This window comes from Ursus maritimus, unplaced genomic scaffold (genome assembly GCF_017311325.1).
Source record: "Ursus maritimus isolate PB19 unplaced genomic scaffold, ASM1731132v1 scaffold_32, whole genome shotgun sequence".
In the NCBI taxonomy this organism is placed as follows: Eukaryota; Metazoa; Chordata; class Mammalia; order Carnivora; family Ursidae; genus Ursus; species Ursus maritimus.
Window position 1 is genome coordinate 6,629,802 of NW_024425786.1, and position 69,698 is coordinate 6,699,499.

A 69,698-nucleotide genomic window follows, 5' to 3' on the forward strand; every position below is an offset into this window, starting at 1 on the left:
GAGAGCGAGAGAGTGAGTGGGGGGAGGAGCTGAGGGAGAGAATCTTCAAGCAGGCTGCCCACCGAGCGTGGAGTCCAACCCGGGGCTCGATCTCATGACCCGTGAGATCATGACCTGAGCTAAAACCAAGAATTGGACGCTTCACCTACGTGGGCCACCCAGGTGCCCCTATTTCTAATTTTTAATATAAACAAAAATTGTAACACTTTTAAGTGTTTGTAGGGTTCAAAATTCCAAAGGTATAATACAGCAGATAGGGAAAAGTCTCCCCCAGTCGACTCCTGTTCCACAGACACCCTGGTCCCCTCCATAGAGTGTCAAATATAGTCATTTTCTTGGGGAGGGGTCTATCCGGATCTGCTGTGCTTATGTAACCATGCGTGTAATACACTGTTTCTCTTTCTCCCTGGAATGGTGACACACTATATTTGTACTTTGCTTTAAAGAAATAGTCCTGGGGCTTATGTTGGGGGCTCCCACACCCTTCAGATCACTCCCTGCCGCGCCCCATGCTGGCTTCCGACTGGGCTCAGGGGAAGGGAGGGAGAAGAGGGAAGTCGAGTTGGACTGTCTCGGTCCCCGTGAACAGGGTCACTCGCACTGGCCATGTCCATCTGCAGGCCTCTGGTGCCTTCCAGCATACCACCAGGTTCTTCTGGGGTACCTGTGCTGGGGTTGAACTTTGTCCTTTGGGCGTGAGGTGGGTGAGAACCCGCTGCCCTGACCCCCGATGGCAGCAGTCTCCCCTTCCGGGCTCCTTCGTACCTGTCGACACTTTTTTTTTTTTTTTTTTTGTATAGAACAGCATTTTAAAAAGTAATTTTTAAAATGTATTTATTTTTCATCATGGTAAGTGTACTGTTTTATCGCCATCGCCCCACGCCAGTGCCATTCTCCTTTCTGTCCCTAAGAATCCGACTCCTCGCGAAACCTCGGGTAAGTGGAATCACACGGTACTCATCTTCTTATGACTGGTTTATTTCACTAAGCATCATGTCCTCAAGGGCCCTACGCGCTGCGGCGTGTGACGGGTTGTCCTTCCTGTTGAAGACTGAATAGTACTGCATTGTGTGCGTGTCCCACGTCTCGCTTATCCCAAGTTCATCTGTCGAGGGACGCTTATGTTGCTTCCACTTTTTGGCTCTGTGAACAATGCTGCCGTTAACACAGGTGTGTAAATATCTGCTTGAGACCCTGCTGTCAATTCTTTTGGGGGTATAACCAGAAGTGGAGTTGCTGGGTCGTCCGGTAAATCTATTTTTAATTTTCTGGAGGAACCGCCATACTGTTTTCTGCAACAGCTACACCATGTTTACGTTCCCACCAAGACAGTACAGGGGTTCCAATTCTCCACATCCTTTCCAACATCTGTTATCCTCTGGTTGTTTTTACTTTAACGTAACCCTTTTACTGAAGGTTAATATGCCCCAAATAGCTCCATATACCTTCCTGCCTGCTTAGTGATACACATGCATGTATCTTTGGGGACGGCATTCTTTTACTAAAACTGGCTCGCCTTTTGTATCCCCATTGCTCTACTCTCTAAATGCACGTGGAAATGCCTCCAGGATCACTGGTGTTGTTCTACCTTGGTTTTTTTAAAATTTTTATTTTTATTAAAATTCCATTTAGTTAACATATAGTGTATTATTAGTTTCAGAGGTAGAATTCAGTGACTCATCAGTTGCATATAACACCCAGTACTCATTACATCACGTGCCCTCCTTAATTCCCATCCCCCAGTTATCCCCTCCCTCCCCTCCCTCCCCTCCAGCAACCCTCAGTTTGTTTCCTATGGTTTGTCTCCCTCTCTATTTCCATCTTATTTTATTTTTCCTTCCCTTCTCCTATGTTGATTTGTTTGTTTCTTAAATTCCACACATGAATGAAATCATATGGTAATTGTCTTTCTCTGATTGACTTACTTCGCTTAGCATAATACCCTCGAGTTCCATCTATGTCATTGCAAATGGCAAGAGTCCATTCTTTTTGATGGCTGAGTAATATTCCATTATAGATATAGACCACATCTTCTTTATCCATTCATCTGTCGATGCATATCTGAGCTCTTTCCATAGTTTGGCTATTGTGGACGTTGCTGCTATGAACATTGGGGTATAGGTACCCCTTCGGATCACTATTTTTGTATCCTTTGGATAAAGGCCTAGTGGTGCAATTGCTGGGTTGTAAGGTGAACCCTGTTTTTACATTGCTGTGTAAGGTTCATGGTACAGACGTGCCAGAGTTGTCCACTGGATGACTCTTCCATCCGTGACGATACACTTAACTGGAGATGCAGACAGTGGCAGTGTCTCTGTAATAAACACCCACACGGATGCCCCAAGGACGGGCGCTTTTGTTCTTGTGGGCCCAGGAGTGCAATTGCTGGGATGACTTCTGTGTCGATTTTGTCTCCCCAAAGCTGCGTCAATTCAGATGGCGCCGGCCACGTGGGCGTGCGCTCCTCTCCCCCCACCAGCAGTGGGCGTGATTTCTGCACTGACTATATAGAAACCTGGGGGTACTAACTGATCACTCATTATTAGTTCAGTTCTGTGTCTCTCTGTCTACCAGGGAGGTCGGGCATCTCTTCATACAAGTGTATTTGCCATTTGCATTTACCTCCCCCCCCCCCGCCCCGAATTGCCTATTCAAGTCCTCTGGCCATTTGACCGTTGTGCAGGAAAAGGACCAGAAGCAAACGTGACAAACTGTTGACAGCTGTTCATTTGAGGTGTTGAAAATATCTGTCCCTTGTATAGATTTTTGAATAACAAATTTTCAAAATGAAGAAAGCCGTCGAAATGAGTGTTTTAGGGAGCTGGGTTGTGTGGGCTGGGTCGGAGAGTTGCTGCGGGCAAGGAGGCCAGTCTGGGGACTCTTGCGGTCGCCTTGCCAGTGATGGTGACTCAAACATGAGAGTGGGGACAGATTGGAGCAATTATGGGGGGAAGGAGTTTACACCATTTGGTGCCAACGTGGGAAGCCAAGAAGAAGAGGAGTCCAGGGAAGTGAGGGGTTTGAATCTGGGTGACTGGGAGGATGAGGACAGAAATTGGCAGAGATGTGGAGGCTGGGAGGGACCCGCGTTTGAGTCGGGGTGGGGTGGGGGCAGCTGCGTGTGAGTTGGGGGCAGGGTTGCCTTTAGAGTGATGCTATTTGCTGGATGTGTCAAGGTCAAGGGGAGATGCTCCTGAGAGCCAGGAGAGGAGAGGACCCCAGGGAGGGTGGGCTGGTCAAGAACATCTGTGTTTAAGGGGTAGGAGGAAGAGCCGGCAGTGGAGCTGGGGTGGGAGCCTTGCCGAGCAGGAAACCAATGATTTAAGGTCAAGGTCGTGGTCGGTATTTTCATGCACGGTTGAGAGATGGAGAAGATGCTCTTTGGGGCTGTTCGATTTATTGATGAGGAGGTTGTGACTTCAGAAGAGCACTTTCCTGAAGCGGCTGGGACCCGAAGTCAGGTCGTTGGATTCTGTAGCCTGAGCGTGTGGAGGGTTACGGAGGCCACAGGAAGTGTGGGTGGTGGCAGCAGAGGGCAACGAGTCCACAGGGCACCCTGGGCCGGTGGCCCTTCAGCGAGGCTTCCGTGCTCTTGGGCCGTGAGCAAGGACCAAGCCGCCCTCGCAGGCCATGCGGGGCACCAGCCGCCCCAGGTGTCTCGCAGGTCCCTAGTCCAGGGCGGAATCTGCCAGAAGCCGCCTTCCTGTGAGAACCTTGAGAACCTCCGTCTCCTTGTTGCAGTGTCTGTTCCCAGAGCAGCCCCAAGGGACCAGGGGAGACATGAGTCATTTCCTGGACAGCAACCTGTCCCAGCTTCCTAGCCATTTTGGGCTCAGCCTTCCATAAATTATCTTCCTTTTCAAGCCCACTTGTAGCTCCTGCCAGTCCTGCCTCCCTGTCAGGTGTGTGAGGCACTCACGGTGTGAAATAGCAAGTGAGACCCCCCACCCCCGGCCCCCCGCTCCCCGCACAGACTGGGCCCTGCCAGTAGCCAAGCCCTTCTTTTCCCTATTCTAACTGAGAGGAAGAGAGGTTGGCAAGAGGTCTGAGGAGACTGTGAGCCAAATAAATGGTGACATTCTATCTCTGCTTGGGCTGATTTCCCCCTCAGCTTGGCTCCTGGGAAGACAGCTCCATGTGCGGACAACCTCGGCCACGGCTGGCAGAGGGAGGCGGGCGGGGCAAGCCAGGGGTGGCTGGCCACGCGCCTTTGCCTTGTTCAGCGTGTGTCGTGGTAGCTTGGGGTGGAGGGACCCCACATTCCTCACTTAATTTTTCTATGCCTCAGGGTTTTTCATCCTTATTTTCGTATAAAATGAAGCATTGTTTAAAAGATTTCTTTTAGAGAGAGAGAGAGAGCACATGCACAGGTGGGGGGGGGCAGAGGAAGAGGGAGAGAGAGAATCCCAAGCAGACGCCTCACCCAGCATGGAGCCCGAAGTGGGGTTCGATCCCAGGACCCCGAGATCATGACCTGAGCCAAAATTAAGAGTCGGACGCTTAAACAACTGAGAAAAACAGAGTATTTCTTATGTAAAATACACATAACATAAAATTTACTGTTTTTACTACTTTTCAGCGTCCAGTTCAGTGGCACCTTCGCACTGCTCTGCAGCCTCCCCGCCCGCCACCCGCAGAACTGTCTGGTGCTCCCCAACTGAAAGTCTGTCCCCATGAAACACTAGCGCCCCTCCCCATTCTGCAGCCCTTGGCGTCACCGTGGCCCTTCCCGTCTATGTATCTGGCTACTCGAGGCCTCATAGAAGTGGAGTCATCAGTAGTTGTCTTTTGGGGACTGGATTCTTTCCCTGGACGTCATGTCCTCCAGGTTCACGCGTGTTACGGCACGTGGCAGAACGTCCTTCCTTTTCAAGGCTCAATGCCGTTCCTTGTGTGGCTCTGCCCCACTTTGCTGCTCCGTCCGTTTGTCCGCGGACACTTGGCTTGCTTCCACCGTGTAGCTGTCGTGAATAATGAGCGTGGGTGGACAAATGCCTGCTCAAGACTCTGCTTTCGATTCTTTCGAGTGTATGCCCAGCGGTGAGTTGCTGGATCATTTGTTCCTGGTAATTTTGTTTCAGTTTTTGCCGGTGCGCCGTCCTTCCCACCACAGCAGCCACACCTTTTCCAAAGCAAAGCGTTTTAAGAAGCTTTAAAAGAAGGTGGTGGTTCTCTGGTTCTGTGCTCAGTGGCTGGAAGATGACCTTTGGAGTTGAGATTTGACCACCGGAAGATCATGTGAGCAATAATTATGATGCCACCTAATGCATTAATACGTGTCAGGTGCAAAATGCCCCAAAGTGTCCCCCTCGTGGGGAGGTCCATGTGAGCATCCGGTACTCTTTGAGTTGAGGACCCACTACGCGCTGGGAAATGTTGGCCTCATCACATAGATTATTATCTTTGCTTCTCTCTGCTCTCTTGCAGACTCCGTATTCATTACTCTCTCCTTGCTTTCCTGGGTTCAAGGCCCTGGCCATCCTGCTCCAGACCCTGTCTCACGCACATGCTTACTAGTTTTTGCACTAAATGCCCCTGCCGCTGTAATCACTTGACCTCCCTTGGGTTCCCAAATACGCCATCACCGCTGGCCGGGTTCTCTGCCCAGAGTGTCTCTCCTGCCCGCCTCCCGCGGCTCATCTCTGTTATTAACGCCTCAGCCCTGTGTCAGGACCCCTCGAAGGGCACAGCCCTTCCTCCACCCACAGCCTGCCCACCCCCCACCTGTCTCCGCAGCCCCCACAGGTCGTGCACCTGCTTCTGCTGTGACTGTCCTGTGAGGCTGCAGACCCCGTGGCTTGTGGCCTCAGTCTCCCCACCCCAAGCCCTGCCCAGGCAGGCTGTTGAATTTGCTGGATGGATCATTAGTAGTTAGAAAGGAGCAAGGCTGCGTTAAGAAGCTTCTTTACTTTTTCCTGATGGTTTACGTTTTTCCTTCACCATGTGAGGGGAAAGACTACAATGAGAAAGCCAGTTTATGGGTTTTTAAACAGAGGACACCGCTCAGTACAGCTTCCCTAGCTGCGCTCCTGCTGGGGAAAGCAGCCGTGGTGCCTTGCCCAGGCGGAGAGTCCTCAAGGGAGAAAGGGGAAGGGAGGCTCCAAGGAGGGTCTGGGGTCTTAGTCCAGTGATTCTTGGCCCCTTTACTTCCCCCTCTCGGAATAAAGTCCATACCTGAGGGTCTGGAAGAAACTACATTAACTCAAGTGATTGGGGGGGAGCTTTCTGGTAGTTTCTGTCTGGTTGTCCTAGAAATGCTCCATTTCAATTCCCAGCATGTCAGAGTGGGGATCTGAGACTCACCCCTGCCATTCAGCCCTGCCCCCTGAAAAGAGCAGCTCTGTGACAGGGGCGGGGTGGGGGCGGAAGTTGGCCCCTGGTCCCTCTAAGACAAGCAGGGACTTGGCCAGGTGGGGCAGGGAGACTGGGAGGTTGGCTCCTGATACCCAGGGGAGCCAGGGCTTCACCTCCAAAGGTACTGGGTTCTTTTCAAAGGGTGGGGGTACACCTCAAGACACCGGGCCCTCCCCACGGAGCTGCCACAGCCTCTGGTACCGCCTCTCTGCCCAGAGCACGGCCCAGGCGGGAACCTTGCACCTGGCCAGGAGACCCCTCTGTGGCCCTGGAGACACTGGCCTGCCTGGTCCCTGAGGTTTTAACTTCAAGACCTCCCTGGTTTGGGGACGGAAAACCCTCTACTGCGGGTGAGAGAGCAGGGCAAGGGGGTGGGCAGACGTGCACCCTAGCGCTCTGCTACCCTTCTCCCCTCCAGGCACGAGCGCTCACCCTCCCGTCTGGCTTGGGAAAGGGTCCCCTGGTCAGCAGCCACTCTGTGGGCAGCTCCCACTCCCATCCTCAGCCCTGCCCTCCTGATGGGGACACGCTGGCCACTTGGGTCCCCGTGTGGACATTTGTTAAGGGTTCAGGGCCTCCAGCCTCCCACCTCCTGTTCCTTGTGCCTCCTTTCCTACATCATCCTGTCTCTCTCTCTTTCTGTTCCTCAGTCTCTGTCTGTTTGTGTCTCTGTCTCTGTGTCTCTGTGTCTTCTGTCTCTGTGTCCCAGGAGGCCCCCAAAGCCAGGGTGGGCTCTTCTAGTCTGAGACCACCATGACTAAACTAAGACTGGGGAAAACTTGTCCCGAGTGTCTGGTGGGGTGGTGTGGGGTGGAGGGGGTAATTCCAGAAGGTAAGACAGATATTCTAGTGGCCCTTCCTTTTGCCGGGGGCTCAGACCTGCTGGCACATTCCCTGTCCAGAGTTAGCAGTCTGTCCCCTGGGGGGAAACGGAGGGAAGCCCCCACCTTCTCGGTGTGGAAATAGGAGAGAGAAAGCATGGCTTGAATCAGTGCTGGAAAATATTAAAGGCTCAGGTATAAATCCGAGGCGGGGGATGGTGGGGGACAGAAAACCTCTCCTTGCATGTGCCCTTCCCCCCGCCACCTGGGGGACACCTAGAGACAGGGGCCGAGGAGTGTCCCTCAGCTCTCTCCCTACCCTGTTCCCACGGGAATGCCCCTTCAGTTTCTGCTCATGGGGACGTGGGACACAGCTGAGGCCCTGGCCGTGAGGTGCCTCCGCCTGGGGGAGACCCAACTGCCAAGGATTGCGAGACCCAACTGGGGTTCCAGGTCTGCTCTAACAGGAAGCAGATGGGGATCAGTGCCCACACTGGGCCTGAAGCACCCCCTGAGGACAGCCTTGGGGGGGAATGGCCGTGGCCTGGGTGTGATCCTGGCCCATTGCCCGCCGGCTCCGCCTGGAGCCCAGGAAGCTGGTGAGTTTCTGTTCATTTCATGACAAGTTGTCTGGGGACAGGAGAGCTGGTCATTGCTGGAAGGGGGCTGGGAAAGCAGCAAAGGGAACGGTGCTGTCATGAGGCTGCCCCCACGGGCCGGGCTGGGGTCTACGGGGACGTCACCTCCACCGCTGCCAAGCTGGGCCCACCTGTCGTTTTGAAACCTCGACTTACTGGCTGTTGAAATGGGTACAGCGTCTGCGTGGGGTTCTGCCTTTATCCCATTTCCTCTGTGACTTCCAGCCTTGCTTTTCTGGGCTTCCCTGAAGGGGCTGGAGGGAGGGTGGCCCGGTCTTGGAGGGTGCCGCAGCAGCAGGAGGAAGGGAACGGGTTACAAAGTGGCCTCCCCTTGGGCCCACAGCCTCCCTTCTGGAGGGCTTTTAAAAACTGGCCTGTTACCTTGTAATTGTTCCCAGCAGCGGGGAGCGGGCCTATGGAGGAGCGGCTTCGGTGTTTGTTTTGCCTTCTGTGTTCTCCAGGCTGCTGGTAACCAAGGGCCGCTTCCCCTTGGTGACGGTGGAGCTCACTCAGGCCAGGGCTGATCCAGCCCCGGCAAGGGAGGCCCCGGGGACCCGCGGGCCTGGCCGCTGGCAGGGAGGGCACCCTGCTCCCGGGGCTCCAGGGGCTGCTTCCACTCCTCAGTTCTGCCCCCAGCCTGAGGGCCCGTGGGCTTCTCTCCTGACGCTTTCCCCAGGCACTGGCCCGGAACATTCCAGAACTCTGGATCTGCTGGTAGGTGTCCGGGAGACCATGAGGCCACTTGCTGGCGGGCCGTGTGGGGCGGCTCTTGGGCAGGGCTGTGGGCTTCAGCCAGGGTGCTCCTTGGGGCCACAAGGGACCCGCATTCTAGGTTCCAGCAGGACCCAGGGTCCGGAGGTGACCCCGGGGGAGGTTTTTGTGGGAGAAGGAGATGTGTGTGTGAGGCTGGCCGGGAAAGGCTCTGTGACTGAGAGTGCCAGGACAGACAGAGGGACGGGGTTCCAGCGGGTGGGGTTGTTTGAAGTGAAAGGGTCAGCATCACAACAGGTGTGGCCACAAGAACGCGTGAGGCCCCCGGAGAGTAGTAAGGCTGGCGTGGCTAGCTGGGGAGGCAAGGCTATCGGGAGAGCTGAGGAGGCCTTGGAGGGCGGGCAGAAGGGAGTCCCTGATGAACTGTGAGCAGAGGAGGGGTCTGGAGTGGTGTCACCAAAACCTTGGTCTTCCCAGACCCCGAGTGACTGGGGGCTTCTAGAAGGTGTGGGCCAGGGAGTCTACAGCCTGTTTCGTGTGCCCCTGCTCTGGTGGGGCCGGCAGAAGGACGGGGCCTTGACAGGCTCTGCCCGTTACTCCTGTGAGACTTGTCAGCTTCTGGATTCGGTCTGGTAGATGCCAGTGATGTTTCAAGACTGCTTCCTGGAGAGGGCTGGGCGCCCCTCCGTTTTCTTTCTGATGCGTGTTCCCTCCAGGCCTCTGCCTCCACAGCCTGCCCGAGACCTGGGCACAGGTCACCCGGGGAGGGCCCGAGACTCTGCATTTCCAGCCAGCGCCAGGCGTAACCAGATGCGGGGCCCAGGGGGATCTGTTCCCTGGCCCCGAAAGGGACTGTGTTCTCGGGGAAGGAGTTGGACGGCTCCCCGTGCAGGACTGCAGTCCTGTCTGGTTTTCCGTTTGGGGGCCCCGGAGAGGGGGTGCTGTCAATCAAGAGAGGAGGGATATGTGGCTGGGGGCTGGGGCAGGGTGCGCGGGGACCGGCCGAGCTGCGCCGTCCGCGTTCACACGGATTCCTTCCACCGGCCCAGCTGCCGATACTATTAAACCTCCGTGATTCACTCCAGCGCGTTTCAAGGGAAGGCGTTGTGTTACGAAAACGTGGGTCCCGGCCGCTTGTTTTGCTGGCAGGTCTCGCTGCCTCAGCAGAAAAGAGGCGCTCTTGATATGGGAACGGAAACTTGGGACGGCCTTAGAAATATCCAGTGTGTTCGGCGGGAGAGAAAAGCTGTGGTCTTCCTCCAGCTGTGGAAACTCGCTGCCCGGCCAGGCAGGCAGTCCCGGGGCCAGCCGCAGCGGGAGGGGGCCGGCAGAGAGGTCCCCACACCTGGGTCTGTGGTCTGAGCTGCCCGTGGCTGTGACGTTGGGGGGTGTGGGGTGCGTCCTCTGCCCCCCATTTCCCTGTGAAGGTACCCTGCTGCCGGTTGTATTTTATGACAAGTCCGGCTTGCAGAGGAAGTAACTTTCTGAACGCGGTCTGTCTGATGGTGCCGAGGCGAGCACATGTGGCGTGCACCTGCACCCCTCATGGGGACCTAGGACCGGGGGGACCTGGCCCAGCCCAAATGGCCGATGCTGGGCTTGCTTACGTTTCCAAAGTTGTGCTGACAAGCTTGCTGGAGAAGCAAACACAGTCACTCTGGCTTCTTCTTCCCTCTGCCCTGATTTGCCATCTGGGACTAGCCCGTTAAATGGGTATCAGGCCAATTTCCCTTTTTCCCTTTTGTGTTCTCAAATGTGATAGGTGGCTCAGCCCAGATCGAAGTTGTTTTAAGTGGGATAGACTCAGCCCAGGTCCAAGTTGCTTTCCCAAGAAACTTCTCCAGATGTGTGTGTCCCGGCCACCTGGCCTCAGCAGAGCCCAGGACCCCCAGGACCCCCCCCCCCCGCAGCTGCCACTGCGTCCTGGGGCAGTCTCCATGGGGGACGTGGGGAGGCACCAGGCAGTGTCGGGAGAGGCAGGCAAACCCTCCGCTGGCCTTGCCACTTCAGCACCTGAGGGCTTCCTGAGGAGGCCTCTCCCGTCATTAATGAGCCTGAGATGGTGAGAGGCAGCACGGAGCTGAGTCACCGACACCTCGGGGCGGCTGTTCTCTGTGGCTGTTCTGTGGCTGCATTCCACCACTGGAAAGCTACCAGAGACGCTCTCTCCAGAAACCCTCCCGGCTTCCCTCCCTCTCTGCCTTCCTTCCCTCTCCTCAAAGCCCTGAATGACAAATGCATCACCCGTGTTGGGTCGTTAAGTGCCAGGCTCTCTACGGGCTCCTCATTTTATCTTCAAAGCAAACCCATGACATTGAGCAGTCATCCCCCGATTCCGGTAGAAGAGGAATCTGGGGCTCAGAAAGGGTACAGAACTTGCCCAGGGTCTCCCAGCTCATGGAGCTGAAGCTGAAGCCCGAGTGGCCCACTTCAGACTGCCTGTGTCTTCTCCCTCTTCGTAGGCGCTTGGTAAACAAGTTGTCCTTGACTGATCCTGTTTCAGTCCCAAGAAGCCTTGGATGGAGGCAGTGGGGCTACTCAGATGATGATCCCAAGGGGGCCAGCTGGGCTCTTGGGGTCATTGTGGTTCACCCACATTTTGTAGATTCAGGAACTGGATTATTTTCCCCCAGCATCTCCAATTTTGATACAGTTTAGAGATAGCTACCAAACTCACAAGAGACTGAGGTATAAACCTGAGGTACTTTGTTCCCATACAGTAAGGAGTAGGACAGTCGAGTGTGCTGAAGATTGGTGTTTGCCTCTACAAATGGGAAGCCCAGACCCAGAGCTCAGGGAAACCGGCTGAATGGCCCTCCTGTTTCATAACCTGGTATCTTGGCCGTGACCATAAGGGCAGATGTGACAAGGGCTGGAGTCCTTGGGTCCGTAGGTTAGGCCGCCCTCTTCCCGGGCTCTGGGTCCGTGTGCTCGCTCACCGCTAGCTGTTCTAAACAAGCCCTTTCTTCAATAAGCCCTTTCATTAGACAGGCCTAACGTCACCTATTGGGTGATAGTTCATTTTGGTGACGTTCTGGATCCTACTGCTTCTACTACCCTTAGGTTCAAGCTGCATCCTTGCATTGATGCCCCAGCTGGGCTCCCTGCTTCCACTCTGGCCGCCAGCAGCCTCTTCTGAACACAGCAGCCTAAAACGATCCTGTTAGAGCCGAAGTCACACCTGTCCTCTGCCTGCTCAAAGCTCTCTGCTGGTTTCTCATCACACTGAAGACAGAGCCCAGAGTCCTGACTCTGGCCCGCAAGGCCCGTGTGCCTGCTCTCTGCGTAGCTCTTACCGTTCCTCCTCCCACAGCCTCCCCTCCCTGTGCTCCAGCCCTAGGGCCCCTCTGTGATTCTCCCAGCATGCCAATCGTGCTGCCACCTCAGGGCCTTTGCACCTCCTGCTCCCTCTGCCCAGAACACTCTTCCCCTGGAGCAGGCGCGTGCTCTTCTCCTCTCCTTCATCCAGGTCTCTGTCCACATCTCACGGTATCAGAGAAACCCTCCCTTACCACCTGCTCCCATCTCTTGCTGTGTCCTCACTACTCGGCCTTATTTTTCTTTGACACAGATTAGTTGACCCTGCGTTAGATATCTGTTCATTCAACTCTTGTTTATTGAGCACCTCCTATGCCGCAGTGAACACGACAGATAAAAATCTCTGCCCTCAAAGTTTGCATTCATTGTCCAAAGGATTGCTATCTAGCTCCCGCACTAGACTAAGCTCCACAGAGGCAAGCATTTCTACCTGTATGTACATAGTAGGTGCCTAATAAATAGTTTTGGGATGACTGCCAACCCTAAGGCAGCTTATTTGGACTTGGGGGTTTTCCAAGTGCTCATCAGCTGAAGATGTCCGGACCGCCTCTGAGGTTGGATCACTTCTGCAGGCGACTGTCTTGCTGATTTTGCCCGTTCTCACCACTTTCCACCTGGGGAGGGTGCTCTGTGCCCGCGCAGGCGGGACGCCACCCTTCTCTCCTAAACGCCGACCATGTGTAGCCCACACTTTTGAACGATCCGCTTAGTTGGGGTCCTCAGGGACTAGGGAACAAAGGAAGGTCTTGGGAAGCCCGTGCCCCCCACCAGGGCTCTGCAGGTCCTTGTGGGAGGGGGTGAGTATGCAACCCGGATGTTTCGTAAGCACCTGCCGTATCCGCATAGGCCTTGCGCGTGGTCCTGTTTTTCCCAACTTCCCATGTTTTCCATGAGTGAGTCCAGCCAGAGAGGGTCAGTGGAGGACGGTAGCACCAGCCCGAGAGGCTTAGGTCTCTCCAGGTCTGTGAGCGATAATCCTCATGAGAACCCAGAAACTCAACCCACGAGAGCAGGTTTTCATGTGGCGACAGGTCCAGTCCAACCGCGCGCCAGCCTGGGCCAAAGCCCCGTGCCGCGGCTTCGCGGCTGACAGCGGTGTGAGCAGGACCTGCGCCGCGAGGACGGTCTCCTGGTATCGCAAAGTAGGGCTTCTGCCAACTTGGAGTGGCCTCTGTGCAAAAGTAGGGGCCTGGGAGTTCTAGCGTGGCCCTCCTCACCCAACCTCGGTCGCCAAGCGGGGAGTGTGCAGACGGTGATCGCCGGGACGTGGGGGTCCTTCCGTGGCCTCGTCCTCAGCCCGGGGCGCTCCTGCGTGTGTTGTCCACCACATTTTGGGCGCAGGCTCAGAAATGCAGGCACGCACTCCAGATCCCGCCAGAGAAACTCCATCTGCAGGTGCCGTGTCCAGGCGCCGGGGGTGCCAAACCACAGCTCTGCACTTTTTCTTGTGGAGGAAAGAAAGGGGGGTTGGGGTGGGGAGCCCTGAGCGCCAGCGGCCCAGCTCTAGAAGACTCCTTACTCCCCACATATGAGTGTTGTTGGCCGTGTCCCTGCATGGAAGCCTGGCTGACAGGCCTGCTTCCGCCAGCCAGACCTTTTCGAGCTCCGGGCCTCGCTCTGCTCTCCAGCCCCTTCCGCACCCACCTCCTGCCATGTAGATTTTGGACAGGTGGACGTTTTTCTCCCACGTGTGGTTTTTTTGTTTGTCGAGGTGAAATGCACATAATATAACAACGGTTTGAAAGAGTACCATTCAGCAGCATTTAGAACGTTCATGATGCCATGCAGCCAGCACCTCTGGCTAGTTCCAGAGCATTCTTATCCCCCCCCCCCAAAAGAGGCCCTGACTTGTTAGCAGTCACTCCCACTTCCCCCCACCTTCCCTGGCCCCTGGCAGCCACCAATATGCTTTCTGTCTCTGTGGAGTCAACATAGTCTGGCTCTATCGTATCAGTGGGCTCATACCACCTGTGGCCCTTGATCCGGTTCTTTCCGTCGGCATCGATATTTCATTTGAGATTCGTCCAGGTTGTAGCATGTGTCAATCCTCTATTCTTTATTGCTGAATAACGTCCCTTGTAGGTACGATCCGCCGTTGGTTTACCCACCCGTCCACCGATGGACATGGGCGTTCAGCCACGTATGTTCTTGCAACAGTAATAAAACAACGGTAAGGAAATCTGAAAGAGAGGGAAATTCATAAGCACATCACCCGAAACACAGACACATTTTCAATTTTCTGGTTTCCTTTTCCTCTCTCTTCCCGTACATGCCAGTATGGTATGTTCTAGATTTCACTCTTAGGGCTGATACAGTTGGTGTCCTCCATTTCACTTGCCATCGCAAACCTTTTTCCTTGCATCTCCTACAGTGGTCCTTCCAGCCAGCATCTTTGACGGCTGCGTAGTACTCCTAGGAGCCCCAGCTGGGGAGGCCACTTCCTGCCTCCTTGCCTTACCCCCCGCCCCGTGACAAGCTGGTGCCGTGAGCATCTGGCACCTGGACCCTTCGGCAGACTGGAAGTTCAGGATCGATTGAGTCTCTGCCTTTGGACTTGCTTTGGACAAGAGACCCCTCTTGTCCAGTTGGTGGCCCAGGGTGTTCAGGACTTCCCAGGCGGGCAGAAGAGGAGGAGGAGGTCCAGCAACCTAGAGCAGGAAGTCTGTGAGCCACCGTGGCTTTAGAAGTCGGGCTAAGTCCTTTTGTGGGCCGGCCCGTGAGGCGTGGGGATTTACCTCTCCCTCGGCATCCTGTTCAGTTCCGTGAAATCGCACCCAGGGAACGGTGATTAGGTTGCACAAGGAGACACAAGGCCTGATTCCTTTTAGAATCCTTTCCAAGTTCCTTGGCTGCGGTCCAGCTGAGGTCCAGGTGACAAGCCTTCCGTCCAGCTAGCCGTGCAGAAATCTGAGCACCTTTCGGCCCCCGGGGCCAGTTCAAAGACCAGGAAGTCCAGTGGGAGGTTGCTTGGACATTTGATCTTCTGCTAGAAATGGGCAGCGGGGTGTGGGCTCTGAGGTCCAACACTTTGAGAGTGATGAGGGAAGCCGGGGCCACAAACTCATGAGAGGAAGCCGTTCTCAGGCCACCCTGCTGTGGAGAGATCCCTAACCCCACAGGGGACCATCGCTGCAAGCAACCTCCACGTTCGTCTCTACAGACGAATGACAGAGATGGTCATAGTGAACAGTACGCTTCCTAACACATAAAATGGACACGGGAGCTACTCTGTGATGACTCGGAAAAAGCACACTGGGGAGTGGTATGCGGGTGTGAGCCTTTGCTCTAAGTGGACTACCCCCAGTGGAAGGGGAACCCTTTAATTTCTACTTTATATGTTTCTGGATTGCGATTTCTTACGAGCCTGTATAACATTTGAAATATTTCAAATCAAGATAGGACAAGCAGTTCTTTACAAATTGTTGTAAATCCGAGCCCAGTAGTTCTTCTTTCATATGGATTCCAGATTCCAAAACATTGAGCTGTAAAGCCTTTGAACCCCCAGCGTCCTAATCTTGCGGTGGGCTCCCTGGAATGCAGACCGCTGCCCCCCCACCCAGGGTTTCTGATTCAGTAGGTCAGGGGTGGGGCCCAAGCAGTTGCTTCTCCAGCAGGTGATGCTGACCTCCTGGTCCGGGGACCCCCACTTTGAGAACTCCTCCTGTGAGCATAATCATTGGAGAACATCCCTACAGCCTCTTCCTCCCGGAGAAAGTTCTTGGGACTTCTGCCCCTGCTCTTGACCTAAGGAGCCCCCATTATTTCATTTGCAGGTCTTGAGGTGGTTCCCCCTCACGTGGGGCTTCCTGCCTCCTCACCTTCTTTCTGCAGCGTGGTGGCGGGTGCCTGCGCGTCTGGCTGCCCTCAAGACGCCCCCTTGGCGGGGCGGGGCTGGGCTCCTCGGGCCGCCGGTTAAGGCCGTGACTGGTATTGGCATTGGCATTCCCTGCTCACTGCTCTTTTGCACTAGACATTCAAGATTCTATCAGTGTCCCCCGGTGTTAAAAGGGGGCAGGAGAAAGCAGGGAGTGGCATATATTAAGCACCTACTGTGCACACCCAATGCCATGACGAGCGTTCTGGCTTCTCAATTCCACACTGAAATCCTTGGCGCTCCTTTCCCCTCCTTCTCCCCCCGTCCCCCGGGTGGTTTGAGAGCATCACCTGGGTCTGTAGGGCGGGATAGGCAGACCGGCCTTCTAACTCCCCTGGCAGCCAGCCCATCGAGTCTCAAGGGATCACTCTCAGAGGTGACCTTTCCCAGCTGGCACATCCCACCGGAGGAGGCTGGGGTGTAACCCGCTCCCACTCAGGCCTCCGGGCCTAAAAGCCTGGGCTTGGTCAGACTTCTGTTCCTGCGGCCTCCCTGATGGAGGCAGGTGGCTGGGGGAATCACTGCAGGCCAGCGGGCTCTGGAGCGAGCTGGCCAGCGGCTGTCTTGCAGGTGCGCCAGGGCTCCTGCAAGAGCCCTTATTTCCCTGCGGAGACGCCTCTGGGCACCTGCCTCAGGGAGGGGAGGCTTCACCGCTGGGCCACCCAGTTCCCCCGGGGCTCGTAGGCTTCTGCCCCCAGCCAGGTGGAGGCAAGAAGGGCCCGGCGCACCCGAGCCTTTCCCCCTGGGCTCCCGTGGGCTGCTGCCGCGGAGCTGGCCGGGTGCAGCTCTCTGCCCCGCCTTCCCGCGCCCTGTCTCTGGGGTACCAGGCAGGCCCAGCCGGATGGACGCCCAGCCCCCAGTGTAGGCTCCCCTGCCGCTCTCCCTCTCAGTACACTGCTGGTTAGGTCCCCGTGTGTCACTCGGTGTCACTGTGTGTCACTGAGGGCCCTCCGAGAACTGGGCTTCTCATCCGAACGAGGCACAGGTAGATGGCGTCACAGCCTTGCCTGGGGCCGCAGCCGTGACTCTTTATTTTAATTTTTAGTCTCTGTATGAATGTAACGCTGATTTCCCAGGGGCAGGGTTCAACTGATTTGAGCCCTTTCTGAAAGTGCCGTGAGTAATTTGGGTCCTTCCGTAGGTGTTTACAGCAGGTGCGTTCTTGGTCTTTTGAGGTCAGAGGCTAGAGCTCTGGACCGTGCGGGATTTTCTCTCCAAAATCACTTGTCAGAACTTCCCGGAAGGGACCGATGCTTTTCATGGGTTCTAGGGGCACAGACTTACTTTTACTCCCTGTTTGAGAGGAATGCAGCCCTCCTGGGTCTCCCCAGGCATCTCTCCTCAAGCGGGCAGATAGGATGGGGTGGGGGGGGCGCGTCCTGCTGGCAGTGGCACCATCTGCCGGGGGCTCCGTGGCCAGGCTCGCAGGGAGCACGCCCCGAGCACGCTCCCTGCCAAAGCGTGTTCCCGAGTCCTGGCTCCCAGGAGCCCGGAGCCCTAATTAGCGGGCAGAGCGGGGCAGCCACTCAGCCAGGCGCAGAGGCTGGGTTCTGATATAATAACAGCCCGCTCCGGGCATGCTTCTCTTGCAAAATTCTGGGCTGCAACCGCCGATGTGTGAGGTGGGGAGGCGGAGGGAGGGGAGTTTATTTGATCTTCAGGTGAAAGGAGGCTTTATAAATAGGTCACCTTGTTCCACATCCTGAATTTCATTCTTTCCCCATCTTGGGTCAAAACAATGGTTTTACTGTTCTGGGGTCAATCGGACACACTGAGGGGGACTTGAGCTAAAAGGAGGTGAGTGTGTGTCTGCCACTCTCCGGTGGCCCCCCCTCAGCGTGTGCCCACCCCCCCCCCGCATCCATCTGTCACCGGTCACCTTGGATATGTCTCCGTCAGAGAGGACTGCCCCTTCGACAGACTTTTTCTTAAACAACAAAATAGGAGGATACCTTTGAGTAGAGGTGGGCTCCAGGGTCAGTGGATCCCAAAGTGCTTCTGTGGAAGAAGGCTTTAACTGATGGCTGCTGTCCTGTCTGCACCAAGGCTTGAAATGCTTGCCCCTCCCCAGTCCCTGCCCGTTGAGGTCCTTCCTCCTTCCTCGCCTGACCTTCACCGAGCACAGAACCGCTCTCCAGCCGCCGTGGGCTTCAGGGTTCGGGTTAGAGCAGTTCTGTTCTTGTTTGGGGCCAGGGGAGACCGTAGCTACCCTATTTTTACTGGGCAAAATAAAATGGTGAATTAGAAACAGTGTAATTGAAAGTCTTGGGAGAAATCATTGTAGAAATAATGTTCCTCTTTGGGATGGTCCCAGGGCTGCACCCAGGAATTCTCATCCTTTATTTAAAATGTCCTCCTGCCAACTCTGGATCCCTCCTGTCTCTCCCCGGGTAAATCAAACATTTATCTGCGCTTGCTTTAAAGAAGTGACACGAGTGGGGAGCCTTTAGGAATTGCTTTGGGAACAGCTTGTTTGTGGAAGTGTAAAGTCAGTATTTTTTCAGTGTGCTTTTTTGTGTGTGCTTAGAAATCATTTCATGACCAAAGACATGCATTTAAAAAAATTCAATTCAAAAAAACGTTCAAAGTCGGGGCACCTGGGTGGTTCAGTTGGTTAAGCGTCTGACTCTTCATCTCAGCTCAGGTCTTGATCTCAGGGTCGTGAGTTCAAGCCCCACATTGGGCTCCACGCTGGGTGTGGAGCCTCCTTAAAAAAAAAAAAAAGTTCAAAGTGAACACATCTTTCCTCCCACCCCACCCCCCAGGATTAACCATTGTGAAAGGTTTGCTGTTTATTCATTTAGACCTTTCTCTGTGCCTACAAACAGATACATGTGCACCGATAGAATCTTCTTAAATTCTGTTCTTACAGAAATGAGATCACGTTTTGCATAATGTTCTCCACTTTACTTTTCAAAATGTAACAGCATCAGGTTACATTTTACAAGTCAGCAGTCTGAGGGGCTCCCTCCTTCTCTTTAAGGCTGTGGGGTCTTAGGGCAGTGAGCGCGTCGCTGTGCAGGCCACTTGGGTTTCCTAGACAAGCTCCTGGAGGAGCAGCTGGTGGGAGATTGCTGGGTGTTTTACACCTGGGTGGGGGCTGCCACGTGGCGTGTCCTGGACACACCCCCACACCTGTGTGAGTGGCTTTCCACCACATTCTCTCTAGTTCCCCCCAACCTTTTTAGCCCTGTGCGTCCCACAGGGCTCCCTGTCCCCCCTCACAGATGGTACTCGGCCAGCGTCCCCTGACTCTGTGACGCATAGAGTGAGATGAGAACACAGCACATCCGACAACCTGCTCTCTGTAGCAGCCGTGGGAGCACGAGGCTTTGGGAAGCTCGCCTACTTCGAGCCCAGGGGTCCACCTGGAATTCCATCATAGACAGATGGCTATGATGGGTCCTGGGGCCACAGGCCACCCCATCCCATGGCGGCTGTGGGGTACACTAGGTGGGATGCTTTTGCCCATTAGAGGGTCTGAGAGGCACACCCTTTTGCAGTGGCCCATGAACTGACTTTCGACCCCTTGGAGGTGATGCGTGTGTGGCATTAGGGAGAGATGAGGGGTGTTCAGTCGAGGGAAAGGGGTCCCACCGAGTCAAAACCATAGGGCTTAGTGACATCTGGCCTGACAGTAGACACTCCGTCTGAGTCCCCCACCCGCAACCACCACCCTGGTCCCAGAGCTTTTAACCTTATCCACAGGACTGTGAGTAAATACAAAATCTTGAAGCTTCTAGAACATGTTTGCTCCTGTCCCTCTGTGTCCCTCTTCAGGATAAAACAAGTCCATTTGCAGGGCCAGGGTGTGAAGCGCGGGCGTCCCTGCCCCGTGGCTGCGAGTCTCGCTTCCCTTGCACCATGTGCTCCCCCCGCCCCCACCCAGCCCTCCCGTGCCCGAGACGCACACTCACGACCTCGTGCTTGGCTTTGATCTTGGGGGCGGGTCCTCCTCTCTTTGTCCCTGTGGCACAGCGGGGCCGGCGCTGTGCCAGGCTTGGGGGAGTGGTGAGTGGGAGGCGGGACCCGGCGGAGTGGAGAGCCGAGGAGCAGAGGGAAGTGGAGTGTGAAGCGTGGCGTCTGGGGAGCACGCTCAGTCTCAGTGCCCCCACCCCAGCCGCTCTTCCCCGGGGGCAGGCGACCGCGGCCCAGCTGTCAAGGGAGAAGCCAGGGCTGTGCAGCGGGGCGCGCAGCTCGCCTGCCACTCCGGGTGAGGACGCCATCCACGCGGCATTTCCGGAACCACCTCGGCAACTTTGAGCGCACAGAGCCCCGCGCCAGCCCTGGCTCTAGGACCTGACCCCAAACAAGGCGCGGTTCTGCGTTAGGACTCCAGTGCTTTCGGACAGTTGGGTTAAGAGTGTCCTTCTCTCAGGCACTTTCCAGCCCACCCTTTATGGTTCTTTTTCTCCTTCGATGCTTTTTGGTCTTTAATCTGATTTTACCCGTAGGAAAGTGTTGCTAGGAGCTCCCAACCCAGAATGACGCGTTGACTCCCCGTAACATGCAAGAGGAACAGTCCTACGGTTAGAGCTCCTTTGAACATACTTCACTTTCACTTCAGTGCCTGTGCATACAGGTGTGTGTGTGTGTGTGTTTGTACGTACACAGTGCGTTCTTACTGGTCGCGATACCCATCCTGCTGCCTTTGTGTCTGTTGAGGCGGCCAACGATCCACCCACCCCCCCCAGTCCGCAGATCCCTGCCTCCCCCGCCCCCATCTCCAGCCTCGGGTCACACTGGGGTCCTTCTCACCCCTGCTCCAGGTGTGGCTTTGGTCCTTGGGAAGCACCGGGGACTGGGGACAGTGGAAACAGCGTATATTTGGGCATTCAGAGGTTGGCGGGGTGGGAGGGGTACACCCCCAGAATTCGTCTTGAGGGCTGGCTTGGGACGGCCGTGAGCAGGAACAGGCGCGTGTGACCTCGGGGGCCCCGTGGCTGGTGTGTGTCTGAGCTTTCGGAACGAGAGCTCCCGCAGAGGGAAGGAGGGAGCCACAGCCCGGCCCTGCCTGGACTTGGACGCTCCTCCTGCCGCCACCGCTGGGGCTCTGAGCGAACATGTGGCTGCGTGTGACTGGTGGGAGGTGGTGGTGGTGGCAGCAGGGCCATCTCTGTCCTCCGCCTCTCCTTGCTAGCCCCATAGGTCACTCCATGGACACACCCTCTGCAGCTCTGTTTCTCCCGGAGGGACAAGGTCTGGGTCCTCCCGATTCGTGGAGACTCACTAAGGACTTTCTGAGCCATCCCAGGCCCCGACATTCCCGGGACAATCCTAGGCCCTGAAAGGCCTGGACGTTGGCATTTGCCTCTCAGAAGGCAAGAAAGGGGACTGGTCCCAGAGCTGGGGCCCATGCTGCTTCTTCCTGTTCCTCCCCAAAGTTGGGTACCCACTGGGGACTCTGTCGTCGGCCCAGTGTTGACAGGAGCCGCACAGATCAAACCGGTGATTCTGTGACTCCACACCTGGGGGACGGCGCAACATATCCAGGCATTTTGGAGATCGTGTGGGCCGTTTTGCCTGGGTTTAGAACAGGGATCAGCAAACTGTGGCCCTGGGCCAAATCTGGTCCACTGTCTGTTTTTGGTAAATAAAGCTTTATTGGAACATAGCCATGCCCATTCATTTCTATATTGGAAAAACCTAGAATATTGACTGTCTGGCCCCTGATAGAACACGTTTGCCAACCCCTAGCTTGGAAGGGACCTTAAATTTGATCTGTGTGTCTTGGCTCAAAGATGGCATCCATCATAGGGCCAAGTGCAGTTATCACGAAATGGATGACTGTGAACTTCGTTCAGTGTACGGAACGCAGCCTAGAAAATAAACATCAAAACAACAGGGAAAATGCCAGTTGTACTAGGTCTTCTCTGGAACATTGTCTCAGTTGGGCCTTAGGAAGCATGGGACCCCCATCTAAATGGAGGAGCAGAGAGAGCCCCAGGGAAGTTAGGGTAGAGTCCTCGGCGGTGGCCCGAGGCACTGTTTGGCTGAGCAAGTTTCCCCCCAGGACTAGAAACCCCAGGAGCGGTGCTGGTGGAGGAGAACAAAGTAGGGAGGTACAAACGGCGGGGGGGGAGGAACCCTACTAGCCATCCCCAAGATGGGGCTAGCGGAGCTCCGGGAGACCCACAGAAGGGTGGAGCTCTGTGGCCACATTTGAAAATAGAAGGAAGGAAGGGGGTAGCTGGATGGCTTCAGTGGCCTCGCATGGCAAGAGGTGGCTAGGTGTGGACGGCAGGAGGTCTACGAGGAGGAAGTGTCAGCTTTGACCGTAGCCTGCACGCAGGGTGGGAACAGGCAGGTGACAGGTGAGTCAAGAGTGACTCCAGGGTGGCTACGGTGGTTGACCACGTGGGGGTGACTCTGAAGGTGGGATGGCCCAGAAGCAGCAGAGTGGGTGGGCCACGGCCCCTGGCCAGGCTCTGGGGTGCCCTTGCGTGGAAGCCCCCACAGGGCTGCACACACTTTTGCCTGTCCCCCTTCCTTCCGTAGACTCCCGCTGCTCAAGGTCACGTGGTTCAGGGGCCAGAAAGGATCGTCCCTCTTGGACAGTTCCCTGGGTCTCAGGCCCAGGAAGGTGGGAGCTTGGCACAAGGGACTTATCTGGAGGCCGTGGAGCGGGGAGAGCTTGTGGAACAGACCTGAACAGCCAGCCGGAGTGCCCCTGTGGGGTGATGCTGTCTTTTCTGATGGCTCGCTCTGGGGCTGGGCTGACCTTGCGACCACCAGATTCCTTCCCACATCCATCTTCCGCCCGCCCGCTGTAACACTTCGTTGTCAGCGGAGATGATGTGCGGGGCCCCTCGTCTAGCTCAGGGGTTGGCCGACAAGGGAGCAACCTGTTCTTATAAAGTTTTATTGGAACTCAGCCGTGCTCCTTGATTTATGCACCGTCGGGGCTGCTTTCACACCCCCGGGCAGAGCTGGGTGGTTGTGCAGAGGCTGCCTGGCCACAGAACCTGAAACATTGTCCAGCCCCGTACACGAGACGTTTGCTGATCCCTGGTCCAGCTGATGCGGGAGTCACACGTGTACAGGTCCCCAGCTCAGGGGCCTGAGGGCTCCCTCCCTCTCTCCCTTTCTCGCTCCCATCGCCCTTCCCCTGCTCCACTTGACTCATCCTGGCTCTCCCCACCTTCCCTGTTCTTCTCCATTCCCACCCCTTTCTCTCCAAGTAGATAAATTAATGTGTTGGAAGGACTTCTCCCCACCACCTTCCTCTCCCACATGTCCTGCCTGCCCAGTGTCTTCCCCGACTCCCAGCCGCCTTCTCACTCCTCACCTGTGCCCAGGGTGGGGGTGGGATCTCCTACGCTGAGATGCTGGGATAGAGCTCACAGAAGGGCAATGGCCACTGTGTTCCAGAAAGTAGTAAAATGAGCTGTCTTAGGAAGTAAGCTCCGTGTTTGTCCTCCAGAGAGCTCCCCACAGGGTCCTGCACAGGGAAGTCACTGGGTACTAGCCAGAGCCCTGGAGGTTTCGATGGCTCTCAGGAGTCAGTGGGCCTGAAGACTTGAATTGGGATTGTCCTGGGGGATCCAGAACGTAAGGTCATAATATCCTCAGAACTTTCCAGAACCAGGTTGGTCCTCTAGCCGCAGAGGACCGCAGAGGATACTAGCTTTGCGTACATTTGACACAAGGGGTCCTAGCCTGTCTCTGAAGAAATGACCATGCCTCAGGGAGCGAGCCTTCTATTCCATGGCAGAAAGGGGAAGACGAGAAGCTTGATGTGCTCAATGAGGTGGGGGGGGGTGCGTGCAAGTGTTCCCACACAGGGACATTTATCCTGCCGAGAGCCACCCTCCTCGAGGCCTGGCCTCCCTGAAGATGTGGTCCCAGGCGAAGGAGGCAGTTTGGGGTCAGCTAGAAGACCGACGACAAGAGACAGCAAGCCCATTGCAGATCCCTTCCCTCATCCTGGCCCCATTGGCCCCCCTCTCCCAGATTCCCCTGCACATCCCACCCTCCTCTCCCAGCAGGTGCTCTCTCCCTGCCACCTGCAGAGGGGAGTCCTGCAGCACCCCCACAGCGGGCTCCTTTGGACTCTCTTCAAGGAGGCACCTCAGTGCTCCTTGGAACAAGGGACCCATGTGTTGCTTTTCCCAGCAGCCAGGCGCCCGTGGCCTCTTGCCCAGGCTCCCCCACGTGCTCATTCAGTTACATTTACTTAGCCAGGAGCCTGCCTTCTCTCTTGTCTGGTCGGTCCCAGGAGCCCGTCCCCCAAACCAGGCAGCCAAGAGTCCCTTCCACAGGCCAAGGAGGTTTGTGATGGCAGAGAGAAGCGTTTCTCCAGTGAGGCTCAGGGAACCCAATGGCATGTTTTTTTCCCTGATCCCAGGCTGGACACTGAGGATGGGGTGGCCAGCCCAGGGGCCATGAGCAGAGTGTCCCTGGTGGCCCTGGCCCAGGAGGGACATAGGACTTGCTAGAGAGGTCGCTGCAGCCTCGGGGACCAGCAAGCCAGGAGACCCCTAGGGCCTCCCAGCTGAATGCACATGCAGACCCCCAAGCAAGCTTTCCGCCTGTACCGGGGTCCCCTTCCCTGGCATGAACCCCTGGAAGCAGTTGTGCTGGAAAAGAAGAGGGGCTGTGAAAGGGGGTCTGGCCGATTCTGCGGCCTCTCACGGCTTCACTTTCCCCCCCAGACTGCAGGCAAGGGAGATAAGCTGCCCGTTGGCTTGACCGGGGAGGAGACCCACTGCCTTGGGGCTCGTTTGGGAACCATCCAACCTGGCCTTCTGCCCTGAGCAACTGTGATTAGGTATTCGGTGAGCGTGCAGCCGACGCCCTCGAGCATGGTGCCCGGCCCCCAAGCCCCCTCTCCGTGCCGACTCCTTCCTAGCAGTGTACTCTGGGGGACAGAGCCACGGCTGCGGTCTGCCCCGCATCGGGTGTGCTGGGACATGTCCAGGTGGGCGGCCTCATACTCCTAATCACTGTGTTCCCCTTCTTCCCGCACCCGCTGCTCACCCGGCCTCCTGTTTCTCTTTCCATCAGGCAACACTGAGGGCTCCGCAGTCTCCAGAGGCCACCTGCCACCTTCCTTGGGACTTCTGTCTTGGCCTCATCGGGAACCTGGACGGGAGGCCCCACGATTGATGAGTTTGCCCCGGGAGTCCGTGCAGAGGTGAAACCAAAGGCCAACATGGGTCAGAAGGTCACCGGAGGGATCAAGACTGTGGACATGGGGGACCCCACGTACCGGCCCCTGAAGCAGGAGCTCCAGGGCCTGGACTACTGCAAGCCCACCCGCCTGGACCTGCTGCTGGACATGCCCCCCGTGTCCTACGACATCCAGCTGCTCCATTCATGGAACGACAATGACCGATCGCTCAACGTCTTTGTGAAGGAGGACGACAAGCTGATCTTTCACCGGCATCCGGTGGCCCAGAGCACAGACGCCATCAGGGGCAAAGTCGGGTACACGCGCGGGCTGCACGTGTGGCAGATCACGTGGGCCATGAGGCAGCGGGGCACACACGCCGTGGTGGGCGTGGCGACAGCAGACGCCCCCCTGCACTCCGTCGGGTACACGACCCTCGTGGGGAATAACCACGAGTCTTGGGGCTGGGACTTGGGGCGCAACCGGCTCTATCACGATGGCAAAAACCAACCGAGCAAAACCTACCCGGCCTTTTTGGAGCCGGATGAGACATTTATTGTCCCCGACTCCTTCCTCGTGGCCCTGGACATGGATGACGGGACTCTGAGCTTCATTGTGGATGGACAGTACATGGGAGTGGCTTTTCGAGGACTCAAGGGCAAAAAACTGTATCCTGTAGTGAGCGCCGTCTGGGGCCACTGTGAGATCCGCATGCGTTACTTGAATGGACTCGACCGTAAGTGTCCTGTGTTCTGTCCAGTGTGGCAGTGTTCCCGGACTCCCTGTGGTCCCGGGGTCCTGGCTGTGCCTGACCAAAAATGTACATCATTGGAACTAAAATGTCTCTAAGTAGTTATCCCAGCGCATTCAGATCCTCAGAGGCTGTTCCTGCCTGCCTCTGCTTAAATGAAGAGTTCTAGCTGGAGTCTGCCAGATTACCTGATGGCACCTCATGCGTGGATGGATGAGTGGATGGATGGATGGACGGACGGATGGATGAGTGGATGGATGGATGGATGGATGGATGGATGGATGGATGGATAGATGGATGAGTGGATGGATGGATGGATGGATGGATGGATGGATGGATGAGTGGATGGATGGATGGACGGATGGACGAATGGACAGAAGGATGGATGGATGAGTGGATGGATGGATGGATGGATGGATGGATGGATGGATGGATGGATGGATGGATGAGTGGATGGATGGATGGACGGACGGATGGATGGATGGATGGATGGACGGACGGATGGATGAGTGGATGGATGGATGGACGGACGGATGGATGAGTGGATGGATGGATGGACGGACGGATGGATGAGTGGATGGATGGATGGACGGACGGATGGATGAGTGGATGGATGGATGGACGGACGGATGGATGAGTGGATGGATGGATGGACGGACGGATGGATGAGTGGATGGATGGATGGACGGACGGATGGATGAGTGGATGGATGGATGGATGGATGGATGGATGAATGGATGGAAGGATGGATGGATGGATGGATGGATGGATGGATGGATGGATGGATGGATGGATGGATGGATGGATGGATGAGTGGATGGATGGATGGACGGATGGACGAATGGACAGAAGGATGGATGGATGAGTGGATGGATGGATGGATGGATGGATGGATGGTTAGATGCTCTTTGTTTCTGGTTGACCTCTCTCCAGTTTTGATCTGCAGTTGACCAAATTCTAGCACAGTAGCCAGCATATTATTGAGCTAGGGTTTGCAGTCTTGGGGGTGTGAGGGCCTCTTACATAAATGAAAGCCAATAGCCTCTCTTACTCGTTAGACAGGCTTAGGGTCTCTCTCTTCTGGTGCTGGAGGCTTCTGAGTTGGTTCCTTTAGACCATGGTTCCCTAGGAGGGGCTTGTTCAGCCATGATGTCAGAGGCCTTTGGAGAAGAGCATGTGGATTAGAAACAGGCTGAATCAGCAGCAATTTCCACCTGTCCTTTGGAAAAGGGGGTGGCCTTTCTCAGACCACGTGTTAAAAAAGCCCCCATGTGGGGACACTGTCCTAGCTTAGGAGGTGGAGGACTCTGTGGCTTCGTGGCTGGGACCCCACGGTGGCAGGAGGTCTCAGGGTTCCAGAACTATCCATCCTCGTGCTTCCTTACTCTTTCTTGGTCCTTTCTACCATCTATAGACCCCACCACGGAAAGGGGGTGGGGCAGAAAGCTTTGCCCGCCTAAGTGTTGACCATCCCTATGGGGAAGGTTTGGCCTGCCCCTCCCCCCCAATAGGCCCGGTGAGAGGTCGGGGAAGCCCCTGCTGGGGTCAGAAGCACAGAAGCTTACTCTGGTCTTTAAGCCTCCAAACCGTCCGCTTCTCCCATGTCTCATCCCTGTTTCACCTTTGGAAGATACCAGAGAAGATATCCAGGGACATGAGGCAGAGGGAACTCTTAAACACTTCTCTTTGGAAGCCTCCACCACCCGCCCCCCCTTTCCCTCGCTCCTTGCCTCTGGCTTTGGCCTGGTGATGGCCATGACCTCACCTGTGCAGCCCAGTACCCCTAGGTCATGGGACTCACGGCAGGGGTGGCCAGGTGTGCGTCCAGCAGGTAGCCTCCCCTGGGAAGTAAGCTCAGACCCCGTCTCAGGAGCCCACAGAGCAGATTCTGTGAGTCTGTCTCCCCGGTGATGGTAGTAGAAAGTCCACAGCCAAATTTGCCCTAGGCTGGGATGGGCAGGGATTGGGAGAACCAGGCACATCCTGCCCAGGACCCAGGATCTCAGGAGCCCTGACCCTGGCAGAGGAGTGACCATGGCCCCAGGTAGTTTCCTGCCCGTTCTGTGCAGACAGAGGAATTGCTGGGCTCCCTGCGTTGTCGCCAGTCACCGAGACTGCTGGTGTCACAAGAGCCACGCAGCCGCTATCCCCTCCAGGAACAGGTCCATCAGCGTTCACGGTTCACGTAGCCAGCTGTCCTACAGAGCACAGTCCCCAGAGGGGCACTAGCCTGTTCACCGTGGCAAGCCAGGGCACACTCAAGCAGAATTATCCCTCTGCTGCGTCAGGGCAAGGCCGGGCGAAGGTTCTGCCGGAACAGTCCCGGAGGCCCGGACAGGCGCCTTGTAAATAATAGATGCCCTGTCAGCTCTGCATCGGATGGGAGGTGGGAAGCGCTTGTAATTTTTCTCGTGGGGGGGAATGGAAAGGGATTAAGGGGAGTGGGAACGCGTTGCAGAGAGTTGCATCTCTGAGCTGGGTCTTGGGTGGAGACTCCAAGTGCCAGGTGGCTCGAACCCACTTTGGATTCTCTTGATTCATAATGAGGACCCCTCCGTCCCCAGAAATGTCATGCTATAGCCCAAGCCGAGTCTGCCTCCCCGCCGGGCGGCAAAGACAGTCGCTGGGACGCAGCAAGGAGAGGATTTCTCGAGAGGCAGTCAGACGCGGAGACAGGAGGGCAAGCCTCAAATCCTCCTCCCCGAAGGGAGAGTCGGGAAAATCGAAAGGCAAAAGGGAAAGGTCTGGGTAAAGAGTTGCGCTGTTAGTCTGCGGCTGCGATCAGTTCCCATGAACTCCTCGGTTACTGGTTTCGATGCCAGGGAATACCCGGGCGCTCCCTTGCCGTCTCGACTTCTCTAGTCCGGGTCAGACCGAAATGGGCCCCATTCTGCACAGCCAGTTGGCTTTGGAGGGTCCATATAGGAAAACCCATGAGGGTGACCCAGTGTCCTCAGCCCGGTGCACGTGCGGAGAGTGGGATGTAAACGCCAGCTCACCCACACCTGCTTACCCACACCTCGGTTCTGTACTGAGAGCACCTCATGCCCTAGAAGGATCGCTCTGGCTGCTGTGTAGAAATGAATGGTGGGGGCGAGAGTGGCCGCTGGGAAGCCAGGGAGGAGCCCTGACAGTTGTCCAGGGGAGAGGTGACCTGACCCGGGCTTGGGCCAGGGTGGGGGACGTAAGTTTGAGATGCGCACTCCACACATTTAGGTGGCTCTGCAGATCTGGAGATAAGATCAGTGGGGTAGCCACCGATGGCTGAGCCCCTGGGCGAGATCACCTAGGGAGGGAGGGGACAGAGCTGAGGCTGAGCGCCGGGGCATGTCCACGTTTCGGGGTCAGGCGGATGAAGGGGAGAAGAGGCAGAGTGGCCGTGGGGCTTTGGGGGGAGAGTCGTGGCCTGGACAACAAATGAAGAGAGGACTTCCAGAAGGACAAGGCGATGCCAGGTCAAGCACGGTGAGGGCTGAGAGTTGTCCATCAACTTTGGCAACAAGGCCATCACTGGTGACCTTGACAGAAGTCGTCAGGGTTGGGTGGGGTCAGAAGCCTGACAGAGCAGTGGGTTTACAGAGGAACAGAAGGGTGTGTGTGTTCGATTCCTGGGCTGCTGGAACAGATGACAGAAGCTGGGTGCTTAAAACAGAGTGCATTCTCTCACCGTCCCGGAGGCCAGATGTCCAAAATCGGGGTGTCAGCAGGGTTGGTTCCTCCTGAGGGCTCTGAGGGGAATCCTCCCCAGGCCTCCCTCCTGGCTCCCGCTGGTGGCCAGCAGTTCTAGCTGGTGGATACATTACCCTGTCTCTGCCTCCATCACCACATGGCCACCTGTGTCTGTCCTCATCTGATTGGGACACCAGCCATTGGATTCAGGGCCCACCCTCCTCCAGCATGACCTCATCTTAAGTAATTACATCTGCAAAGATGCTATTTCCAAGAGGGCCACGTTCTGAGGATCCAGGCGGTTCTGAATTTAGACGGGGGGACACAACCCCCCCCCTCGTTATAGAGGTGGAGACAGTGACTCTAGACCATTCCCACGAGACCCCCAAACCAGCCCCTGAGGGGAAGGTGAGACGGCAGTCAGATGGGGTACCCATCGAGTGAGGTCGAAGGGCGCCTAAGTCTTCTGCCCAGGAGGGTTTATCTTACCTTCCAAGGTAGCTGAGGAAGGGGGAATGTCCGGGCAAGACCAGGTTCGTGGTCCACCCGGGGAGCAGTGTGACAGGCAGAGAGTCTGGCCAGGGCTGGCTAGAGACATCGTCTCGGCGCCACAGCCTTGGAGACGGTCTGACCTGTGAGCCCTCCCTGGGCTGTCTGGGAAGTCGTCTGCGCCCTCCTCCCACCCCCACCCCTAGCCCACCCCAGCCACCAGGTCCTGACCTCAGCAGGGAGCAGCGGTTTGCAGAGCTGCTCAGCCGAGGTCGCTGAGCGCGGCACTCCCCGGGTGCTACAGTGCTCACCACAGGGAGCAGTTTGCTCCCCTGCCCCCTTCCCGGTGCGCCGGGCAGCCCCTCCCCAGCAGAGCCCCTTCCCCCCCCCACCCCCGTGCAGAGCAGAGCGTGATCAGTGTGTCCCTGTGTGACCCCACCACCACCACCGTCCAGCCAGCTCTGACCACAGGCCACTTGCTCTGACTCCTCAGGCCTTGAGACCTTCTGGGGCTGAAGCTGCAGCTGGAGGGACTGTGGTGTCACTTTCCTCTTTCCCAGGGTAAAGGGGTGGAGACGGCTGTGGTGGGGGGAGACAGGGCCCAGTGTGGCCCCCAGGCCTGCCTGCTCCCGCCCTGGAGATGCAAAAAGAAAAAAACCTACTTGCAAGCTGCAGACTGGCCGTCACAGAAGGGCCCCCCCCACCCCCGCTTGTGACTGCGTCTCCCACGAAGCAAGGCTTTTCTCTGCATCCCTCCGTTTTCACATTCTCCCTTTTACGGATCCCAGATCAATTTGGTGAGGTTTTTCCTGATTGTGGGATAGGAAAGGGCTCAGCTGTTTTCCTCAGGAGACTTTCGACGTGATGACCCCTCCTGGTGTCACCCTGGCCTCCCTGGATGCCCTCCCAGGGCGCCTCACCCGGTGGCTCCTACCTGCACCTCCGTTCCAGCCGGGCTCCAGGGAAGCGTCTAGGCAGGGACACTAATCACCCCAACCTGCAAGGGCTTCCTTCCGGGGAGAGAGAGGCCACTTAGGAGGGAAGGGGTCATTCTATACCCCCATCCCCCAAAAGGCTGATCATATGAAGACAACAGGCTCTCAGAGTCGGGGGGACAGGGAGCCAGAGGTTCAGTGGGTGTCAGGCATCTTTCCCTGGTTGCCGAGGACAAGGGGTCGGTGTTTCCTTTTGTTCTTTTTTGTAAGAATCGCTTCATGTCAAGGGGGAAACGCACACGTATCCTGATGGTCCTCCAAAATGGCTCTCTTCCGCCCAGGACTTTCTAGAATCCATTTCATAGAGCATTTTCACTGTAAGCTACTTGCAGGAGTAAGCGTGAGGTCAGGCTCAGGACCCGTGTGGGCAGTGGGTGAGACTGGGAACGTGGCTGATCAGGGGCACTTATGACGTGAGACATCTGTCCTTGACCTCACAGACCCAAGTTCCTTCCCTGAGCCCGTCAACTAGCACAGCATCAGGCTCTGGAGGCATGAGCTGGGTTGTCGTCTCTCTGAGAAGTGCGGGACAGCCAAGGTGGCGAGCTGGGCCGTGCATGGTGAGACAGGCCACCAGGCAATCAGTCCTCCTAGAAATGTGGAAGTTAGCGCACAGACCCATGCAGTCCCGCGTCCCTCAGCTCCCATGAATAGCACCTGATTCACTTCCCAATTTCTGTGCTGGACTCCATGTCTTTCCCCCCCATCTCCCATTCATATAAACTATGTAAAGTTTAGGACGAGCACCCCAGCTTCCTGGAGGCAGGTCTAGCGGCCGACGCGCCTCTCATGGGTCATCAAATCAACTTTGGCCTTCCCTGTTTGGGAACTTCTTCAGCGGAACTTCAGTGGGGACCTGGCTTTGTGGGTGGAGCTGGATACAGAGCCTTCGGGTGCCTGTCAAAAGCGTTGAGGTGGGGAGGCCTTCTTGGGTTCTGTTAGTGACTAATGGAAATCAGCACAGACATCGTCCAAGGCCCGGTGCCCACGTCCAGTTCCGTGGCCAGTGCACTCTTGGTCTCTGCCCAGCCTTTGGAAAGCAGGCAGACCACGACCCTGTGCATCATCGTTTGCCCCCTACAAGATCCAGGGGGAGCATGACTTTTTGTGTCTTTGCGGCCCCTAAGAACAGACCCATCCACGGGAGGCTCACGTGACTGGTCGTATCTTCGGCTCATGGTGCATCACTGCTTCTGCTGGCTGCTGCTTCTGCAGCTGGTTCTGGCCCATCTGGGATGTCTGAAGGACACGTTTGGGTTCCCACCCGCTCCCTAACTGGATTATTCAGTGTGGCCCAAAGATGGTCAGACAGAGGAAACTCCCCCCCCCCCTTACACAGCTGCTTTCAGCGGGGGTGGAAGGAGGTAGCCACAGGTCCTCGTCCCTTGGGGTAAACTGCAGGGGGCTTCCTCCTCATGTTGGCATAGAAAGAGCCAGACTATGGAATTGGCTGCCCCCGGGTGTATATCCGTGTTCTAGCCCCATCTGTAGATTGCAGGGGGGCCACAGTCCCCTCTAAGCACACGATTCGTGCTCCATGAGCTGCTGCCGGTGCTGTGATGTTAATTTCAGGTCGGCTGTCACCCAAAATACGGGGGTTGGAGTGGCAGGGTGTGCAGGGCTCTGCCGTTCAGAAACATTTCTTAGTGAGGGTCCCCATGGGATGCCTGGGAAACCATTAAGCTAAGAGGGTGTGATGGGAACGCCCTCGTAACCTTCCCTCCGCAGCCCTGCATGGCACTCTGGCCACATTCAATGACTCTTGGTACTTTCTCAAGTGTCCCCAGCCACCAGGGGAAGCCCCTCTGCCTCCCCGTGGGGCCGAGCCACATTCTGGAGGGAGAAGGGGCTGGCCCAGTGTGGCAGATGGAGAGAGCTCCTGAGTGGAGGAGAGGAAGGGCCACCGAAACCCCCACTTGATCCGCTGAAGGGCCACTCAGCGTGTCCAGGCCGAGAGCCACTGGGAGGCATTTCTGGCCTTCAGGATCTCAGCGGGAGGAGACTGAAGCATCTGGTCCGGATTCCTCATCTTACAGAGGGGGAAACTGAGGCCCAGGCAGAGGGAGGGGGCTGCTCGAGGTCAGGCTGCTGTGCAGGGAGGAAGTGAGGAGCCAGATGTGGGGCCGCGCGTGCAGGGCGCTTTGCGATGAGGGAGACCCAAGGCTCTGTGGGCTTGCAGGCGGAGAAACCCGTCCCTGCTCACCAGGAGTCCGGAATGCTTGGCCCCCAAAGGGCAGAAGGTCATTTAGCTCATCCTCCTGCCTCCAGGCAGGGCTCCCCTTCATCGTCCTGCGCTGTCCAGGAACGGCCCCGTTTCAAAGCTTTTCATGAAAAACATCGACCATTTCGGTTCCCTTTCCCGTCTCTCTGTGGCTAACTGCCCGTGGGAGATGAAGAGCAGTTGCTTGCCTTCTTTTCAAGCCAGGAATTTAGTAAATGTGTTACCAAGCCTGAGATTTATTCCTCTAATAACAGCTCTGTTGAGATGTAATTCACAGGCCGCTAGTTCCGCATTTAAAGCGCATGACGGCTGTGCTGCCATCACCACGATCGGTTTTAGGACACTTTCATGCTCCCCAAAGAAACCTGCACTCCTCAGCAGTCTCCCCCCCCCCACGCCTCCAGCTGTAGCGTTTGCTCATCAATAATTGAGGTTTTTTTAATGTTATTTTTAATATTCGGAGACACACTTTGATCCACTTCTCATTGGGGGAATGGGGTCTTGAGGGAAATGCTGGGGTTGGTTTTTTCCTCGGTTTTTTGGTCACAGGAGAGTCTCCGTGTCAAAGGGAGATCCTGGCTGAAGCCACAGATGTGCTCCCTTCAGCTCTTTGCAGACCCGTGATGCCGTGGGGCGGCCCCGAGCAGCTCCGGGCGTGCTCACCGGCACCTTGCTTCTGGGAAGACAGCCAGGAAGAGTCAGTTGCAGGGAGGCAGGGAGGGTGAGGCCCACTCTGCCCGCCGGCCTCCAGGGCCTGGCAGGGTCTATCTGAGACTCGGGCTGCCTGGAGCCTCCCTTGGGGGAAGACAGGTCCGTGCCGTCTGGGGACATAAGGACAGAAGCGTTCTTGCAGGCTGCGGCTGGAAGTCCCTCTCACATTCAGGTGTCCGAGGCAGCCCCGCCGTGAGCCCTGGCCTCCGTTTCCCTGGCTGTGAGATGCTCTGGCAGTGGCTGGGGCAGCCTCGAGGGTCCCGGCTGCGGAGGCTGGGCTGGCATTTCCACTTTCCCTTGTCTGGCCCCCTCAGCTTCGCTCTGTCAGGTGGGAAGAAGCCCAAGGACCTAGGCTTTCTCTAGACACTATGCCTTCAGGCCACGGGGTGGCTGGGCCTGCCTCCTACAGAGTATGTCTCTGGACCAGCATTTCTTCCATCTTCATTGGTGGCTAAGGATGTGGTTGCTGAGCCCGGGCTGCCTGGATTCAGACCCTAGCGTGTAACCTTGACCCATCAGGCCCCGTTGGCTTTAGCGCCCTCACCAGTGAGGGGGGGACGGCTGCAGGACCCACGAACACTGAATGCCGGCGTGGGGCCTGTGCTGGGACGGGCTGGCTTCCACGCGCCCGGTCAGACGCGCAGTGAAGGCTTGTGCGGTGGGTGAGAGCAGGGACGGCCTGGGTTCAGATCCAGCTCCTTCTCCTTCTGTGACCGTGGGCAAGACATTTGGACTCTCCGTCCCTCAGCGTCCTCATCTGTAAAATGTGGATGATAATAAGGATGCCTCCCTGGGATTAAGTCCCTCAGAACAAACCATAACGAACTGTCAAAGGAGTTTGCGTCTCCGGAGGGCTCACAGAGGTGCCCGGCCCAGAGCGGGTTCTCCGTGCTAGGTATTCACAGTTGACTTAAAACGTCAAGTTGCCTCACTGCTGATTGTGTGTTGACATGACAATACATTATAATTCCGCTACGACGGCTGTTGTTAGCGTTGTCCGTTCTCGAGCCGTCCCGAGCTGTGCTAACCTGTCCTCGCTCTCCCCTCTGCCCCCAGCCGAGCCCCTGCCGCTCATGGATCTCTGCCGCCGCTCCGTGCGCCTGGCCCTGGGGAAGGAGCGTCTGGGTGACATCCACACGCTGCCGCTGCCGGCCTCCCTCAAGGCCTACCTCCTCTACCAGTGACTCCACCCCTGCATCACCAGCTCGCCAGCCACCTGGTGCCACCTCACCAGCCTGTCGCCGCGCCCTGCGCCTCGGACTGGCATCCGGCCACGGGGGGGAAGTCCCTGCTCTTCCTCCCCGTCCTCCCCGCTGCCCCTGCCGGCCTCCAACCGCGCGACACAGGCTCCTCTGTTCCGCGTCCCGACATTGGCAGAAGCCCCCCTGCATACCGCGTCCCAGTCCCTCTTTGGAAAAACACATGGAGAACAGACTCCTGGGAAGCCCTATACTGAGCTCCGATCTGCCCTCGGGGTGGCGTGGGGATCCCCCCGACCTGCCAGGTCCCGGGAGGTGGTGCCCCGGCACCAAGAGCAGACCCCAGGGGCGCTAAGAGGTGCTCGGATGAGGGCCGGTGCTGAGGCCAGTGGGGCCCCGCCACAGCAGCCAACACTCAGGGCGTCAGAAACTCATCACGGACACCGAGGCAGAAGCCAAGATGGGACCTTCCACAGGCACATGGGCGCCCAGCATCAGCCCCGGCTGTCAGCCCCCCCGGTACCCTGTATTTATTCTTTTAACAATAACAAAAGCCATTTATTTATTCCATGTAGAAAGGAAACCTCGTTTCATCCCCCGCTCTCTGGAGCATTCTGTGGCTTGGCTTCCACCTGCCCCTCCCGTTGGGCTGTGGCTGTGGTGTGTCCTCACGTGAGCACAAGGAGGTCTCTGTGTGGGTCCCTGGACCTGCCGTTTCCAGGGGGCTCTGCTCTGGGTTCCTGAGCACAGGCAATATGAGAGTCTTGGGGGACCCGCCTGCAAGGGCTGCGGCGTTCCCCGTGTCTCCAGGCAGGAGACGTACGTCTATCTTTGCACGTGGTTTTCCTTCTTTAGTCTTCTGTGGGGGGTTTGCTTTTGCTTTTGCTTTCCTAGCTGAGATCTCCCATGTGCATCCTCAGAAGCTCTGGCTTCCTAGAGCCTCAACTAAGAAGGGAGGACGAGTGGGTCTCCAGCCCCAGGGAAGCCAGGGGCGCGGCGGGGTGGGGAGACCAGAGTGAGGTCGTGCCCCTAGGAAGCCAGCTCAGGCCTCCACTTGGTGCCCTCGTCCAGGCTCTGAGCCCAGGGGGAGCAGCCTCGGCTCATCACGACCCCCCAGAGCCACACAAGGAGCAGGGCGGGGTGGGGCGGGGCGGCCGGCAGAAGAGGGCCCCTCGCGCCCTGCCGCAGCCCCCCCACGTAGCAGACCCCAGCCCCTGCCGCCGCACTCACCACTTCTTTGATCTTGAAGTCAACTCACTTAGAATCTGACTTCTGTTCATTTCTGTACAGGTACAATAGATGACTTTATTTGTTTAAATGTTTAATATATATACATATATATTTGTCCGTAAGAATTATGTTTTAAACAGCTGCTGTAGGGTACCTTTAAAAAAAAAAAAGTCTTCCAGTGGAGTATATTTTTTAAAGCACAAAATTGGTGCCAAGTCTGGGTGAGGAATGTAAATTACCCCCTTATTATTTTGAGGTTTTTTCCAAGGAGGGGGGAGAAACCTTACCTGTAAGACTTTTAAAGACTTTTCCTCGCTCCTGTTTCAGGGTGGGTCATGTTCTCATGAATGTTGCACACGAGAGAGTTTTACTTCCACAGATCCCAGCCTTACCGCCTTGACCCAGCGTTCTCCCACCGACGCTGGATGGATGGATTGTGGGCTCTTGCTCGTCTCTCTGCACCTCTGTCCCTGGCTTCCCAAACCTCAGCCCCACCCTTCTTTCCTCTCCCCCCAGAACCTTGTGACCTGTACAGTTTTGAAACTCCCGTTCTATTTTATGATGGTTAATAATAGTCAGTAACCTAATAAAGGAAAGTTTATTAAAATACAAAACCTCTTTGAGTCCCTCTCTGTGCCTTGGGGGGAAGGGAAATGGGTGTGGCCAAGCCCTCCCTGGGTCCAGTTTTCACTAGATAATGCGGTGCTCCCCTGGGAGCCCGTGGCAGCGGGTGGGAGGCCAGCCAGAGCCCTAGTGAGGAGGAGAATCCTAGAGAGAGGAGATCCGAGAATGTCCCCATCCCTTTACAGAAGTTCGTGAGCCTGCAGCCCAGACTAAGACTTTCTGAGCCCAATAGAAAGGGTTCCGCACATCGGTGAAAGCCTTCGGCTCATCGGTGTCCTACAGCTTCAGTTGACCTTCGGCTTTTTAGAGGCAGGGGAGAAGCCCGTTGGAGCACACTCAGAGTCCAGGCTCTGCACACTCGGTGGAAGGAGCTGGTCCTTCACTCACCTCCGTGTTCCCAGTGCCAAGCGTGCAGTGATGCGGGTGAGCCTTCCCGGGGAACCCGTTCTGCCCGCTGCTGTGGGCAGGGTCCCCCCCATCCCCTAGCAGAGGAGACAGGAAAATCAGGCTTATTCAGAGGACCAGTGAGTGATACGTGACTAGTCAAGACATTTACTAGATACGATCGCGTGTCATGACTAGTTTCCAAAGAATCGGCAAGAATGCGGTTCAGCTCCCTGTGGGCCCATCAGGATCTCACGGTGCTGCGAAAAGTGCCCTGGTCTCAGGGCCCAAGACCCCTCGGACCAAAGTCCCGTGTCCCTTGCTCTGCCCGCCTCCTAGCCAGCTTTCCTCAGGCCACCTGGTCTGACATCCCATGAGAGGTATGGGCTAAAATGGACGTTTTTTCAGAGGCCTGCCTGACATGAACCGAATCAACGTTTCTGGGGCCAGGCCAGGGATCTGCAGTTTTCTCAAACTCCCCGAGTGACCTTGCCTAAGAGAGTTTGGAGACCACTGTTTGCGACTGTGTCAGCTCTTTTTCCGGACAAGTTGCTGAGGAAAGGGAAATTCTTTCAGTGTGTTGGTGGGTTGGCCCAGCGACGAGCACAGGGACTCTTGAGTCAGACCTGGGTTCAAATATTGGCTCTGACCCCCTGTGTGCTCTGGGACGAGCCTCCATCAAATGGCGATCCTCGCCGTGCCCATCTCTTGGGAGGGCAGCAAGGGTGAAATGAGGCTTTAGAACAGGGCCCGGCATACAAGCAAGTGTGCAAACGAATGCTTTTAAAGCTCATGCACTTCTGTTCTGGAAAACAGCCGCTCCGGTCCTGGAATTGGTCTTTGAGAATGGTCCAAACACCCCTAAACCAACTTCCCGACAAATGTTCTTTCTTCTTGGGTAAAGTCTCCAAAGATCAAGGTGGGTAGGGGGGAAAAGGGAGCCCTGGATGCCTTCCCCAGATGCGTTGGGAGGAAAGGGGTGGCCTGAAATTATTTTTCGGTTGGAGTTCATGTCTGGGTTGCAGCGGGAACTCTGCTGGCTTTGAAAGAGGTGGCAGGGGGAGGAAGGGGGTCAGGCGGGGGGTGGGGGGGCGGTGTGGAAACCGAAGGAAAATAAGGCCCTTTGTACTGCCCGGAGACTTCTCGGGGAGCGGGCTTTCGCGTTGAAGGGAGCAGTCTTAATAAAACCATCTTGCAGACCGGCCCATGTGGCTGTAATTAATACCCTGCCTTCGAGCAGGTAGCCGGCCTGGGGCTTGGCCATAGATGGGAAGAGCCCTCCCTCCTTCTCCTGCACCAGGCTTCACTCCCACCCTTCCTCCCGCGCCTCCTCGGCGGCGAGATGAGGAATGTGGACTTTACTGAACCATAAAGTATGCCGGGGGAGCTGGGGAGGGGGCCGAAGACAGAGCAATTAGTTCATGCTCCAACCCAGACACCCAAACATGGTTGGAGTCCAGCTGCAAGGGATATTTGAAATAAACGAGCTGCCCGGGGCCAGGAGTTTGCTGTGTTTTCTGTACGGGGCCATGGCAACCAGGGAGGAAATCATGAGCTAGGGATTGGGCTCTAGAATCAACAAATGATGTCCTGGCCTAGCAAGCCCGGAGGAAGCCGCTCATGGCTCTCCGAGGGCTTCTTAGGGCTCAGCCGCTGGCAGGCGGGCTGGCCTTACGGTCCTCCTGGTGCGCTCAGCGCAGTCCTGCCCCAGCCTCGGACCTCCGTGTCCTCTGCGGGGCTCTGACCTTTCTCTGTTTCTCTTTGGTTTTTTTCTCTTCTCTTCTCTTCTTTTCTTTCTTTTCTTTTTTTCTTCTTTCTTTCTTCCTTCCTTCCTTTTTCTTTCTTTTCTTTCTTCTTTCTTTCTTTCTTTCTTTCTTTTTTCTTTCTTTCTTTTTTTTCTTTAAAAAAACCAAAAGCTAACACTTCTTTGGAACCTTTCTTCCTGGCCCAGAGCACAGCTGCTGCTGCCGGTCTGATAATGATTTTGCTGAGCAGAGGAAATGTTCCTGGTGGAAAAGCCGGGGCCAAGGGCAGCTGGCTAGATGGAAGGTGGCATTGACTTACCCTGGGCCTGTCTTCCCACCCGACCCAGCTGCAGCCCCTTCAGGGTCTCCTTTGTAGGCAGGAAAGGCAAAGGCCTTGTTTATCCCTCCCCTGACTCTAATGAGGGTGGGCCTTACAGCCGCCCCTGAGATTGTATCTTACAGAAGCACACGGAGAGCAGGAGCTGCCATGGGGACCCTAGGCTGAAGTTCACAGGTACCTCCTGCATCGGAGTCACTAGGGCACGTTGGGGACAAAGCAAAATCCCAGAAACTTCGATGCAGTAGGTAGAGCCCAGGAACCTGCTTCGTGCAACACTGGAGGGGGCCTGCTGCATGGCCATGGGGTGGACACAGAGTTGGACCCATGCAGACCCCTGGCCTTTCCCATTCCCTTCGGAGGCTCATGGGGGCCATGACTCAGACAAGCCTGGAGATTCCCTGGAAATTAGCTCTCGCTACCCTGCGTTTCAGAGCGCATGCCGACGTCCTGCGGAGCGGGGGCTGCACCCCCAGCACCTTCCCCGGGCCAGGAAGCGCTTGTCTTAGAAGAGTGAGCCAGGCAGTCTGAGAAAAATACCAGAGTGGGGGCGCCTGGGTTGTTCATTCGGTGAAGCGTCTGCCTTCAGCTCAGGTCACAATCTCAGGGTCCTGGGATCCAGCCCCGCGTTGGGCTCCCTGCTCAGCAAGGAGTCTGCTTCTCCCTCTCCCTCTGCCCCTCCCCTCACTTGTGCTCCCTCTCTCTGCGTCTCTCAAAAAAATATAAATAAATAAAAAATAAAAATACCAGAGTGGAGTCAGGAAACCTCAGCCTTGGAATCGTCCCCTGAGCCTCAGTTTCCCCAAGGAAATGAGTGCTGGGAAACTGACCCAGCGGCTCAGAGCCACCATGCAGGTCTTGAAGCCACGGCGCCGTCCGGCAGGGCTTCCACCGGGAGGGGCCCCGGATAGTCCCACGACCTCAGCACCACCCAGGACCATGTCTCTCCCCCGCCGTGTCTCCCCTCTTTATGGCGTGAGGAGCAGACGAACCATTCTCCGTTCCACCCGTACCCCAGGCCCCACTTTTTGATAGACTTTTCAACCAAAGCACTTTGGAAAGTTCCTTCCCACTGATCCTGTTAAAGCCACCATCGGGGTTGTGATAACCACAGGGAGAACAAACTTCAGCTGAACAGCAAAGACCTTCACCCCGGAGCTGGTCTGTGGGACCCCGGAGAGCGTCCGGGCTCTGGAGCCAGGACAGCCTGGGGGTCCGCCCAGCTCCCCAGCCCACCCAGGACGGTAATTTCCAGCAAGGATCTCAGGAGCCTTGCTGTGCCCGTCTGTGACAAGGCAGCCCCACTGGCCTCCCCGGGGCCGCTGAGACACTAGAAGCTTACAGCGGGGTGCATCAAGGCACTCGGTGCAGGCCCTCCTATCTCACCCTTTTCCGACCGGCTTTTTAAAAAATCGCGGTCAAACTCAAATAACATCACAGTCACCATTAGCACATTCACGATATCGGGCAACCACCCATCTGCTTCCAGAACATTTTTATCCCCCCAGGGGAGACGCTGTGTCCGTTGGCAGTCCCTCTCCACTCCTCCCGCCCCAGCCCCTGACAGCCGCCAATCTGCCCTCGGACTGTGGACTCGCAGGTCGTGCGCTGTTCACATCGGGGCGTCATACGCCATGCGACCTCCCATGACCCTCTTCTCTCACTTCCGATTGGCTTTCCAAGGGGGTGTTCCCGACGCCCTCCCCCGTGGCTTCCCTTTGCCTTGCTTCCCTCGTTTGTAAAACGGAGAGAGAGGTCCTCCCTGAGGTTACCGTGAAGATTCAGGGAGCCCATGTCCGGGAAGAGCTTAGATCGAAGCCTGGCCCAGAGTGAGCGGTCAGGGACAGCAGCTAGTGGGACACCTCCCACACTGCCCGGGGCTCCCCCAGACCCTTGTGTGCTCAGGGGTCGGTGAACAAGCCTTTCCCAGGAAGGCATCTTGCAGGGAAATGGCCTGGGCCCCGGCGCCTCTGTCCCGCTGCATGGAAAGGAGGTCAGTGTTCTAAAACCCAGCCTCGTCATCAGGGAGGCAGAGTAGGAAGCAGGGAAGAGCTATGTGCACTCGCTCCGGCTCTCTGACCCCCAGTTTCCACATTGCATGGGGTTCCTATGGCTGCTTAATAAAACACCAGGCACGGGGTGGCTTCAAACAACACACATTTATTTTCTTCTAGTTCTGGGGCTCGGAAGCCCAAAATCAAGGTGTGGACAGAGCCATCCTCCCTCCAGACACTCCAGGGTGAGAATCCTTCCTGCCCCTTCCAGCTTCTGGCGGCCCCTGGCGGTGCTTGGCTTGCGATCACGTCACTCCAACCTCTGCATCTGTGGTCCCTTCTGTGTCTCTGTGTCTGTCCTGTAAGGACACTCACCATTGGGTTTAGGGCCCGCCCAGGACGAAGTCCTCTTGAGATCCTTAACTCAATGGCATCTGCGAAGACCCTTTATTCAAATAAGGTCATACTCTCAAGTTCTGGGGTTAGGATGTGGACTATATCTTTCCGAGGCCCATCGTCCGACCCTCTACACAAATCTTTAGAACAGGGCTCATAGGGGCGCCTGGCCAGCTCAGTCGGTGGGGCGTGCGACTCTTGATCTGGGGATTGTGGGTTCGAGCCCTGCGGTGGGTGTAGAGATTACATAAAAAATAAAAAGTCTTAAAAAAAAAAAAAAGAACAGGGCTCATAAGAGTACGCACTGTTAGACCGACCATGCGGATGTAGGAAATGAGGAGTATGGAGAACATACCCCAGTGCCCGGCCCGGGGTGGGTGCTGGCCACAAGGGAAGGCTTGCCCATGTCATTAGCTAACCCAGCATTTCCCTTCTGCCCCCGCCTCTCACGGCCAGTCCCACCAGAGCAGATCTGCTCTAGGACTAGTGGCCGTTCTTCCACGGGGTGGGCACCCAGGCTGCACATGGAAGCCGCGGGGCCAGGCTCAGGCCAGGATGTGAGGAGAACGTGAAACTGGTCAGTGGCTGGAGCTCTTGGGCGCTCCCTGGGTCTCCCTCTGGCCAGCCACAGTGAGGGGTGCCAGGGTCGAGGAAGAGGCGGGCAGTGCTCAGAGGTCATCAGGGACAGAGGCTGAGCCCCAGGGTAGGATGGAGTCGCGGTTCCATCTCCCTCCATCTCTCTTTGGGACCGAGGGTGCTAGCTCGCGTCCTGCAGCCTCTCCCGCCGGGCCAGCTCCGAATTGATCGTACAAGGAAATGGAATGTGAACCCCAGGCTATTTAAAGAGCGAGAGGGACTGGAGGCACGGCTGGGGCCCCGGCCAAGCAGGGTGCTTCAGGTCGGCGGGCTCCTCTTTGCACATGGTTTGATTTACTGGAGGGCCGCGAGCAACTCCAGCTTCAGACAGAGAACTATTTGAAGCAGCTGCCAGATGTTGTGTCTGAGCTGGGTTTTTACAGCTTGCTTACTGGTTAGCAGCCTGCCTCCCGCCGGAGTTCAGCTTGCCCCAGCGGGTTCAGGGCCCTGGCAGCGGCCCACGGGCCTTTGCAGAGCGGCGCGGCCACTCCCTCCCGCGCAGCCCAAGCCTGTTCTCCCTCAAGCGGAGCCAGGGTAGGAGCCTGATTTCCCAAGCATCAGGCCTTCCTGGGGTGGCAGTGAGGCCCCGACTTCGGGGTGTCTTGCCAGCACCCTGAGCTTGTGGAATGTTCTGTCTGATGTTTACTTCTGGGCCCTCTGGGAGAGAGGCAGGGTCTAAAACAGACCTTGAGACTTTGAGAACAGCTTTGCAATGAGGCATCCCCTGGAGCAGGCCCTCTAAGCCAGGGCTGTCCCCCGAGCCCTGGGCGTGGCCTGGGAGGACTGGTCACGGACCTCTCCTTTCTCGCCTGATCTTCCGTCCTGGTCCCACCCACTGATTTCACTGCGGCCGCTTGAGGCCAGCCTTTCTCAATGGAGCATGGAAGGACACGGGGGACCAGGGTTGGGACCACAGTTCATCCAGGGGGTTCTGGAAGGTTCTCAAGCCTCTGGAAATTCAAATGAATCAGGCACGTTCCAGGGAGGCACCAGTAGGACCAACCTTTGGATCCAGGCCAGTGTCAGGTCAGAGGCCAGCCCTGCCAGTTGCGATGGGATGTGCCCAACGTGACACGGTTGGGGTTCACAGGGTTCAGGGCGGGGGGGGGTTGCTCCTCAGCCCCTCCCCCCATCGAGAAGGCCTGTGGCGGGAGACACATGATTCAAGTGTTCACTTCCTGAGGCCACTTGGAATGACTTCTCAGAAGTTTGCTCTGGAGCGGAGCGGTGACAAGGGAAGGGGCGGGGCAGGTGAGGAGCCGGGAGGGAGGGAGGGTGTGTGATTAATCTTGTTGCATGTGAAACACACTCGTGTCCGTCCAGGAACCCCGAACGCCGCCAAAGTGGACAGAGTGTTCAGTCCCCAACTGAAAGCGCCAGAAATGTTTTGTCCACTGGGCAGGAAAACATCCTTTGCTAACGCGCTGGATTTGGCTCTGCCTCCAAGGAGCTGCCTCCGGGGACCGCGCCGGGAGGAGCCGGGCCTGAGGCTGCGGCCCAGAAGGAACAGCACGCGGGCCCCAGGACCCTGCCCCCCGGGGAGCAAGGGGACGCCTCCAGCCCGCCTTTCCCAACCTCCGACGGAGCCCGACTCCTCCCTGCCACCCAGCCCCAGCCCCTGCGCCCCCTCTCACCTCTGAGTGCTCCAGAGAACCGGAAAGAGCAAAGATCACAGGCTGGGAGCCCTCACCCCTGAACCAGAAATGGTGGTGGAATTTAGGAAGGTCCCTGGCCGGCCCGCTGCAGGGTGAAGCCGGCAGTCGTCTGCAGAAGGGCCGACAGACCCAGGCGAGGGGACAGGAGGGCTGGGGTTTGAACTTCAGAATACCGGTCACTGGTCTGTGACTCTGGATATCACCTTGGGGAGCCTCGATTTCCCCTTCTGTGAAGTGGGAATAACAATACCTTCCAGCCAGGTTCCTGGTGTTGCAAAGGCTAAATGAGGGCTGGGTATGGGGCCAACGCCTCCAAAGATGGCAAAGGCCACACATGCCAAAGGTCCTGTAACATCCGCACAGGAGGAAGTGGGAAAGAGAAGCATCTTGGATATGCTTGCCCCTCCAAGGGAACACCCCTCCCTCCGGTCCCATGGCTTCTCCTCGGGCATCCTGCAGCCGTCCCTGGAAGCTGGGGGCCCCCTCCGGGGATCACCCACCCTTAGCTTCCTGGAAAGATGAGCTGGGGATGAGCTGGGGCCGTAGACCAGCCCAGACGCACCGTGGGAAGACAGGCTCTTTAGGGCATCCTGGCCACCTGTGAGGGAGACAAGCAACCTTTTCCTCCAGGAGGGCCTGTGGGAATGAAGAGAAGAGGGACCACAGTCCCTGTTGTCTCATTTGTCCGTTCTTGACCCCCTGTCTGTGCCAGACACATGGAGACGCCAGGGATTCAGGCTCAGAAAAGCAGGCTTCTGGGGTGCCTGAGGGGCTCAGTCAGTTGAGCGACCCACCCTTGATTTCAGCTCAGGTCATGATCTCGGGGTCATAAGATCGAGTCCCACATCGGGCTCCAAGCTCAGTGTGGAGTCTGCTTGCGATCATTTCCTTCTCCCTCTGTCCCTCCCCCTGCTGGGGTTCCTCTCTCTCTCTCTCTCTCTCTCTCTCTCAAATAAATGAATAAATAGGGACACCTGGGTGGCTTCATCGCTTAAGTGGCTGCCTTCAGTTCAGGTCATGATCCCAGGGTCCTGGGATCGAGCCCCGTATCTGGCTCCCTGTTCAGTGGGGAGTCTGCCTCTCTCTCTGCCTCTCACCCTGCTCATGCGCTCTCTCTCTTAAATAAATAAAATCTTTCAAAAAAATAAATGAATAAATAAATCTTAAAAGAAAAAAGAAAAGCAGGCTTCTGAGCAAGGAGCACGGTGGACGGGCATGGAGCAGCAGGGGCAGAAAAGAGGGTTCCAGGTGATGCAGGTGAGGCCTGGATGGACCCCACCAGGAGATCAGGGTAGGGATGCCTGACCAGGGTTTTGAAAGAAAAGTGGGAGTTTTCCAGCGGAGGGGAGGGAATTGAGCCCATTTGTGTTGGTTCCTCTGTGAAATGGAGCTGGGGATAGAACTTGCTCGTTGAGTGGCTCTTTATAAGGTGCTAGAAACAGTGTCTGGCACACAGTGAGAACCCTTAAGGGACTGGGTGGATATAGTCACAGTGACCATAGTACCATCTGACCTCACAGCCTCAGCGCCTCCCCCAGGTTGCCCCATGAAGGAGCCTTAAACCCAGAACTTCGAGTACCCGACTCGTGTATTCTGCTCACATCCAGAAGTTCTTTCATCTCTAGGTAGCTCCTGGTCCAGGCTGCGGTTCTGAATTCCCCGGGGCTCCATCCTTGAAACCCACCAGCAGTCCCTGCGCTGGAGAAGGGTCTGAGCTGGTCCCTGGGGCTCCTTGAGCCCCGCCCTCTGGTGTCTACTCCGCGCCCACCGTGCACGGTGGCGGGTCCCTCAGGCACTCCACGGTGTCAGCCGGTCAGCCTGGTGACGCTGTGGCCAGGCCGAGGGGCCTGCTGGGGCATGCACAGAACCCCAGCGCATCCCGGGAAATCGAGGCTGCCTTCCTCCTCAGTTATTCCTGGGCGGGAGCCCAGCAGGAACTGGGGCCTCTTCCTCCTGGGAACAGTAGATTCGAAAAAAGACTCGGGGTAAAAGATCCGGGCTCCAGCTGCAGCTCTGAGACTCATTAGTGGTCCTGGGAGAAGGAAACCACCTCCGTGAGCCTCCACGGCCACCCTCCAAAGTGGGCATGATCTTAAAGTCTACCTCGAGTCAACACCCCAGGCCTGAGAACTCTCCACGTCCCAGCCGAAGCACCCACCGTGCGCACGTTCATGCGAGCTAGGCCCTCGGTGGCCTTCCGTGGGGGGCACCGCCGGTTGCTCAGACCACCCCCCACCCCACCCCCCGACACACAAGGTCACACAGCTGAAGTGGGGAAGTTGGAACTCAAAGCCCCTCGCCGGCACCACACCTCGGGCTCTGACGCCCTGCTGGCTGTCTTCAGGTGGTTGCGGGCTTTGCAGAACTTGGTTCTCAGTCGTGCAGTGGGCCCTGGGTGTGGCCCCTGGGGACAGGGTGGCCCCGGCCCAGATGTTCTTCTGCCACAGGAACGGGGGAGGCGGGGCAAGCACCGTGTCTGACTCCCTCCTTGATCCCGGCGCATAGGAGCCGCTCGATAGACACGTGTGGGCTGAGCAAAGAAGAGGCTGGGCCGGAGGCTCCGCTCTTGAAGGTCGGGGTGCCCACTAAGTTCAAAGGGTGAGCAGGAGAAACAGTGGGCTTTCTGAAGCTGAAGGAAAGGAGGACAGGCCTCTCTGACCAGACAGGCTCCAGGCGCAGGGAGAGGCCTTGATGTCAAATGGCCGGGGACTCCGGAGCGACGCAAGAGAGCAAACATGTACTTTCCCCAGAGCCAGGGTGGGAGCGGGAGGGTGGGACATGCTTGGGACACAGCAGACGGCAGGAGAAGCTCCCTTGCTTTCTGCCCCCACCCAAAGGACCCCACATGCAGGGTTTACCTGGTGTGCGCTCTGTCGGTACCTGGCCCTCTGTTCACACGAGAAGCCAGGTGTCCACAAGCGACCATGGCTCCCTGAGCACTAGGCACGCTCCGTCCCAGGCAAGCCTGCAAGGGACCCACTAGCTCCCCCATTTCTCAAAAGCAGAAACCGAGGCTCAGAGGGGTGCTGGGATCGTACGCTGGGGCAGAGCTGGGTCCCTGCCTTTTTCGTCTGCACTGGAGCTCTCTCCCGCCCAGGCCTGGGCCCCTCCAGCTCGGCCCCACCGTGTCCACATCAGAGCCTCAACCACAGCTGCCTTGCCCCTTCGGAAGGGCTGGGTCAAGGCCACTCTTGCTGCCTTCCCTTCCCTTTTCCAGGAACTGACATTTCTGTTTGGAGCTTAGGCATAGATCCCCACGATGATAACAGAGAGGGGAGCTCCCCAGGCAGCCTCGTGGCCGGGCTCCACGCGTGAAGGGAAAAGTGGTTACAACCGAGCTAAAGACGCACGGAACTGGTGAAGCTTTCACCTCCTAAGCTCTCTCTCCCCCTGATCCACGTAGTCCTCGTCCTGAGATGGAGATTCCGTGTTCATCCCCATTTTATTTTTTTATTATTTTTTTTTAAATTGTATTTATTTATGTGACAGAGAGACAGCCAGCGAGAGAGGGAACACAGCAGGGGAGTGGGAGAGGAAGAAGCAGGCTCCCAGCGGAGGAGCCCGATGTGGGACTCGATCCCAGAACGCCGGGATCACGCCCTGAGCTGAAGGCAGACGCTTAACGACTGCGCCGCCCAGGCGCCCCTCATCCCCATTTTACAGATGAGGACACTGAGGCCGGGGCAGCTAGGTGCGCCATCCAGAGGGGACCGGTAGGTTCAGGCCATGTCCACCGGGCTCACACGCACCCTGTGCTCAGCTCCCAGATGCTGCCTCTGGGAACCTCCCAGGACCCCCGAGGGCTGAGGGAGGGGTTGAGGCTTTACCGCCCACAGATGCAGCTGTGAGGACCCTTGCCTGGGTGGTGGTGGGGGGAGTACCAGAGCTTCTCCAAGGTGGGGGCATCTGAAATGGGTTTTCCTAGGTGGGGACCAAGGAACCACCTTCCAGAACAGAGCAAGCAGCCCAAAGAGAGGCTCCGAGGCAAAGCGGGCCCCTGGGGAGGGTGGACATCGTCACTGGGCAGGAGGGTACACACAGACAGGACCAGGCTTGGGACTGGCAAGCGATGAGGCCGGGCTGCCGCCTCCCACAGAGGCAGAGTCGGTGGTCCTTTAACCGAGGTAGTGATAGGATCAGATCATGTGAGTCCCCAGCACAGAACTCCAGGATGTGAGGCTGTGTTTTCGTGTCTGTCTCCCCCATGCCTGTCTGGACACCTCCTGAACACAAGACCTGAGTCACTGCCTGGCACCTTGTAAGCGCCCAGGACATATCTGGATGGACCGAGCCCAGGAACCAATGAAGTGGTAAACAGGTGAGCGCGAGTGAGCGAGTGGCCAACCTGGCATCAGCACACGTGTCCCCTCCATCAGTCACCCAGGGCTTGGCTCCCCGTGAAGGTGGATAACTGGGGGACCAGCACTGTCCTCTGGGCTGAGGCCAGAAGCCCCAGCGGAGGGGGGGTCTGGGTGTTTGGTGGCCCTGGGGAGGCTGACAGAGTCCCAGCTGTCCCAGAAGGCCTGTCCTGAGCGAGACGGCTTCTCCTTCATCCCTGCCTGCCAGCCAGCTCCTCGGGGGGACTCCGGAGACCCCGCAGCCTCCCCGTGTGTATCTCTGCTGAGGGACATCAGCAGAGCCTGCTGGCTCCCCCGAGGCCACATCAAGGCTTGTTTGCTCTGAAAACATCCCAGGGTCCAAAACCAACGTGGACAGTTGACCTAGCCGGTTACCTTGGTTTGCCCGGCCCAGTGTCAGTTCCTCGCTTATTTTTATGAGCTGTTTAATCTGCACACTGTCTTCTGTTCTCAATAAATGGGGCTGAGCATTCCAGGATGGCCTCGAATGATAACACCAGCTGTCTAGACGGAGGCCAGCCCACTGACACTATCATAAATAAAAATAGCTTTGTGTTCCAGTCTCTCACCAGAGCCCAGGGAGGGGCCAGCAGACTCCCCGAGGGCTGGCTGGGACAGAGCTCACCCAGCTCCCTGCCCCCAGTCCCCAGCCCCATTCCCAGGGGGGCCAGCGAGCCCATGCTGCATGTGGGAGGGAGAAAGGAGGCCCACTGGGGCCCTGGTAAAGCATCTACCCTTTTGTGGGGGCTGCCCTTTCTCCGTGGCTCACCGTCGCTGCTGCAGGACCGTGGACACCCAGGTGGCCAGGGGATTTTCACTTCAGACTCCAAGGGCAGTGCTCCACCCACCGGTCCCAAGGCCTGGGTCTGGTCTGGGAGAGGCTGCAGACCCAGGCCCAGAGCTGCTTGGGGTTAAGCTGGCAGAAAGTCTGTCCCTGAACCCAGCATAGAGCCTGACGCTGGCCAGGGGCCAGAGCGCGGTTCAACCCAGGAAGGAAAGGCACATGCGCAGACGCTTAGCGGCTTGTCCTCTCCTTTTTCTCCCTGTCACTCGTCCCTTCCTTCATTCATGCATTTATTTGGCCTCTACTTATTCCTTGAACCCTGTCTCCGGACTGCCCCCGAGGAGCCCAGTGAGGGTGTGGATTGGGTGCGAGAGCAGCAAGCAGGTGGAGGGAGCTCAAGGCATCCTCTGAGCTCAGCAGGGGACAGCACAGCTGCACACACACACGTGTGTGTGTGTGTATTTGTGTATGTGTGCACACACGCCAGAAGTGTACAGATGCCTCCCTGAGTGTGTCCAGGAAAATGCGGGGTTCACATAAAGGAGGCTTGCCTCAGCTACCCAGAAACACAGGCCTGCATGCCCACACTTACCCACACACCTCATATAGGTCAGTTTATGTGTACACTGACAACAGTGTCCTCATAGGTTGAGGCCCCCTTGTGCAGTACACAGCCTGAACACCTGTACAAGGCAGCCCTGTGTCACCTCCCCTCCCTTCCCCCAGGCCCAGCTGGATTGAGTCTCTGGAACAGAAAACCTGGCCCCTCCTTGATCAGTAAAATCTTCATTTCAGGGGCGCCTGGGTGGCACAGCGGTTAAGCGTCGGCCTTCGGCTCAGGGCATGGTCCCGGCGTTACCGGATCGAGCCCCACATCAGGCTCCTCCGCTATGAGCCTGCTTCTTCCTCTCCCACTCCCCCTGCTTGTGTTCCCTCTCTCGCTGGCTGTCTCTATCTCTGTCAAATAAATAAATAAAATCTTAAAAAAAAAAAAAAAAAAATCTTCATTTCACCCTCTAGTATGGGCTGGAGAATCCCAGGGGGTCAGTGGTCAAGCAAAAGAAGGAGATTTACACAGAACCAAGAGGCTGATACTTTGAGATGGACCTCTCAGAAGAGGAAGAGTCAAAGAGAGGTGTTGGGGCGGGGATGGGCCCCACTGGGGTCAAACAAATGACACAGGAAGTGAAAGGTTGTCCTTTCTAATCGTACACCCAGGGAGGGAGTCTGGGATCAAGGGTGCATCTCACCAGGGACAGGAGCAGAGGGCAAGGATGGGGGAGATGATGCCCCTCCCCTCCCCCGCCAAGGTTCCAAAGAGAGACAGCAGGGACCAGGGCGATCGAAGCCATACACCTCGACCCCTACCCAACACACAGGAAGAGCAAAGCCAGGGCAGAGGGGAGAGTGAAGAGAGAGACCAGAGAATCAGAACACCCAGGCCTCTGCTTGTTAAAACTGAAAGTGAAGGAAATTCTGTAAGTCAAGGAAAGAACAGTTTGACAGCACAGCTGGGGACCAAGTGACTGGAGCAGAGTCAAACCACACCGGCTGCTCGATCAGCTAGCCACCACGCCTCCGACCTAGTGACCGGGCCCCGCGCAAGGCGCACACACGCCCCACCTCCCTCAGCTCTGGACACGCTGCCCTGGGATTGGTAGTTTGTCCTCCCTTCAGAGGCCGAGACGGAGGCACCGCAGGGACAGGCTGGCCCCAAGTGTGACTCTGGCTGGGAGGAGGCAGGGCCTGGGTTCAGCTAGAGATGCTCTGAGTCCCTTCTCCTCTGTGGCCTGTGCTGGCCTGCCACCAAGTTGGCACCAGACCTGGTCCTCACGGGCGGCCTGGAGGAGGCGGAGCCCCCCGCCCCCCCGCCCCGTGCCTCTCGTGACTCACGTCAGTCTTTGGCGAGCGGTGACTGAGGAGACGGAGGGCAATAAGGACAGCAGGCCACCAGCGGCCAGCCTCTGTGGGCCCCCAAGCTGCCTGGCCACAAGATGACCAGACGGGACATGAAGGGGACCCGGAAAACACACTAAGGCGCGCTGGCCTCACTGCCGGGCCTGAAGATGAGACTCGGAGGTCGGGCTCCTAGATCCACACAGGACGCTTGTCAGATGCCTGCGCGTCCTCCTTTGGTCCTCTCGACAAGGGGGAACAGGCCCCCTTTTTACAGCAGGGAAACAGAGGCCCAGAGGGCAATGGTGCTGGTCCAAGGTCACACAGCAAGGATGTGGCAGGTGGGGCTCCATCCTGCTCATTCACTCTATCGGAGCCTTCCTGGAGAGCGGCTGGGGACAGCCAAGCCCAGGCAGACCGAGGCAGCAGCCCCCGCCCTAGGGAGGGCTTATGGTGTGAAGTCCTGGGGCCAGGTAGGGTGCCCTTCCGCACCCAAGTGTCTTCATCCCCCTCCCCAGACAGACTACCCACCTCTTCCTTCCCAATCTCTGGCTAGAGACGAGGCCTCTGCTAAGGCGAAAGAAGCCCCAGTCCCACACCTGCCGCCCCTCCTTTCTGCCACCGCTGCAGGGGACAGATAAGACCTCCGCGCACCTTCCCCATCTGCCCGACATGTGACCCAATCCACCAGGGTCTTCCCTGGGACGTCTGCAGGCATCACTGAGACGGAAGCTCCCTTTCTGCCGGTAACCTGAAGCTGGGAGGTCAGGAGCCATCCTGTCCCCCACCCTGCCCAGGCAGAGCCACCCAAGAATGGAGCTGGCACAGAGACACGGAGCTGACAGGAGGGACACGTGCCTTCTTCAGCCATCGTTTACACACCCGAATCCAGAGGTGCCTCGGGCGAGGCCGCCACCCCAGACTTTTCATGCACATGAGCCAATAGTTTCTCTCTTTTGCTTGAAGCCAGCTGGAGTGGGGTATCCATTCACCTGCAGCGACAAGACTGTCCCCACCTCGCCACGCCCCAAAGGACGCCTCTCAGAGGCAGAACTGGCTGCTCGGGGGATCCTGAGAGAAGGAGGGCATTACTCGGGGCAGGGAGTAATGGTTGTGAGCAGAGGTCTGGAGTCAGACCTGAGCCCCATCTCAACTTCGGGCGGGAACTCAGCCTCACCGTCCCTCTCTTCATTCGGGAGGGAGTGACACTATCCTGACGATGGAAGGAGATGGCCCGAGTGCCCAGCGCTGGTCGGTCTGCCCATCAGCATCCCACCCGGAGGCAGCTGGCACTTCAAGGTCGTTCAAGGAGAGTCCATTTCATTTGCTAGCGGGGTGTAGGGGGACCTGGAGTAAAGAGAACGTGGGACCCCAGGGCTGGTGCCACAGCACAGCAGTTACCACCAAAGGCACTGAAGGACCCGAGCCCAGAATAAAAGAGTCAAGCACATCAGGACACCTTGAGGGGGACAGTGACCTTCGATCAGAGGACACAGCCAGTCCCAGAGGGCCTTGCAGCGGGTTGAACAGTGTCCTCCAAAATTCACGTCCATCTGGGACCTCGGAATGTGACCTTATTTGGAAATAAGTCCTTTTCGGGTAGAATTATTTAAGGATCCTGAACTGAAGAGATCACCCTGGATTTAGGGTGGTTCCTAACTGACTGGTGACCCTGTAAGAGAAAGAGAGGAGACAGAGAGACACAGAGAGGAAGGCCAAGTGAGTGGTCCTAAGCGGCCCGGAACCGGGAGAGGCCCGGAAGGATGCTCCCAGAGCCTCCAGGGAGGCGTGGCCTTGCCCATGTCTTGATTTCGGACTTGATGACCCCCAAACTGTGAGAGAACAAATTTATGTGTTTAAGCCCCCAGTCTCGGGTGCTTTGTGATGGCTACCCCAGGACACTCACACAGGCTCAGAATGGAAAGAGCCAGGAAGAGTGGATCCCCTGCCCTTAGCCTCCTCCCTCTCTCTAGCCTGCTGTGGGGCTTCCCAGCCAGAAGGTGGAGGGCACAGAGCCCCTTGTGCACACAGGGCAGCCTCGAGGCGGGAAGCGGGGGAAAGTGGAGCCAAGATCTGAGGGGCCCGTGGAAGATACTAAATAATAGTGTAACGGTGGCCTCACACCCAGACCCCAAAGCAAAAGCGGTGACTCTTCTGTCCCAAGGCTGTGAGAACGGAAGCCACGGAGACCTCGACAGAGCCCAGCCCGCCCCGTTTCTGTGCTGCCACTGATAGTGATCGCCCTGGCTTGCGTGCACATTTACTCCGCCCATCGTCACACGTGCACCCACGAGTTTTCTCCAGAGTCACATGCGCTTTCTTCCCCACACCCCATGTACTCTGTTCTAGACTGTCATGGAATAAAACACTGGAAAAGGGGGTGCCTGGGTGGCTCCATCGGTTAAGCGTCCGACTCCTGATCTCAGCTCAGGTCTTGAGCTCTGGGTCATCAGTTCAAGCCCTGAGTTGGGCTCCGCACTGGGTGTGGAGCCTTCACATAAATAAGTGAATGAATGAATGAATGAATGAATGAATGAATGAATAACAAAAAAACATTGGAACAGAGGGTTCCGTGTGCAGTGGGGCGCCCAGGATAACGGAAGCAGGTGCTCCCCTGGGGAGAGGCTGCTCCCCCACCCCGACCCGTGCAATACCATGACGAGTAGAAGACATTCAAGCAGGCAGGACTCAGGTTTTCATAGAAGCCGAATGAAATTGTTCAAGGACCAGCGTGGTAGTTCGTAATTACCCCCCACAAACACTAACGTGGTCGCGGTTGAGATAAGCACACCCGAGTGGGGATGATTCCCACGGGGCTGGCTGTGATTCCAGCCCTTTCTGTCCCAGCTGAGAAAAGAGAGCTCCTTTTGGATGGTGGGGAGTGAGTGACATGATTATCGGATGCTTCAGGTTGCAAGGGACAGAATGCCACCTGTTTACGCCAAACAGGGCATCTAGTGGTTCCTATGTCAGAAGGTCCAAGTCACTCGGGGCTTGACTAGGGTGTCCTCCCTCCGTTCTGCGTTCCCGATTTCCGGTGTGGCCTCCACCGCAGTGGCTGGACGGCAGACAACGGCTTCAGGCTCACGTTCGTATGACCTCAGCCACCTCGGTGGAAAGAGCCGTTCTCTCTTGCGCCCGTGGTGTCCCTAAGAGTCCCGGGCTCCAGGCCACCTGCCCTGCGGCCTGGGAGAGAAACGGTTCTGACATTTCCCTGCTCCGGTCACCAGCTGCACCCAAACACCAAACTCAGGGATGGGCTGGGAGCAGGGTGGGAGGTTCCCGGGGGAAGGGCCGGGGGCTGTCACTAGGGGAAGGGGAAGGGGAAGCCAGGCCAGACAGGGCAGGCCAGACCTCACGGCCCCTGTGTTCGCGTCCTGCCGCTCCTGTCCCAAACTACCACAAAATGGCTGAAAACAACACACATTTATTATCTTACAGTTCTGGGGGCCAGAGGTCTTACAATCAGGGTGTCGGCAGGGCTGACTTCTGGAGGCTCTAGGGAAGAATCCAATTCCTGGCCTTTTCCAGCTCCTAGAAGCTGCCTGCATTCTCTGGTTCATGGTTCATGGGCCCTTTTCCATCCCGCCCCGCACCTCCCCCTCTCTTGTCCTCAGGCTGCCGTACAAAATATCATTCACTGGATGACTGAAACGACAGCATTTTATTTCTCACAGTTCTGGAGGCTGGGAAGTCCAAGATCAAGGACTGAGCTGGCCCATTCAGTTCCTGGTAACAGCCCTGGGGGGGGGGGTGGAGAAGGGGAAGAGGAGGGAGGGAGAGGGAAGCAGGGAGGGAGAGGGAAGGAGGGAGGGAGGGAGAGAGGGAGAGAGGGAAGGAGGGAGAGAGGGAGAGAGAACAGCTTCCCTAGTGTCCCTTCTTATAAAGACACAAACTGGGGGTTTGGGTGGCTCAGTCGGTGAAGCGTCTGCCTTCAGCTCTGGTCATGATCTCAGGGTGCCGGGATCGAGCCCCGCGTCAGACTCTTTGCTCAGTGGGGAGTCTGTTTCTCCCTCTCCCTCTGCCCCACTCCCCTGCTCATGCACTGTCTCTCTCTCTCTCAAATTAATGAATAAAATCTTAAAAAAAAAAAAAAAAGGACATGGACTCCACAGGATCAGGGCCCCACCCCATGACCTCATTTCACCTTCGTTATGTCCTTAGCGGCCCCATCTCCAAATACAGCCACACTGGGGCTTCAACGCAGGGGTTTTGAAGGGACACACATATTCATATCATTTCGGCCCTTTCTGACCCTCCTGCCTCCCTCTTGGAAGGACCCTTGTGATAATCCAGGATAATCTCCCCACCTCGAGGTCCTTGATTTAATCACATCCGTAAAGTCCCTTTGGCTACGCTAAGTGTCATAGTCACAGGCTCTGGGGGGCAGAGGCGTCCATTTAGCACATCCCCTACACGGATTCGCCTTCATCCTAACGCCCTTACCTTCCCACCCTAACTTACAGCAGACTCGGCCAGCCTAGTAGGTCCTGCAGTTGACCATGCTGCCCCTGACCTTTGACCTCTGCACCCAGGCCCAGCGCTCAGCCCCGTGCCCACGGAGAGCTTTCTCCAAAAAACACCCGGGGCGGGGGCGGGGGGGTTGCAGAGAAGCAAAAGCCTAGTGGGTGGTGAGAGTCAAGTGACCTGGAGTGTCACTGTCCCTCCTCTCCGGAAGTCCCCGCAAGGAGGGAGAGAACTCAGGCACTTTCTACACTTTCTCATAGCCACCTACGCAGGGAAAAACTTCAGACCCAATAAAGACCTCCTCTGAGATTTATAAAAAGAAAAGAGGTAAATGATTTACGAAGGGGCGGGAGGGGTGGGTTCCAGCTTTTTTCCCCTGGCTTGGCACCTATAGGGCTGCCTGGTATAATAGGAGAATGCCGGAGGCCCCCGCATGGCCTGGAGGGCCTAGCCGTGGTCTTGTTGGCGAGGAGCTGACCTCACCGGCCATGTCCTGGGAGGGTCTTAGCCATCCCCGGCGGTGGGGGGAGCAGAGAAGGAAAGGAAGGTGCTTCTCTACAGTGTCCGCCCGTCCCAGTGCCCCGAGGCCCAGGGCTGTGCGACCTTCTGCCATCCTTGAGGGCCACGCCATACGAGCCCAGGGCCTCCCTGAGTGCCGTCACACTGGACAGCAGGGGATGGAAGCATCCAGCAAGCCTCATCACCAGGCTTGGCCAGGGCCTGTCCCACTCCTATCCTCTGGGAGGAACAGGTTCTGGGGCAGGGGGGCCAGGAGCTAGAGGATGTCTCCTGAGCCCTGCAGGCCTGGCCCCTGGACGGATTCCAGAGCCTGGAATCCTCCATCCAGGCCTCAGTGACCCAGCAACTGGAGAGGTTTTATTGTATTTATTTTATTTTTTTTAAGATTTTATTTTTAAATTAAAAAAATAATAGTAATCCCCACACCCAGCCTGGGGCTGGAACCCACAACACCGAGATCAAGAGTCGCTCGCCCCCCCCGACAGAGCCAGCCGGGCGCCCCTGGAGAGATTTTAAATGACTTTTCGGTTAAGTCAGCGCGGCCGAGCAGCAGTCCCTTTGGGGGTGCATGAGCCCGGGCACGGGAGCTCAGCGGGCACGGGCCCCTGGCCAAGGCCAGCTGGCCACACCCATGGACAAGCCAGGTTTTTCCTGAGTGGAATGTACCAGGTTTTTCCTGAGTGGAAACAGGGTTCAAATCCCATGTGCTCCGTGGGACCGAGGAGCCGGGCAGGCCATCCGGGTCCCACAGAAAAGGTGGGGAATTCTGGCCGCCTGCCGGGAGGAGATGGACGAGGATCCTGAGACGCGTCCAGGCTGCTTCTCCACCCTCCTGAGTCACCCGGGAACGCCTGACACCAGGAGGCAGGTGGCCTGGAGGGAGGGGGGAGGGCCCCCACAGCCTCTGCTAGGAACATGGACAGGAGGAGAGGGGGCCGGGAGCCTCGAGGGAAAGCTGGAAAGAGGCTGGGAGGAGGGTACAGCTGCAGCCTGGCCCAGACACCACTTCCTCCCCTCCACCCCTCCCTCCTTCCAGGGCCACGGCCCACCAAAGACCTCATTCTCTGGACACACTGGCCGGCTCCACCCACAGGGACAGGGGCCTGGCCTCCCCCTTCCCAGCTGATCCCAGGCAGCCCACGGCCTGGACTCACATCCTCCCCTCTCTCTCTCCTGTGAGCTGTGTCTCCTTCGTTCCATCCCCAACATCAAGCACCAAGCCAGGTATGCAGTTGGTGCTTAATAAATTCTAGTTCCCTCTCCTCCTTATGTGTCATGACCACAGTCCATCGAGTTCCCACTTGGACCCCGTAGGGTTCCTCACGAATGAATAATCATCATTGCCCGCCCCCGGGGAGACGTGGCCAAGGACCAGCCAGGGTCACACACACGGAGAGAATGCAGATCCCACCTACTCGGCCCCAGGGAGATGCCACCTATGCCTGCAGCCTGCAGCTACCCTCAGTCCCCCACACCCCGGGAGGAGCCTACAGCCACTCTGATCAGAAAGCCGCCTCAGGGCCCCATCCTTGTTTGCGATTTGGTGCTTCCAGCAAGACAAGCCATGTTTTGCCAGCTGCCCCCTGGCAGCTCGGCCCATTCTGCAGCTGGAGGCCCAAGCAGGGGGTCCAGAGGAGCCCTTTGAAGTCCCCGGCTTGGCTGACCACCCTTCGCTCGGGCCTCCCACCAGGGAATCCCACAGGTGTGGACCAACACCTCTTAGAGCTCAGAAAAGAGCAGCCATCTTTCCAGAAACCCTGCAGCCAGGCTTGGCCCTGCTGGAAACCCCTGCACACAGTTCTTGGAGGCTGGAACCCTGGCTTTCTGCAAACTGACATGGGCTGTGGGGTGCAAAAGGGGGAAGCAGAAGACCGCAGGGTGCCAAGCCCTGACCCGGTCCTGGCCACCTCTCACACAGGCAGGGCCGAGGAGAACCTGGGGGAGGAAGGTTAGTGCCAGCCGCTCCCTTGCACTCGGGGACTAGAGGTCGGACAGCTGGGATTAGTCAGAAATTCCGAATTGGTCCTCAGCCAGCCCAACCATGGGGACCTTCTCCAAGTAGAAACCTCGGCCCGGGCTTGGACACAAGTTGCCTCTGAGCTGGAACCAGTCCGATCCACCTGGCTGGAGACACTGATGGCCCAGGCTGCTCCAGCCTCTGGGGGTCTGTAGGGAGAAGTTGGGCTTTGATATCTCTGAGCCCTGGAGGAGAGGGGTGGCTCCTCCCCGCGGGAGCCAGGACCCAAGAGGTGGGTGCTGAGATGCAGAGACGGGTGAAACTTTGTCTCCCAGTTTCGAGTAATTCCGGGCAACACAGTATGTCTGGAGAGAGGGCATGGAAGCCCAGAGAAGAGCCCAGGAAGTGCCCCAGGGCCAACCCCCAAAGGCCAGGGAGCTGGGCTGGGGCAGTGAGCGTGCTGGAGGGAGGCCTCTCCCAGGGCTTGGGGAGGGGTGTGCTCACTTGTGCGGTGGTCCCTTCCCAGTGCCCCCCGAGTGCCAGGCCCTGAGAGGCGTGGGCCAGTGGGCCAGTCCCACAGCCGGGAGCCACAGCCTCCACCATCCGGGAGGCCAGAGGCCGCAGCTGCACCTGCCCCGTCCCTGGCCAGGGGAAGTGACTGGCCTCCAAAGCTCCTGCAGGCTGTATCCCAAGAGAGCACACAGGAAAGAGTTTGCAAGTTTTACGGCCACTGAAGTCAGCTCAGGCCTGGAGAGGCTGAGGGCCAAGCCGGCAGGTTCTAATTAGGGGATTGGGCTCCTTGCAGTGGCCTCGGGGCTGGGGGTGACGCCAGGTTTGCAGAACAGCCAGCACTGTTTTGTGCGGTGTCTCCCAGCAACGGGGGCCACTCCGGTGAGAGCCGCGGCCACAGTCTTGTGAGCGGCCAGGGCACGATGCCCGTCCCAGCTGGAGTTGGGCCACGCACTCCTGCCGCCCCCTTAAGGGGTTGCCCCCCCCAGCAAGCTGACCTTGGGGCTCATGGATCCCCACTGGGCTGAGGGAAAACTGCTTCCCCCCAGCCCCAGGCAGCACTGTTGGGACCCAAAGGAAGTGAGGGCAGGGCCTGGATCTGGGCTTTACTGCCTTGAGTTGCCCTGGGCAAGCATTCTGATACCACGCCTGGCACACACATAGTAGGTGCACAAAAAGACCAATGACAGGAACCCAGTATCTAGACCATGCCTAGCACACAGTAGGCGCTCAAGCATGTGGACCGAATAACCAAATTCAGTGCTTAGAAGCCTGTCTGGCATACAGTAGGCGCTCTATATGATGCATGGAGCAAGCAAAGGCACAAAGTTCGCCCTGGCACGGGGCAGGAGGCTAGGGAAGCAGGCGTCCTGCTGTGTCCAGCCCGCAGGGGCCGTGCCCGAGTCTGGGCAGGACGGGCCCCAGCGAGGTCCCTGCCCCGCTGCTGGGGGCAGGGGTGAGGGAGGGACGTGGCCGGCCGCTGGTCAGACAGTGTGAGTCTGGCCTTTGAGTGCTATTCCCAGCAGTTCCTCTGATTCACAGCTGTCCCAGGAACAGTCACGGCTGTGTCAATAAATATGGGTGACTCCGAATGACCTCTCCGTCTCGCAGGGCCATTAAGGCCTTCCTGCCCCTCCAAAGACCCAGTCCGGGCCATTGTTATTCTAGCCAGCGTGTCACTCTCCCTGCCAGTTCGAGGGCCTTGGAGAGAGAGTGACCCAGTGAGCCCATCGTCCAGGAAGCATTTGCTGGGTCCTCGCAGCCAGTCCTCGTTTACCAGGCACTCCTGGGCCTCCCGGGCACTCATGGCCCTGGGTGCAAATAAAAGATCCTCAGAAAGATCCTCCAGTTGGCCCTTCTGCCCACATCCCCACCTGGGTGTCCCCTTTCGCCTCCCTCTGTGCCAGACAAGGACACCGTGCAAGCGAAGACTGAGCTCCCTCGCAGCCGTAGGCTTAGACCGCGGGGGAGTCTGAGTTCAGAGCGTGTGCTCAGCGGCGCCCCCTCTACAGGAGGCGGGTTCCACAGCGGAGGGACACCCAGCATGGGTGTCATCTCTTCGATTCAACTTCAGAAAACTGGCTGAACGCTGTCCGTGCGCCAGGAGCTCCGGGGAGAGGGGGGACACCTCCAGGCCCGGGCCAGGCTCGGTCCTGCACTCGGGGAGCTCGTGCTCAGAAGGTAAAGCAGATCATTGCCGAAGCCGCTCCGCGCAGCGGGGTGAGGGCTTTGGTGGGCAAGTTCGGGCGCTGCCTGAGGGGTGACGGAGACGAGTGAGTGCAACGGGCGACCAGACATCCTGTGTGATTCTTGGTTGGGCCCTGGATCAAAGCAAAGTAAGGACAGCAATTCATTTCAGGGACTATTGCAGAACGAGATCATGCATTGCACCTTATACGCTCTTCCCACATCGAAGTTAAATTGGTATGAAAATGGAATTTGGGGCACTGGGGTGGCTCAGTCGGTTAAGCGGCTGCCTTCGGTTCAGGTTATGATGCCAGCGTCCTGGGATCGAGTCCCAGGTCGGGCTCCCTGCTCAGCGGGAAGCCTGCTTCTCCCTCTGCCTGCCGCTCCCCCTGCTTGTGCTGTCTCTCTCTCTCTCTCTCTCAAATAAATAAATAAAATATTTTAAAAAGAAAAGAAAAGGGAATTTTGATTGTGCAGGACACACCAAAGATCTTAGCAGGCACTTGTTGAAATATTCAGGAGTGAGGTGTCATTGCGTCTGGGATTGACTTGAATATTTACGTGTTCCTCGAGGAGGCTGAGCAGGAGTATGGTACTAAGCAAAGCAGGGGAGAGGGTACACAGGACAGAGGCTCGTGCTCAGGGATTGCTGCACGGAGAGCAAGCTGGGGCCAGGAGGTCCGGGGGTGGGGGTGGCAGGAATTACTTGGCTGGGCTGAGCCCCGGATGACAAGACGCAGGAGGCCAAGGATGGTGGCAGGGGGTGTGGAAAGAATCAGGAGATACTTGGGAGGCAGAGCTCACAGGGCTTGGTGCTGACTTGGATGCGGGGAGAGACGGTGTGCAAGGAGGGGATAAGAGAGCTTCTAGTTTCTGGCATGAGATCCAAGAGGGTGGAGGGGCTACCATCAGAGATGGAGACTGGGGGAGAAGCAGCTTCCGAGTGATGGGTCAGGAGCTCAGTTTCAGACATGCTGAGTTTGGAGCTTGTGGGGTGTCTCAGGGCTCCGGGAATTTGCAAGTGCCTTCGCCCAAATAACCAGGAGACCAGAACGCTGAGCTCAGACCTGAGCTGGGGGCTGCCGTGTCCTTCGGCAGCACCGGCCCGGCATGCTGGGCGCCACGGAGGTGGGGCCCTGGCGAGGGCCAGGGCAGACGGGGGGACGTCTGGAACAGAAACTGTGGCTGTCTATCCTGTGTTTGTTTGCCCAGGTCCCTCTCCATCTGCCGGAGGGACGGGTAGGGCTGGGATCACCCCCTGCTCCGTCCCCACAGGGCAATGATGAGCCAGGGTTCCCACCTCCTGTCCCGGGTCAGAAAGGTCTGACTTCCCAGAACTCGGAGGAAATGGAGCCGCACATTTCAGCCTGGGTTTTCTACGTTCCCATGTGTCTAGTTTATTTATCATTTGGGCAATGCTGGGTGGCTTGGTCGGGTGGGGTGCTGGGGGCCTGGTCCCTTCCTGGCCACCTGGAGTCAAAGCTTTCATTCCTATGATAGTTGTTGAGCACCTCCCATGTTCCAGGCACCATTCTAGATGCTGGCAGTAGAACAGTGAGCAAAACCAAAGTCCAATCTAGAACAATCATAGTTTATTACTGTGGTAAATAATGACTGATAAGGACATGATAGGATATATATATAGTAATGGGTAAGCGTATGGTCACGCCTACCACTGATGGAGCACTCAGGATAGGCCAGGCGCGGTGCTGAGTGCCCCCCCTCCCCTGGAGCCTCACGAGCACCTGCGTGCAGTATTGTCCTCCGCATCTGACAGACGGGACAACCAGGGCTCCCAGAAGCTAGGTGCCAGCACACCCATCAGCAGGTGAGAGTTAAGGAGTTTGAGACCCGATCCTGGCTCAGGTCCAGCTTGGCCCTCACAGGTTTGGCCTGACCCCTCTGCTTCTCTGTGTCCTCCGGATCCAGGGCTCCTCCTCGCATCTGGACCCGATGACCCTGGCTCCCTGCTTCGGGGCTGGCTCGGCCCACCTTGCTCAGCAGCCAGCCCGCACGGAGGGGAGGGCTCGGGGGGAAGGGTGCTGGCCCAGAGACCGGTTCAGGTAGGCTCGGGGGTATAGAGTTGACAAACACGGCAGGGGACATACTTAGATGAAAAAGCGATTTGTCACTTATCTGAAGTTGAAATGTAACTGGGAGTCCTATTTTACTTGCTCAATCTCGCTCCGTTGGGGGGTGGGTGTGAAACGTGAGGGGTTTCCCTCAGCTGTGCTGCTGACCCCGAGGGTACCCGCATGCCAGCCTGCCAGGCGGGAAGTGCACGGTCTTCAGAAAAGACTCCCCCTGCACCAGCCATTGTCCTTGTAGCTTCTGCCGGTGGGTGGGGATCCTTGTAGACACTGAAATTCGCACGTGGCTTATCCTCCAAGAATGAAGCTTGTGAAGCTTCTCAGACGTTCAAGGGTCTTCCCTCCTTCCCCCCACAAGTTCAGGTGTGAGCTTCCCATCTTCTAATGGTTTCCATTCCACCAACATTTGCTTATGAGCTTTGCTAGTAATGCAGCAAAGTGCGCGCTGGGCTTAGAGTTTACTATTTACAATGGCCACTGCGACACATCTTCCCCAGCTAGCCATGCTGGCATCACCCCACCCCCCATGCCAGCCATGCTCGCCAGCCGCTGGGGCTGTCCTGCTTCAGAACACTTTCTCTCCAAGAGAAAGAAAGATGAATGAGCTAGATGATAGGATACTTTTATTTTTTTAAGATTTTATTTATTTATTTGAGAGAGAGAGAGCACAAGCAGGGGGAAGAGCAAAGGAAGAGGGAGAAGCAGACACCCCGATGAGTAGGGACCCCGACTCAGGGCTCGATCCCAGGACCCTGAGACCATGACCTGAGCCGAAGGCAGACGCTCAACCGACTGAGCCACCCAGGCGCCCCGAGACAAGATACTTTTTGAATGCTGTCTGAATGACTGAGTGACTCAGTACAAATGACCTGGTGCCCAGTATTTTGCCGGCTGGACTGGACTGACTCTGAGTGTGCCCCTCAAGGCCTCCCCCACCCCACCCTACCCCAAGAGGCCACCCACGCTCACACTTTCCCGTTCCAACAGCTCCAGCCAGGTGAACCTGGGGCTTCTGGGCCATCTTCCAAACTGGGTAGGCACTGGACCCGCCCAAACCAGGAGGCTCCCACCTTGGGTTCTCAGTGCTCACCTGTGCCCAGGACACAGCCTCTGTGTGTGTCATGTAGCCCCAAGGATGCCCACCCAGGGTGTCTTGGTGGGCAGGGAGAGTAGACCCTCCAGGCCAGGGTGGTAAGAACCAGTCCCCACCTCAGCTTAGACATGCAGAGCTCCAGCTGCAGGGCTGTTGGCTGTGCTGACCCTCTGGAAGCTTCTCCCTGCATGAAGAATGTCCACATCCAGGCTCACATTCCATGCTGTGCTGCTAGATATCTAACAACCGGTTCTCTGGGGGGCAATGACCTCATAAATATATGTGCGTAAGTTCATTATAAGTCTTACTACAAATAAGGGTGCCTGGGTGGCTCAGTCGGTGAAGCGTCTGACTCTCGGTCTCAGCTCGGGTCTCGGTCTGAGGGTCCTGAGTTCAAGCCCCGCTGGGCACGGAGCCTACTTAAAAAAAAATAGTAATCAATCAATTGGTCAATCAATCTTACTACAAACAAATGCTTGATTACCACCCAGCTCAGCAGAAGAACTAGTTCATGAGATTGAAGAGTGAGTGGGATTCTGACCTGAAGCTTAACCGATGTTTCCATTTCAACGAAAGACTAAGGAAAAGTGAGGCGCTGAAGATGTTTACTGGAACTTCACTTTCTGGCGGAACTGGATAATCGTGTTCGAATACTGGAAGAGGCTTTCCTTGATTTTTTTGTGCTCCTCACCATGGAAGGACCAGAGACACAACTCACTTTCAGGTTTAATCTGCATTGTTACCCTTTCTCCGTCATGGTCTTAAAGCTAGAAAATCAGCAAAATAATAAAGCAAGCCCCAAGAGCGTTCGTCCGTCTCCACACTGGAAATGCTTGCGCCATGGCTGATCCCATGCTGCTGACGCGACGTCCGCGCGTGGGGAGTTGAGAAGAGATGCAGAGCAGCTGCTGTAAGATTTTATTTCCCGTGGATATCGATATCCTTAAGAGCAGGGATGATAGTCAAATAATCAGGAAGTGATGAGTTTTGAGTATCCCTTAGCTTTGCTTTTCATGGAATTCATTTAACTGTGAGTTTGTAGAACTGAGTTATTAACGATAGCTATGTTTAACAACTGGCTCACAAAATTCCTGAAAATTCAACATTTGCCATTCATGAGCCAGTACAAGCCAGCGCCAACATTCCGATGAATTCACATTTCATTCCCCCGCAGCTCTAAATGATGGGTTTAACTACCTCTAGTTCGCGAATCAGGAAGCTGAAGCTCCGAGGCTCAGGACAAAGGCTTCCACCCAGGAGGATCTTAATGCCGAGATGACCATGGTCCTGCACCGGTCACCTGAGCTGGGCTGAGACGAGCAGGGACTGAACCACAGGAGTGCTTGGGGATTTGTTGTCCATCCGTGAATGCACTTCTCTCAGTCTGGTGTGGCCTCCAGACATCACGGTCCCAGCGTGTAGAATCCTCCAGAACAAAGTTTCAACAGAAAGCCTTCAAAGGAAGATAGCGTGGTGGCAGAGAGTACCTTGGCCAGGCCTTGGATGCGCGCCGAGCAATGAGAAAACTTGGCAAGTGAGAGAGGACCCAGGGAACTCGGAGCCGGGAAAGCACACTCCAACCAATCAGCCGGCCTTGAGACTCCAACTCGGGACTTTTTCCAGAATGGCAGCCCAGGGATCTGCGTGAGGGTGGGGCCTGGAACGCTGGGCCTCTTTTAGACTAGCACCCATTCCTCACGCCACCGGTCTGGCAACAGTTGAACAGCTACGGGGTCCACCATGTGCCTGACACTGCCAGGTGCTGGGGATACACAGGGGAGAGAGGTGGGGATCCTGCCCTCTGTCCCCACGTCCAGCTCCCTGATTGGAACAACAGCTCCAAGAGGGCAAGAGCATTGGGTATGGCGGAGCCGGCAGCAAGGGCTTAACATACACCTGTCACTGGAGGAATGGGAGCCAGGTGTTTGGGGGCCTGGTGGGGGTGGGGGATGAGAGACAGATGTATAAATGGAAGGTTTGATGGAGCCGAGGAAAACTTCATGGACACCTGAGCTGAATCTCGAAGGGCTGGCAGGAGCTGGCCAGCTAAGGGTGCCAGGCAGACGGTGCACCGCGTAGGAAGTCAGAGCATTGCTGGCTGGATGTACAAGTGTCCTGCGGCTACTGTAACCAATTAACACAAATTTCGTGGCTTAAAGCAACACAGGTGTTTTGTTTTTCGTTGTTTTTTTTTTATAGTTCTAGAGGTCAGAAGTCTAGAATCAGTGTCACTGAGTGTTAATGGACTGATTTATGTCCCTCCTCCCAAATTTCTGTGTGGAAGCCCTAATCCCCACTGTGACCGTATTTGGAGATGGGGCCTTTAAGGAGGTAATTAAGGTGACATGAGATCATCAGGGTGGGGCCCTAATCTGATAAGACTAGGGGCCTTATAAGAGGGAGAGATAGCAGAGAAAAGATCATGTGAGCTCACAGCAAAAAGACGCTCTCCGCCAGTCCAGAAGACAGCCCTCACCCAGAACCAGATTTTCTGGCACCTTGATCTTGAACTTAAAGCCTCCAGAACTGTAAGAAAACAAATTTCTATTGTTTAAACCATCTAGACTGTGGCATTCATGCTATCGAGAGCCAAGTAGACTAATGCCACTGGGCTAGAATCAGGGCTTGGGGAGCACTGGGCTCCTTTCAGAGGCTCTGAGCGGGGAGCCTGTTGCCTTGCCTTTCCAGCCTCTTGAGGTCCCCCCCCCCCCATTCCTCGGCTCTGGCCCCTTCCCCAATTCGCTCCAGCTTCTGTTCCTGTTGTCACATCTCGGTTTCTGACTCCGACCCTCCTGCTTCCCTCTGATAAGGACCCTTGAGATTACATGGGGCCCAAGATAATCCAAAACAGTCTTCCCCATCTCAAGATTCTTAACTCCAATCACATCTGCAAAGTCCTTTTTACTGTGCGAGGTCACATAATCACAGGTTCTGGGGACTGGGGTATGGACATCTTTGGAGGGCCATTATTCTGTCTACCACACTGAGGTCAGCCAAGAGAAGCTGGTGTGTGAGCGTGTGTGGGGGGCGGCTGGGGGGCCACGAGGATGCAGAAAGAATCTGGATCAAGACTTTGTACACCAGGCTACAACTTTTTTTTTTTAAACTAATCTCTATGCCCGACGTGGGGCTTGAACTCACGTCTCCCCAGATCAAGAGTCGCAGGCTCTACCACCTGAGCCAGCCAGGTGCCTCCAGGCCTAGCTTTAAAAAAATCAACCTGAACTCGTTCCTCCTGAGGACACTCAAGCCACATGCAGCAGGGTGGAGCTGCCGCGGTAACTGTGGGCTTGTCCCTTACTTAATCGCGCCAGAAACACAATTCCTACTGGCCTGGGGGGCGGGGACACCTATGAGCTTTGATCCGAACACTTGACAGCTTCAGCCTCAGGTACGTCATGATCTAGGAGTTCGAATGATGTCATGAGGTCTCCATCTTTCCCCACATCTCTAAGATGAGGATTTCTTTAGAAGCCCATCACGAGGGGCATCTGAAACCCATAGTCTGCCATCCTTCTGACTCAGCAGCCCCCAGGAAAGAGAGCAGCTGCCCAGCAGAAAAGCACCTGGAAGGCTTCTCATTGACCAGGCTGGGTCAAGGACCTATTCCTAAGCCAATCGCTGCAGCCAGAGGTGTGAGTGGGCACCCTGATTGGTAGGCTCTGCGTCCTGGGCCCACCCCCAGGAGAGGAGGGCGGGGTCTCAGCAGTGGAGGACCATTCTCTCATCTGATAGAGCGAGGCTTCTATCAGCAGAGGGAGGGGCTGCTGGGCCTACAGGAACAGCAGGACCCCCCCCCCAGTTGGGGTGGCCTGGTTGAGGCCCCTCCCAGCTTTAGCTCCGCAGTTACCCTTCCAGTGATCCCCTCAGTCACCGAGGAAAGCCTGAGTGGACTTTCCGTCCCTAAAATCGGAAGGACCCAATCCCAGCACAGAAGGTGGGTCAGGCCTGCCAAGAAGTTCGGTTAAATTCCAACACCTCAGGCCTAGACATAAGGTCACGTCTTTAGAGCATCCTGCTGTCCCCCCTTGGGGCTGAGGGCTTATGACACTGGGGACAATGACACTCCAAGTCTAGGCTGGGTGGCAGGTCAGCAACAGGAGGACAGAGATTTCCCTTGAAAACAAAGCACAAATTCTATACCCCGTGGGTGCTTAGCAGCTTTTTGGGTAGATTTAAGCTTTTAGAGAACGACCCCAAATAATTTCTTCCCATCACTAAAAAATAAAATCGTGACCATATCCCATGCCGTGTCCCCTTGGAGCTTGGGAGGAGCTTCTAGTCTGCAAGAATATTCCCAGGTACCTCCCGTGCGCCTGGTATCGGGCTGGGCGCTGGAGGGCAGTGCAGACAGCAGTCGCTGGGTGCCCCGTCCCACCCTCCCCCTCCTGCCCTGGTCCCGAGCCCAGCCTCCCCACCCTGTCCTCGTCCTGCCCCAGCAAGCAGGGCTTGGCCAGCTTGACCTGTTTTGCCTTCTAAGTGGAAACAGGCTGCTGCAAAGGAAAGTCAGTTCAGGGCAGAACCCAGTGACTCTTGATTCATGTTCACCTCTGACCAAGACAGAAACACAGCTGTGGTTATCAGAAAGCTGCTGTGAGGCTGGGGTGGTTGGGGGGGGGGGGAGCCAGGAGAAGGAGGAGGGGTATGGGGGGAATGGAGAAGCTCTGAATCACACGATCTTATTCATGGGGACAGATGTGGTCACAGGATGGGGTGTGGGGAGAGGGAGGAGATGGGGAGGGGAGGGGGTCCTCTGCTGAGAACACACTTCCTCATCCCCCACCTCCTTTGTCCTCTCCCCTCCCCAAGGTTCAGGGCACTTCCTAGGAAGAGCAAAGGCAGCACTTTGCCTGAGATCGAGGGCCAGGAGACTGTCTGAGGTCCTGGGAGGTGGGAGGTGGGGGGTGGGGTAGTTAGGCTGGCCTGGCTTAGGGCGGTGGGGGGGAGTAAATGAGTCCACAGCCCTGTAGGGCCACCTGAATCCTGCAAGCAGATTTCCAGGGGGCCAGGGTGGCAGTAGCCTTGGCAAAGGCCTGGGACAAGTGTCCCCATCTGAGCAGGGCCAGGCAGGGCCAAGCAGACCCTGACCCCACCACACCTCCAGGGCCAAATCTGCTGTTGACTGGCCAACCCATAGGAGTGAGGTAGGAAACCCACCCCCATGGCGAACAACTGCCCAAACAACTTGAAAATGGCAAGTCTCCCACTGGTTGGAGACTTCAGACTTTGGAAAGGTCAGGATTAATTAGCAGATTGATTGCTTTGCCGTCCCTTAGAAGACAGTGGAGAGGCAGGACCAGGTCTGGTGCAGAAGGTGGGCCTGGGGTCAAAAAGCTGGTTCCCAAGGGATGACTCCAAGTTCGAAAGTGGCAGGCTCCCCTTGGCCCAAGATTCTGAGCAGGGAGCAGCTCTCAGCCCATGAGCCTGGGCCAGTGGCCTAACTTCCCACAGCCGCAGGACGCTTCCAAGCAACTGGGACCTCCGAACCCAGAGAGAACGCCTCCAAGATTCCTTGGGATTTTTCTTCCCTAGTCAACCAAGTATCTATTTATAGATGTGGAAATATGCATGGAGAAAGGACTGGAAGGAAATACACGAAATATGACCGTGTTTATTTTCTTCTTTTCCTTATTGGATTGTCTTACCAAAAATACATACGACTTTTAACATAAGAAAACAGATTATTAAGGGGCGCCTGGGTGGCTCAGTCAGTTGAGTGTCTGACTCTTGATTTCAGCTCAGGTCATGATCTCGGAGTTGTGGGATCGGAGCCCACAGTTGGGCTCCTCACTGAGAGCAGAGATTCTCCTCGCTGAGATTCTCTCTCCCTCTGCCCCTCCCGCTTGCACCCTCTCTCTCGCTCTTCCTCTCTAAGATAAATAAATACAAATCTTAAAAAGAAACAGATTATTAAGGTATAATTAATCTTGGTGTCAGTATCCATGCTTGTTATAGAAAGTGAAAGGGAAAAATCAGAAATCACCCAAAACACTGCTAACCATTAACATCTTGCGGTCGGTCCTTCCTATGCAGACATTTTGGGTGTGGGGATGTTGTTGTACTTTGAACACAATTATAATTGTTTTCCGTTATTAACTTTTCTACGTGACCACCAAGCTATCCTGCCATCTTCTAAAATGTCTGTCTGCTATTTACGTGTATGTAGTCCACTATTCGTGTGGCTGTTCTCAGGTCTTAGCCTATCCCGGGAGTCTCCAATTCTTCACTGTTGTAAACAACACCGCCCTGAACATCTTCACATGGAAAAGTCTTTTGTGTTTTTAAGATTCTTAAATTTCCAGATGTAGGCTTACAGTGTGAAACAACACTGTCACCTGGGACCCACAGGGGTGTCGAGCCAAAGCCCCCATCTTTAACGCCAACCAATGGTATTAAGAGAAAAATGGGAATGAGGTTTCGCTGGGGACCCTCTCCCCACCCTGTGGGGTTTTTATAAGGGCAGTGATGGGGTCC

General features: G+C 56.7%; 1 protein-coding gene across 2 annotated transcripts; it reads left to right on the forward strand.

Annotated features, from left to right (window-relative positions):
* Positions 1–8,413: 8,413 nt before the first annotated feature.
* SPSB1 (splA/ryanodine receptor domain and SOCS box containing 1) lies at positions 8,414–36,702 on the forward strand. 2 transcript variants are annotated; one of them, XM_040645753.1, is made up of 3 exons: positions 8,414–8,527; positions 24,723–25,564; positions 34,721–36,702. In XM_040645753.1, exons 2-3 carry the CDS (start codon positions 24,871–24,873, stop codon positions 34,846–34,848), a joined length of 822 nt encoding a protein of 273 aa, XP_040501687.1. In that variant the 5' UTR covers positions 8,414–8,527; positions 24,723–24,870; the 3' UTR covers positions 34,849–36,702. The 2 variants fall into 2 exon arrangements, with proteins under 2 accessions (XP_040501687.1, XP_008692980.2); XM_008694758.2 differs by lacking the exon at positions 8,414–8,527 and adding an exon at positions 24,416–24,636.
* Positions 36,703–69,698: the final 32,996 nt, after the last annotated feature.

Coding starts and splice junctions, on each gene's coding strand:
- SPSB1 (XM_040645753.1), top strand. CDS start 24,871: ATGGGTCAGAAGGTCACCGGAGGGATCAAGACTGTGGACATGGGGGAC. Junction 25,565..34,720: donor TTACTTGAATGGACTCGACC/GTAAGTGTCCTG, acceptor CTCTGCCCCCAG/CCGAGCCCCTGCCGCTCATG.